This window comes from Notothenia rossii (genome assembly GCF_949606895.1).
Source record: "Notothenia rossii genome assembly, chromosome: 3".
NCBI lineage: Eukaryota > Metazoa > Chordata > Actinopteri > Perciformes > Nototheniidae > Notothenia > Notothenia rossii.
The window spans coordinates 24,534,653-24,603,994 of record NC_136901.1 but is presented as its reverse complement, the minus strand read 5'-3'; the positions used below and the strand labels follow the sequence as shown (position 1 = coordinate 24,603,994).

The window sequence follows — 69,342 nt, the reverse complement described above, 5'->3', positions numbered from 1 at the left end:
TCGCTCGTTGCTAATTCAGAGGCTCAGCGTTAGCATTGTGGGGTTTTTTTAGATTTTTTTTTTTTAAATGATCAGTTAGATGAGTTTCTTCCCGTTATATGGATATAAAACATTCATAGTTTATTAAATGAACATACCCTCAGACACTGTTTCCTGCAAGATGTTGCGGGAGGGCCCCGGTAACGGCAAGCCCGCCTTAACCTGCCATCAGGCCCTGGGGCTGATAGTTTTTGTAGGCCCCCTATTTAAACAACAAATCAAAGTCATTTATAGCCTCACAGGCTCTGTGATCGCACTTCTCCACTCTGCTCTACGCGCGCCTGGTCCTCTCCTCCAGATGAGTGACGTATCGGGCCTCCCTCATGTATTTGTCCGGTTGCCGTTGGCTCCCCTCCACGTAGCAAGTCCTCGTCGTCCTCTCCATCTCCTCCAACAGATAATGTCCTTCCTGTCTGTTTTTCCTCTCCCGCTACTCCATCGCTATCAGAACCAGACGGCCTACTTGGCTCCGAGGCTCCGCGGCCGGCACCGCTGCCGCTCGGCACAGAACTAATCTGTCCTTCCTCCTCATCCTGGCCTACAGGTTTAAAATAACCTGTAAGCTTCTGCATTTTTTGAAATAGCTGCTTGTCTCGAAACTCCTTTTCCCTCAACAATTTCCTTTTTCCGAGCGCCACTCCCAAACTTTTTCTTCTCCGACATTTTCTCCTAAACAACCTTCATCTGTCACTCAATCACTCGCAATTTGAATAAGTCACATGTGAAACATATTGTCATTCTGATTGGCTGTTAAGTGGTGCCCACTGACTGTTTCGGAGTCATCATTTTTGAGAAAAATCTCTGGAATCCATCGATCTGATTATTAGCGGAGCAAATGATCAAAATACTACAGAGGGAAGATATTTTCGTTTGGATTACTGGTCTGGGGAAAGCTCACAAGTGTGTGTGTGTGTGTGTGTGTGTGTGTGTGTGTGTGTGTGTGTGTGTGTGTGTGTGTGTGTGTGTGTGTGTGTGTGTGTGTGTGTGTGTGTGTGTGTGTGTGTGTATACGTGTGTGTGTTTGAGTATTTTTGCGTTTGTGTGTATTGTGTTTGTTTGCCGGGGAACACCCTCACGAGAAACACCGGCTGTTGTTATGCCTGCTGTGACGTTAAGTTACTCCGTTCTCCGCTTGTAATTATGCCGTTACAAGCTTTAAAGTTGTATTTATCATCTGAATTTGCCGAAACAAGTTTAATATTCTGAAAGCCAAGACTTTGTTTGTTTGAAGCCAGATGAAAACAGAGTGTAACGGACCCTGCCGTGTTATCTATGATTACTATACGCCCAGTGGCGGCTGGTGGAAAATATTTTTGGTGGGGCTGTTGATATTGTAGCGATCTGCATTTATTGTTCAAGTGTTCTGTTAACTGTTTGTGTCAGGCTTCTGTGAGGAGAGCAGGTAGGGGCGGGGTTGGGGAGCAGAGGGTTTGGTGTGTGTGTGTCTGTGTGGGCGGGTGCAGGTGAGGGAGAGGTTGGCGCGAGAGGAGAGAGAGTGAGAAAGGACGGATGAGAGCCGTTGGTTGTTAATAAACCTGTTTAACTTGAGAACGCTTCACTCGTCATTCCGACACGTCCGGGTGGACGTTACATTGGTGTCAGAAGTAAAAAAAACAACAACAAAAAACAGAGTTTTATCCGCTAATCGCCGGTAGCCGCAGCTAGCACTGACTCGGCTAACGTTAGCTCTGCTTCATCGGCCGGTAAATAATGGAAGCACAGATGAACCGGACCGGAGCTCGTCCGAAAGTCAAGGAGGAGATGGATGGCTTATGGCGTGACTCAGAAGACAATTTATGGCGTGAATTAAATGCTGCTGCCGGTTTCGACTCGGCCGGCGGGAAGCGGCACGTCGGCGCAGGGACCTCCCCCGGGAGTGGCGCGGCGCCGGTTGTAAACAATGATGGCGGCGCCCGGCTCCAAGTTAAAACACCGAAATACAACGGTAAAGCCGACTGGGAAGCCTTCCATGCCCAATTTGAACTGTTATCACGGGCTGTGGGCTGGTCTGAGGACAATAAGGCGCTCCAGCTGGCCCTGTGTATTACAGATGAAGCTTTATCCTGTTTGCTACTGCTCAGCCCGGCTGAAAGAACTGACTATGGGGCCTTGGTTGGGGCTCTGAAGCGGCGGTTTGGACAATGCAGCCAGCCTGGGGTGCTGCGTTCGGAGCTGTCAAGCAGACAGAGACAGCCGGGTGAGCCGCTCCGCATATTGGCTAATGACATTGAAACCCTGGCGAGAAGGGCATACAGCCACATGTCCCCTGAGGTGCAGAGCGAGCTGGCTAGGGACCAGTTTATCCGGGCCATAACCCCCAGGGAGCTGCGCGTCCAGACACAACTGGCACATCCCCGCTCTCTGCAGGAAGCACTGGAGCTGGCGTTGGAGAGAGAGGTTGTAGGAGGGGCGGCAGAGAGCACGCACACGGGAGGCGGCCCGGTTGTGAGAACGGTGAGACAGGAGGAGCCAGGACAAGAGAAACCAGCATGGGCGGCTGAGTTGACTGAGCTAATCCGTGCTATGGCACTGCAATCGCCGCAGGGCAGCAACCGTCCTCGTCGGGGTCCTCTGGTGTGTTGGGGGTGCGGCCAGGTCGGCCATATTAGCACAAGGTGCCCCATGAATGCTGATATTCAGGGAAACGCCCCCGGGTCTGTGTAAATGGGACGTCACAGACCCCCGCCGTTGGGTCCCATCCTGCCTGGTCTCCAGTGGACAGAGCCCAGCTGCACGGAGGGGGGAGCGGGGCTCCGCTTCCCCCAGAAGCAAACGACATCGCAGAGTCTGTGAGGGTGGTGGGCTGGACTCACGCGGGGGATTTCTGCCATGTCCCCGTCACCCTGGCAGGGGCCCCATGGACGGCCCTTGTTGACACCGGCTCCACAGCGACACTGATGAGACCGGCCGTGGTCCCAGCGGGGACACGGTTGACACCCACTCTGGTGAAACTGCGAACAGTAACCGGTGAGCTAGCCCCTATGCTTGGGAGAGGGGTGGTGGTTATACAGGTGGGGGGGCTGTCAGTGTCTCTTAAGGTGTGGGTTGCGGCAGTACAGGACTCCTGCATATTAGGACTTGGCTTTCTGCGGGTTGCACGCTGTGTGCTAGACCTGGGGAGGAACACGCTGGCCTTTCCAGGGGGTCCCACAGTTGAAATGGTGCACCCCACACTTGCCACGACACCACACCCACCTACATCAAGAGTGACTGAAACACTTCCCCCACCCCAAACCCCCCCCCCTGCAGCCATGCCCCCTGTCATCAATGCTAACCCCAGCCCCAACCCCACACCCCGTACTCCAGTTGATGTACGGCCCCCGGCCCCGGAACAACAACCTGCAGCTCTAAAGGGGGACAGACGGGCGGCAGTGAAGGAGGTGTGGAAACGCAGCTGTGATGACTTAAAACCCGAGCAGCGGGAGGAACTGTGGCAAGTGCTGTGGGAGTTTAAGGACATTTTTGCTCTGACAGAAGAGGAAGTGGGCCTGACACACCTGGTGCAGCACGATATCGACACGGGCGACGCACGGCCCGTCAAGACACGCCCCCGCCGCCTTCCCCTGGCCCATCAGACAGCAGCAGACAGCGCTATTGATGAGATGCTGTCAGCTGGCATTATTGAGCCCTCTGACAGCCCCTGGGCCTCGGGGGTTGTGATGGTCAATAAGAAGAAGAGTTCAAAGATGAGGTTTTGTGTGGACTACAGACCGCTGAACAGTGTGACCAAGAAAGACTCATACCCGCTGCCCCGCATAGATGAGTGTTTGGACTTGGTGTCTGGCTCATCCTGGTTCTCCTCTTTAGACCTGCGCAGCGGGTATTGGCAAGTTCCCCTCAGCCCAGAAGCCAGACCAAAGACAGCTTTTTGCACTGGGAGGGGGCTGTGGCAGTTTCGAGTCCTCTCCTTCGGCCTGTGCAACGCTCCGGCCACGTTTGAGCGGCTGATGGAAAGGGTGCTCGCTGACGTTCCCCGACAGGAGTGCCTGGTCTACCTGGACGATATCCTGGTCCATGGTAGCTCCTTCCAGGCGGCTTTAGGAGCCCTGCGGCGGGTTCTACAGAGGATAGCAGCAGCGGGGTTGAAGCTCCACCCCGACAAGTGCTGTTTCTTGAGGAGAGAGTTGGAGTTCCTGGGGCACCGAGTCGGAGGAGAGGGCATCAGCACGCTGGAGGAGAAGGTGCGGGCAGTAAAGGACTGGCCAGCCCCCATCAATCTGCGGGAGCTGAAGAGCTTCATTGGGTTAGCGTCGTACTACAGGCGGTTCGTGCGTGGCTTCTCTTGCATAGCTGCACCCCTGTTCCGCCTGCAACAGAAAGACTGTGATTTTGCTTGGACTCCAGAGTGTGAGCTGGCCTTCAGCTCTTTAAAGAAGGCCTTGACGGAGTCTCCCATCCTCACTCCCCCAGACCTCAGCCTACCGTTCGTCCTGGATACGGACGCCAGTGACGTCGGGATGGGGGCGGTGTTGAGCCAGGTGGGGCCTGGGGGGGAAAAAGTGGTGGCGTATTTCAGCAAAACCTTCAACAAAGCTGAACGGCGCTATTGTGTGACACGCAGAGAGTTGCTGGCAATTGTGAGAGCAATCAGCCATTTCAGGTACTACCTGTGTGGCCTGTCCTTCACAGTGAGGACTGACCACGCAGCCCTCCAGTGGCTGATGTCCTTCAAGGAGCCCGAGGGACAGATTGCACGCTGGCTAGAAGGACTGGCGCCGTACGTCTTCACAGTGGAGCACAGGGCGGGGGTTCGCCATACCAACGCTGACGCCCTGTCCCGGCGCCCCTGTGCTCCCAGCGGCTGTCGGTACTGTGAAAAGAGAGAGGACCAAGAAAAGGAGCTCTGTGCAGAGGAGGAGCGAGACCACAGGCATAAACCAGCCGAGCCGGTCTGCAGAGGTGCACGGATCATCGACTCACCCGAATGGAGAGCGCGGCAGGAAGAGGATGCTGACCTACAGCCAGTGCTAAGGTGGGTGGAGTCAGGACAAAAGCCACTGTGGAATGAAGTTGCTGGGTGCTCGCTTGCCACCAAAGGACTGGTTGCAAAGTTTGAGGCTCTCCGGACGAAGGATGGAGTGCTGCAGAGAGCCTGGAAAGAGCCTGCAACGGGGGAGGAGAGGTGGCAGGTGGTGGTCCCCAGGGCGCTGAGGGAAGAAGTGCTTAAGGCCTCCCATGGAACTACTGGGGCAGGACACTTTGGGGTCTCCAAAACCTTGCGTCGACTCCGCCAAAGCTGTTACTGGGGCCAGCTCAGGAGAGATGTTGAGGACTTCTGCCGCCGCTGCGACCTTTGTACGGCGTACAAAGGTCCCACTGATCAGTCACGTGCCCAGCTTCAGCAGCTAGCGGTGGGGGCCCCGATGGAGAGGGTGGCGGTGGACATAATGGGCCCATTCCCGTGCACAGAGAAGGGGAACCGTTACGTCCTGGCCGCCATGGACTATTTTACAAAATGGCCAGAGGCGTATGCTATACCAGACCAGGAGGCGGTGACCGTTGCAGGTGCCCTGGTGGAGGGCATGTTTGCCAGATTTGGAGCGGCCGAGGTCATTCACAGCGACCAAGGAAGAAACTTTGAGTCGAGGGTGTTCGCCGCTATGTGTGACCGGCTGGGCATGCAAAAGACGCGGACTACTCCTCTGCACCCGCAGAGTGACGGACTGGTCGAACGGTTCAATAGGACTCTGGGAAAACAACTCGCTATCCTCACCGCGGAGCATCAGCGTGATTGGGACATGCACCTCCCTCTTGTTCTTTGGGCCTACAGATCGGCTGTGCAGGAGTCCACCTCATGCACACCGGCCCTGCTCATGCTGGGGCGAGAGCTGCGGACACCAGCAGAAATGGCTTTTGGCCGACCCCCCGACACACCAGCGGTTCCTCCGGGACCGGAATATGCCAGGAGGCTCCAGGATAGAATGGAGTCAGCACATGCCTTTGCCCGCGATCAGCTGCAGAAGGCGGGCATGAGACAGAAAAGAAACTATGACACGAGGGCTAGAGGGGGGGACTTCAAGGCCGGGGACCTGGTGTGGGTGTATAGTCCAAGAAGAAAGAAGGGCCGGTGCCCTAAGTTGGACTGTCACTGGGTGGGCCCTTGTGAGGTGCTGGAAAAGCTGGGAGAGGTGGTCTATAGGGTCCAGCTGCCGCCTAGAGGGAGACGGGTGGCCCTCCACAGGGACCGGCTGGCCCCATACAGAGGCGATGCACATCCGCGGCCTAGACCCCCAGCATCGTCTAGGAGAAACCAGACAGTCACTTCCCCCGATTCACTGACTGTGTCCCCTGCTGACCCCCCACATTCACCCCCACCCCCAAACTCACCCCCTGTTCCGGGACAGGATGTTCCAAGCCGGCAAGCGCAGCCGCCTGTGTTCACTCCAAGGCGGCCTCAGAGACCAAGAAGAGCCCCGGGCCACCTCAGAGACTTTTTATGCATTCCCTCGGGGCGAGGGACTTAGTAAGGGGGGGGCAATGTAGCGATCTGCATTTATTGTTCAAGTGTTCTGTTAACTGTTTGTGTCAGGCTTCTGTGAGGAGAGCAGGTAGGGGCGGGGTTGGGGAGCAGAGGGTTTGGTGTGTGTGTGTCTGTGTGGGCGGGTGCAGGTGAGGGAGAGGTTGGCGCGAGAGGAGAGAGAGTGAGAAAGGACGGATGAGAGCCGTTGGTTGTTAATAAACCTGTTTAACTTGAGAACGCTTCACTCGTCATTCCGACACGTCCGGGTGGACGTTACAATATAGTGAGTAAAAAAAAATGTTTGGGGAGAAATGACCCCTTAAATTGGGACTTCTGGTGATGTAATGGCCCCATAAAATCGTGGTTCTCGGGCCAGGAACAACCAGGCTGAGTCGGGCTGAGTATGCTGAACTAACTGCGGTCAAGCCAGCCTCCACTCGGGAAAACCGAGTCAAGCCAGCCCTCACGTGATATTGCGGTGCGTGAATATCCTATGCATTATGGTAGAGTAAAAAAAATCATCCCTCTGTGTTTAGATGAGAATAAAACAAAAACTGTCCAGTATCAAAGACTCATTTCACTTCAGGGTGATAGCAGGACATCCCATCTAGTCACTCAGAAAAAATCAGGACATTCTGATGTAGGGTTTCAAAATAAAATACCTTTGAAATCTCTATTGTATGAGCTATCATCCCTGTTTTTAGATGAGAATAAAACAAAAACTGTCCAGTATCATAGATCCATCTCACTCCAGGGTGATAGCAGGACACCCCATGTCGTCACTCAGAAAAAATCAGGACATTCTGAAGTACAGTTTCAAAATAAAAGACCTTTGAAGTCTCATATATGAGCTATCATCCCTGTCCCCAAAGGTGTTTTATTTTGAAACTCTACATCAGAATGTCCTGATTTTTTCTGAGTGACTAGATGGGATGTCCTGCTATCACCCTGAAGTGAAATGAGTCTTTGATACTGGACAGTTTTTGTTTTATTCTCATCTAAACACAGAAGGAGGATTTTTGTTTACTCTACCGTAATGCATAGGATATTCGCGCACCGCAATATCACGTGAGGGCTGGCTTGACTAGGTTTTTCCGAGTGGAGGCTGGCTTGACCGCAGTCTAAACTAGAGAGAGAATCGCTGTCAAGGGGGCTACAACTACAACAAGATGAACATATTTGACCGTGATTTAATTGTAATACACGTTTCAAAATGATGCCGAAGCAACAACATACTGATACCGGATAGTAAAAACCATGAATTAAGGCTTTGACAAGTCTGCAGACAGACGGCAGGCGAAAACCTTTTAAAATGCGTGTTTTCTAATGGAGATTGGGCTAAGCTAACGTTGTAAATGCTCCGACCGTCCACACTCACAACGGCCTATACAGACATAAATAAACCAGCGACTGTATTCGCCATGACACAGACAGTATGTTGTTTGTACTTGTTTAACTTTTGTCTAGTTTCTGAACAGATATGAAGAGCTGTGAGCTCTGAGCGCTAAGAGCTAACGGCTGTGTTGTTTTTCTGGGGAGCTCATTGAAGATGACGTCACGGCTACGCCTACACTGCGTTACTATAGATACTACCCCAGTTCCTCACGAGTCTAAAAAACAACGCACGTCAACGCACGTAAGCAACGTGGGCGCCAACGTGGGCGCCAACGTGAGCGCTCTCGTGACCAAAATATTTGACGGCGCTGATTGGTTGAAATTATGTTTCGGCGGCACAGTTTACTATTGAGACTTTTGCAACGTGCTGGTTGCTGCTGTTTGGCTCGGGGGCAGCGCCCCGTAATGATAAACTAATGCCAAGGGCAAGGCCAGGCAGGAAACATGTGACTTATCAGTAACTTTAGACATCGTAACACAATTGTAAACAAGATTTTATTGTAGATTATACATTTGACTGATACCAATTGTATGATATTTACATTGTCCATTAAAAATAAAAAATATAAAATATATATATTTTGAAATATATATTTTTTTTTTATTTTTTATTTTTATTTAATATTTAAAAAAAAAAAAAAATTGGGTCGGCCGCCACTGTATACGCCTTACATTCATAATTTCAACGGAGGGAGGGGAACAGCAGAACAGCAGAGTGGCGAGGGAGAGCTGTTTTCTTCCCTTTACAAGCTTCAAAAATGTATTTATCGTGTGATTTTGGAAATAAAAGTTTCATATTCCGAAAGCCAAGACTTTGTTCATTTACAATTTTTAAAAAAAAAAACATCCGAAATAAAATAAAAAATGTTTTTAAATTATTTTTTTTATTGGCTCATGATAGGCCCCCGATCTCCGTAGGACCCTGGGCTTCAGCCCAGGTCAGCCCGTGCATTAAGGCGGCCCTGGGTACCGGGGTCTCTCTGGCTTAACAGGTTAAAAGAAGACCTTAACCTAAAGTATACTTTAATGTGTTAATAAAGGTTAATTAGTTTGTCTGTTTTGCACATCCTCATATTAATATCTTTGTACATCCGGCACTAAACTGTTTTATTGTAGAGATCACTTACAGTATCTTCTTGATTTTTTATATTCTATATTTCTATCATTGGCCTTCTACTTTCCCCCTATTCATGTTTTTTTCATCAAATAACATTATTCAACAAAAATAACATTATTCAACAAAAATAATTCAATAATGTGCTTTAACCTGTTAACCTGTTAACCTGCCCGAGAGATCCCGGAACCGGGGCCCTCCTGCAACATCTTGCAGGAAACAGTGTCTGAGGGCATGTTCATTTAATAAACTATGAATGTTTCATATCCACGTAACGGGAAGAAACTCATCTAACTGATCATTTTTATTTGTATTTAAAAAAAAAAAAAAACACAATGCTAACGCTGAGCCTCTGATTTAGCAACGAGCAAAAAATGCTAACAGATGACTGCACCGAAATCTTAGCTAAACCTCTCTAAAAAGGTCAAATATCACTTGTTTTGCATCAATCTTGATACAGGGTACTTATTATATGTTGTACTTTGGATTCCTAAAGCTTTTAGTCTACCTTACCATCATCTAAGGGTAGTTTTCACTATAAGTAAAAAAGAATCTTTGGACGGACACTATAATTTACAGTTTTTTACTATGTTCAATCTGAATTTTCTTTAAAATAAAAAACATCAATATTAATTCTGACTTTTCTACATCCAACTCACAGGTTTATTATTACTTTGAGAAAAAAGATTATTAATGTAAAACTTTTAGAAGGGAAGATATGGTCATTTGTTCTGGGAATGTCATTTTCGAGCCTGAGACCTGAAAAACAGGCTCAGGGCTAAACTGGTTAACCACTAGGCGGTGCACACAAGGTACACACAGCATACTAACAACAACTTTGTATTATTAGTGTAGGACACTTATGTATGTATAACATCTGAAGATGTGTAGTTTTATTCATGTTTTTACATAATTGTACAGGATATTGCTATACTATTTCTCATGTTTTACTTCTAACATTAATATCTGATTTGTAAAACATCAAAGACAGTAAGGTATATCCGTCATTTAATGGTAAGCTATTGCAATTGTGGTTCCATAGATGTGTCTCCCATCACCCAAATCCCCTGACTATTCTCTCAACTCAGTATATTACATTCTTATAAAACGGACAAGTCAAATCAAGCAATCTGATTGGTTCTTAGCCGTGATATACTGAGCGTATACCACGGGTAGAATTGTAAATTACTTTTCACAACAAATCAGTATCCCTCCGCGTCTGAGAAAAACAGTATACCGTTGGACTGGTTTCATACTGGAACAAGAAAGCAGTGGAGAAGTAACGGGGCAGAAGCCCTCCTTTTTGACGCAGAGGTCCAGACATTTACATCAAACGGCAAAACATATTCAGTGTGCAGTTCCTTCGGCATTAGGGCAGGGATATCTAGATACTTTTGAATGTTTAACATAATGAATTGTGCTACTTTTAAAGCAAGCAACGATGTTTTCAAATCTGTGGGTTGAAAACATCGCTCCCTCACATGCACACTTCGCGTCGGGCCGAACCACGCCCCTTAGCTGTGATATAATGAGCATATACCACGGCCTGTCGTGAGCTATTGCTTAATTATATTCAAAGAAATTCAGCAATATCTTTAAAAACTACAAGTCCTTTTCTACCAGCTGTGCACCGTTATGGTGTAAATATGACCTATTTACCAACTGGATCAAATATAAAAGTCAGCTGAATTACTATTGATACTGCAAGGAGACGTATTTTGTGAAAAGAAATGTAAGATGTTGTGTAATTGCTGATATATTTATGATTCACGTCACATATTCAGTTTCGGTGGCAGTTCTTCCTGTTTGTCCAGAAGTCTTCTCATCAGGGCTCTCTAAATAAAGAACTACGGCAGATGTGTAATATTTAATTCAGCCGAACCGTGTATTACATTGCCGTTATGTGATGACTTCCAAAGAGAAAAGCAAGAACACTCGGAATAAAGTATTATTATTATTTTTTAAATGTTTTCGGATTTCACATCGCATAAACACCATATCCCAACGTGCATTGCGGCTAACACATCCAAATCACCGAGCTGAGGATCTTTCCTACATGCACGTCTGTTTCCGGTATTGTTCCTGTAATGAGAGTTCAGACTTATGCTACATTGAAGGGTGGAATTGACTACACATCTTCAGAAACATAATTTGCTTCAGATATAACTCATAGCAATATTGTAACCATTAAGAAAAGCCAACTGCATTAAAAACCCAGTTAACAAACAGTAGGTCAAGTATTTTCCTTCAAATGGGGTCGCTGTTCTGTCTGTTACGCTGAGCCATGCATTGTCTGGAGGGTGAAAGGGACGAAGAAGACGAAGTGAAGTGACGTACTTCCGGTTCAACATGAAAACATTTTACGTTAGAATGAATAGAATGGTTTTGAATAATAGATGAGAGTAACATCTAAATCACTTTACAGCCCCACCCACTTTTGGGGAAACCAACGCTGTCATTTGAACGGCGATCAAGCCTGAAGCCACAGAGCTCTTCTTTTACTGTCCTTTCTTCTTAGAGGAAGTACAAAAAAACGTAACTCTGGATTTGTTTTAATGTTTGAGGTGCAATAAACGACACAGCAGCTTTTTGGCATGATAAAACTATTATTTTCTACCTCGCTCATGAGGGTAACAGCTGGCAAAATTACGGCCTCGCCAACAGATTTGAATTTAACCATTGTGGTGATTGACATTATTCACCCGCGGATCTATGGGTTGGGGTATTGTTCTGCACGGACATTTGAGTGAGCCGGACTTCCTGTTTCCGCCAGCCTTTGCTTCCCGGGCTTGAAGTGTTTACATGTGTTTGCAGATGCTTAATAAAAGTCTAGCTTGTACCTTCGATACCCCGCCTCCGACTCCCGTCTCTCGGCACCACACCATACTGTATATCGAGCCCGATTGTAGATTTCAAATGTGTGCTCTAAAATGATATTTATAAATGACTATTATCATTATTATAAGCAAGACAATAAATGGCAAATATATGTAGAAAAGAAACGTATTTAAGATACGTTCATAACAAACGTAACGCGGGAGAAAATATGTTTCTAGAAGATATGTAGAAAATAAACGTATTTAAGATACGTTCATAATAAACGTAACGTGGGAGAAAATAAGTTTCTAGCTGAACGTAAGTGAGAATGCAGTTTAGTTATGTGGGAACGTAATTTTTAGGAGACAGGGTTGCAATGGGAATGGTTAGCGTATCATATGCACGCAAAATCGGACCTCTGCGTAGCTATTGCACACATTTCCAATGTGTAAAGTTGTGTCATTTGTACACAGACTGAAGAGAGTGGGTTGAATCAAACGCAGGGATCAGGGACACTTAGAAAGAAAATCCGGTTGCTCCAGTGGTAATGAGGGACAGGTGAAACTAAATAGGCCAATCAAAACAGGCAGGAAAACTCTTGGAACAGGAAAGCAGCTGATTGGTTTAATTTAGTACAAAAATAATCCATGCTTTGTTATGACTTAACCAGTGGCCTATGTTTAGAAGTTCAGATTCATTGATATTGTAAAAGTAAATAAAATGCTTTTAGACCTTAGATCATATTTCTTTATCCTCATTGTTTGGGTTTTTATAATTGTATTATTTTTGTATTTTATGATAAGATAAACAAGAACATAGGGATAAATGTAGTATGGTGGCACCTGGTTGCACGTGGTTGAAATCACCAGAGGTGTGGACTCGAGTCACAAGACTTGGATTTGAGTCAGACTCGAGTCACCAATTGGATGACTTTGGACTCGACTTGACAAAATCACAAAACACTTGCGACTCGACTTGGACTTGAACACCAATGACTCAGGACTTGACTTGGACTTGAGCCTTCTGACTTGAGGTGAGTTCATAATTTAATTCAGAGGTCTCCAACACGCCGATCGCGAGATGCCGCTAGAATAGCAGACTCCCGTCGGGGAGAGCAGAATCTCCAGCCGCTTCTACTCTTGCTGGGAATCCTTGCAGGCAAGGGCGGGTCTTTATTTAGCTGGGCCACCATGCGGCCAATCATATGCGAGGACACACTAGGATCATACCATGATGTGACAGAAGGGTGGGGGGCAGACGCTCCAAAGAAAGCAGGTTTAGTGGTACAGGCCTGCTACACAGAGCGACGGGGAGTCCGATTTAAATGCAAGCGCGTCGGAAAAAGTCAAGAAATTAGCGAAAACTGAAAAAAGAAGCAGCATCTGGCTGCATTTCAATGATATTGAAGAAAGCAAAGCTGAGTGCAGGATTTGTAAAATGAAAATAACCTTCACAGCAGGGTTTGTTTTTGTTAACCACTCAGGTGGGAGAAGTTCAGATCTTGTACTTGGGTAAAAGTACCAGAGTGTAGGAATACTCGGTTACAATAAAAAGTCCTTGTTACGTGCCGCAGTTGGTGCTTGTGTGTGTGTGATTTTGTGTGTTTTTATCTCTCTCTTCCTGATTGCCTCCAGGTGCAGCCTCTCCCCCAGGACCCCCAGGTGCTCCCAATCCTCTGAGGAAGGCTGCAGTGGCCTCTCTCCTCCTCCTCTGGCTGCATGTGTACAGCATGTCTCTGTCTCTGTGTGAGGCCTGTGTTTTAGTGAATTGTTAGGAGATGTTCTCCAATTGACCTTTTTGTGTATTGTTTAATTTAGTAACTTTCTTTAAGAAGAAATGTGTTCTTACTAGTTACTTTAAGTTTGTTTTCGCAAATTAACTTGTGAGCCTGTGTTCTTTTTGTCCAGTAAAAGACCTGCTTGTGGCTTCAGTTCAGAGACCAGTTTCCTCTCTTTTTTTCTCGTGCCTGGTCATCTTTGTGTTTTGTTACTCCCCTTCGTACCCCTAGATTTGGAGGGAACGTAACAAATGGGGGCTCGTCCGATCTTTGAGACAAAGAGTGAGTATTTGATTGTTTGTTGTTTAGTGTTGATATTGTGTTTGGTGGTGAGCAGTGTATATAAGTGTAGCATTGGCTGTGAAGTCTCTTACTGTTGAACAGCTTCCTCAGTTTAGATAGGGGAGTGTCTAGCTGGGCTGAATCAGTCCTTCCTTCAGGCACTCACTTATTATTTTGCCTTTTTTATTTTCGGGGTAATCCTGGGTGGGGATTTAGTCCCTGTTGGGGGCAGGCGTTTCAGGGTTTCTGCCGCTGATGTTTGCCTTTAAAGTCGCCTCGAGCCCGGCACGCTCCAGAAGATAGGTAGGTAAGTTGTGGTAGGCAGGATCTGGGGAAGTTTGTTATTTGAAAGAGTCGATGTTTGTGTAGCCTCAGATATTTTGCCTGTTGAGTGAGGTGATTTAAGTGTGAGTGTTGAAAATTAATTTGTGTTTAGTATGGCCTCCTGTGTGGAGTGAGTCCTCTCATACTGGTTCTAAATTAGATACCAGGTTGAAAGTGAGGTAAGCTCGTCTACAGTGGGAGAAGGAGGAGCGTGAGCGATATTTTCAGCTCAGGAGGGAGCTGGAGATCAGAGAGTTGGATGCAGACACAGCTTTCAGGATGCGTCAGCTAGAGCTGCAGACAGGTTCAGTTAGTTCCTCTTCGGGTACACAACCATTGTCAGGTTCTGCTGCTGCGTTTCTTTTTTTTCTTTTTTTCTTTTAAACTTTATTTTCCTTTTTCTTAAACAACACATACAGTTTCAGTTTCAGTGACAAAAAATTGCAGATTGTCAATTTTTTGTTAACCACCCCACCCCCCTACAAAATAAGACAAGATTAATTGTACAAACATATTTTGAAATAATAAACAAACAGATGGTTGAAAACACAGCACACATACAAATAAAAATAAAATATATGACAAGGTCGAGATACATGTTAATCATGGTTGACTACAGAGAATCTGTGTTCTAATTCAGTTTTCAGGGAAGTGTTAGGGAAGAGTAGGCAGTTTCAAACTTTCCATGTACGTTAAAAATGGTTGCCAAGTCCTATAGAATTTACAAGTGGAGCCACCCAAAGTACACTTTATTTTCTCCATGTGTAGAAACATCATAAGTTCTGTCACCCAGTGGACATGAGTGGGAGACGCCTCCTGCTTCCACCTGATAAGTATAAGTCGCCTCGCAATTAGGGAAGCAAAAACAGCGTTTGAATAATGTCTGGAAAGGACAATGTCGTCCGGGACGACTCCAATAATTGCAGTAAGAGGAGAAGGGGTACATTTTACTTTAAAGATCTTAGAAAACGTATCAAATATGGATGTCCAATAATTATGAAGATTTGGACATGTCCAGAAAGTATGAATGAGGGACCCTGTTACTGACTTACATCTGTTGCATGAGGGATCTACCCCTGGATACATCTTTGCTAGTTTTGCCTTTGATAAATGAAGGCGGTATAATACCTTGAATTGGAGAAGGCCATGTCTGGCACAAATTGAGGAAGAGTGAACTCTTTGAAGGATGGACTGCCAATTATCATCTGTTATTTCAAATGCTAGATCATCTTCCCACTGAGATCTGATTGTCGAAAGAGAGGGAAAATGCAGGGAGGAAAGTACATTATACAACACCCTAATTACTCCTCTATTCTGCACATTTATTTCAAGAATTCTGTCTAAGGTTGTTTCCGCTGGTTTATTTGGAAACTGCGGGTATTTGCTACGTGTGAAATTTCGAATTTGGAAATATCTGAAAAGATGGCCGGGTGGAATACAAAATGTTTCTGTCAACTGACTAAATGAGGCAATACCTTTACCTACGTTTATATACAGATCTTCAAAACTATATTCCCCCATTATTCCAGATCTTAAAAGCAGAATCCATCACAGAGGATGGGAACATATGGTTTGAGTAAATCGGTGATCGTATAGACATCATATGTAATCCAAACCGTTTCCTACACTGTACCCAGATTCTAAGAGAATGATATACTAATGGATTACTCTTGTAGGCATACAATTCTGCTGCTGCTTTTGATGTTGGTAGCAACATTAAGCTGGTCCCTGTCTTTCGTGAGTCAGAAGTGGAGATTTTTTTTGGTGCATTTGAGCGCATTGCTGCTGCTCTGCGATGGCCAGAAGACGTGTGGGCCATACATGTACAGTGCACGCTAGTCGGCAAGGCTCAGGAAGCTTGCTCTTTTCTTTCTGTCGAGGATTGTATGGTGTATGACGAAGTGAAAGGTGCTGTTCTCAGGACATATGAGCTTGTGCCTGAGGCCTACAGGCAGCATTTCCGCGGCCTGAAGAAAATGTCTGGCCAGACTTATGTGGACTTCGCGAGGGAGAAGAAAATCCTCTTTGACAGGTGGTGTAGAGCTTGTAAAGCTGATGACATTACCTCAATGTGTGACCTAATGATGCTGGAGGAATTTAAAAACTGTGTACCAGAGCGTACTGTAGTTCATTTAAATGAGCGAAAAGTATCTACCCTTCAGCAGGCTGTCACTCTAGCAGATGAGTTTGCACTAACACATAAAAGTGTTTTTTCTTAGCGTGATCCCCCTCATCAAGAGCGTGATTCCCCTCAGCGAGATTTTTACCATAGAGCTCGTGACACATACGTTCCCCGTGCCAGTTTTCCAGTATCAGGTCCCAAGCCAGAAAAGCCTTGTTTTTTTTGTCATAACCCTGGTCATTTGATAGCCGACTGTGCAGCCTTGAAACGAAAGCAGGCCGCCACTATGGTGGATGAGGAAGGGATTGTGCTATCACGCAGTGGTGTTTTGGCTCGGAGCAATTCTCCCCATCGTGTTGGTTTCCGGAAAGCTCATAACAGGCGTGCCACACATGCTCATTCTGTTTCTCTTCCAGGACCCAAGAAAAATAGGTTGTGTTTCTTTTGTCTTGACCCTGGTCATCTAGTGGCAGAGTGTGTAGCTCGGAAGAAGCAGGTGGCAGCTTCCAAGCGGTCTGTGGAAAAGCCAAAAGACCGGCACCCAGTTGCAATGCGACAGAGTGGTGAGTTGCAGTTAAGTTCTGCGTCCATCTGTGACAGTGCTGTGGGTGTTCCCGTCTCTGAATCGGTGGGTGTGGACCTGGCTCAGAGCGATGTGGATCTGTGTTCAGTGAGTGATGTGTGTATTCCGTGTGATGTGTTCCGTGTGTTGCTCCGGTGTTGGCTGCTTGTGAGCAGTATAACGTGTATTTTATGGGGGGGGGGGGTGTTACGTGCCGCCGTTGGTGCTTTTGTGTGTGCTTCTCTCTCTCTCCCTGATTGTCTCCAGGTGCAGACTCCATAAAGGACCTGAGGAAGGCTGCAGTGGCCTCTCTCCTCCTCTTCTGGCTGCATGTGTGCAGCATGTCTCTGTCTCTGTGAGAGGCCTGTGTTTTAGTGAATTATTAGGAGATGTGCTCCAGTTGACCTTTTTGTGTATTGTGTAATTTAGTCACATTCTTTAAGAAGAAATGTGTTCTTACTAGTTACTTTAAGTTTGTTTTCGCAAATTGGCTGGTGAGCCTGTGTTCTTTTTGTCCATTAAAAGACCGGCTTGTGGCTTCAGAGACCAGTTTCCTCTCTTTTTTCTCGTGCCTGGTCATCTTTGTGTTTTGTTACTCCCCTTCGTACCCCTAGATTTGGAGGGAACGTAACAGTCCTGCATTCAAAATGTTACAAGTAAAAGTACAAAAGTATTAGCGTCAAAATATACTATACCAACTGCAGAGGGATCTAGATTCAGATGTTCTTTTCCCCATAGAGACCGCCTCGCTGCACATTATCCTGGCATAAAGATAGGTTGTGTGTCCCTTATAACATGTTGTACACAGTGGAAATAAACATTCTGGTCACCTTAACATATGGGATCTTATACATTAAACTCCTTCTGAATCAAACCGTCATGGTAGCCTTACTTTACTGATCCCTCTTAAATTAGAAAAAAACACGTTACTTTACCAGCAGAGAGAAAATTGATTATTAAATGATTAATGTGACTAATAAAAGCAGTGATTATTAAGTATTATTCTGTTGATGGGTGTCATTAGATTTGGTGAAAATCACATAATGACTTGTTTAAGACTCGTTTTGTAGAAGTTTAGGACTTGGACTTGACTTGAACTTGCCCATCCTGACTTGAGACTTGACTTGGACTTGAGCGCAAAGACTTGAGACTTGACTCGGACTTGAGCGCAAAGACTTGAGACTTGACTCGGACTTGAGCGCAAAGACTTGAGACTTGACTCGGACTTGAGCGCAAAGACTTGAGACTTGACTCGGACTTGAGCGCAAAGACTTGAAACTTGACTCGGACTTGCAAAACAATGACTTGGTCCCACCTCTGGAAATCACCCACCTTGATGATAAGAGATGAATCACAGATGTTATGGTTTAATGGCAGAAAAAAAGTGATAAACAATCATGTCCTTCAAGTTTCAAGTTAATTATTTTTTATAACAAAAAATGTCCTCAGCATATTCCTCCCATATTAAGGCTCAGCAACTCTGAGCTCAGCAACTCTGAGCCTTAATATGATTTAAATAGCTAAGTTATTTGATCATTTAATTCTGCTGTAAAGTTGGGCATTTTAACATGGAGGTCAAAGGGGATTCATTTGGTATTGGAGCTAGCCTCAAGTGCCCATTCAATTAACTGCAGTTTTTTTTTCCCACTTCCGCATTATCTTCATTTTTCAGAAGATGCTGTTTGGCTACGACATACAAGACACGCAAAGTATGTGCAATGCATATTTACTGGTCAAAAGTTTCATTTGTACGAAGGATTAGTCACACAAAATAATACAGTGTGTATAAAGTATAAATGAGAGGCCTGCTAACAGCATTCACTCATTCTCTGGATTTAATGGGAGGCTTATAGTGCAGACAGGTAAAGGTACAGCAGAGGGACTTTTTCGGCTTCATAGGGATGTCACAGTGGGGTGCTCTGGTTCAAAAGTAGGTACTCTTAGACCTTTTTGTGAAGTACCTTAGTGTAGCAGCCTTTGTGGTTTTAGGAGGATGTAACTCTGTTTGCAAACTTAGATAGATGCTCCTTAAAAGATCACTTGCAGTACAATTACATTAATAGGAAGAATATTTATCAGGTCATATTTAACAGTATTAAAACTACAAATAACTTTGTAGTTGTTTCTATTTTGTTTGGAATATTGCTGATTATAGGTATTAACAAGTATTTTAAGCCATTCGTCTCATATAAAAGGCATGGCTACAATAACCATTTTTTTTTTTATTTCTCAATTATTAATAAGCCTACAGAAATAAGCCCATGGTAGAAAGAGTTTATTTTTGAACAACTTCAATAATCCCTAATGGATATACATTAGATTATTATACAATTGCTTTATTGTCAATTTATATTTTCCACATACTGTACGTCTGACCCATGTAAACACAGGAACAGTATATGTGAACAATTTGGTAACTTGACACTTTTGTCCAATATGCATTACATTTCTCATATAATCATATATTGGGGAAACATGAATTTCTGTGACACAATCCAAGTAAATACCATTCAATTTAAAGTAACACCAAACCTGTTGTATTAGCCAAGCCGAAGCCTAAAGAACATATGTAACTAGCTTGTTACCCTTTCCTATTATATTCACAGCACTACTATGGTGAAAACTATGTGTAGTTTATTCTCCCTGATTTTAAATATGATACTAAGATAAAGAGCCATTATGTTCTTCATTTACCTTTCACCAAGTGAATCTTCTCAAGAACCAAACTTGAAACTATAGATGGCAGTGAACATGTGATCAAGTTTTTTTAAAGTAGGATGTACAAAGTCACTTCAGGCTGGCCAATCAAACAAAGTCTTCTTTCTTAAGGGTGAACAAGGTTTCAAGATCATTTTCACTCAACTCAAGAATTCAACAAGATGACGTCTCCAAAGTTGGTCTTATATCTGATGTGTTTGTTCTTGGGAAACATCGGTGAGTTGTATTTTAATGCAGCTTTTTCTTTCCAGCAACTTTTCATTGAAATTATTTTAATAAAGTTTATGTAAACAATGTTCTGAAATAAACAAATTGAATTATTAAAGTATTTATTTCACTCTTATTTCAGCTCAGACGACTGATCGGAAAATATCCTCAAGTGTTCGCCAAGAGAAAAGTTTCATATCTGCTGATGTTGGAGAAAATGTGACTTTGAGATGCGACAATGAAGATGGTGAAACAGATTGGCTTTACTGGTTCAAACAAACTTTGGGACAGAAACCAAGGCTCATCTCTACCTTCCATAAATATACTGCAAGACCCACTTTTTTTCATGAATTCAACAAGTCACGCTTCACACTGGATCACGGAAAAAGTACAAATCACTTGAAAATTTTAAATTTACAAATTTCAGACTCAGCTACTTACTACTGTGCAACTTACTCTAACATTGTGGTGAATTTTGCGGAAGGCTCTATTATTGGTGTCAAAGGTTCAGGTTTAAACCCCCCAGCTTCGGTCCATCAGTCAGCATCTGTGATCATCCAGTCAGGAGACTCTGTGACTCTGAACTGTACAGTACTCACTGGCAGCTGTGATGGAGAACACAGTGTTTACTGGTTCAAAAACTCTGAGGACTCTCCAGGACTCCTTTACACCCGTGGAGGCAGTCAGTGTGAGAGGAAACCCAACACACAAACACACACCTGTGTGTACAACCTTCCAATGGAGAGCCTGAATATTTCTCATACTGGGACCTACGACTGTGCTGTTGCCTCTTGTGGACACATACTGTTTGGAAATGGGACTGAGCTGGACTTTGAAGGTAAGCAAATCACTCAATTATTTAATGAAGAGTAATGTATGTTTAATTCCCAATCACACACTTTAAACACAAAGATAACATTCTGTTTTTGGTGTTTACTCTCTACAGATGAGGTCGACTCTCTTGTGTATTTCTTAAGTGGAGCTTTGGCGTTCAACTCCATTCTGGTCGTTTTACTGGCTTTCTTAGTGTACAAGATGAAAAAGAGAAGCATCTGCCAATCAACAGGTAACTTGTACCTATTGTATGTGTCTGAAAGCTTGTTTGTATCCAATGAAACTTTTTGGAGAAATACAAATTCTGTCTTTCAAATGTCTTTCCAGAGTCCGAAGCAAGATTATCAACTCCCTCTACAGCAAATGCAGAGGTGAAATTTATCTCAATAAGTTCATTTTTTATTGATTCAATTTTTAATTCTATTCAATATCTTTATCCATTTATTTTGTCACCAGGGGTACCGCGATGCAAACAGCCTCCATTATGCTGCTTTAAGTGTCAATGTGCCCAGCAGATCAAGACGACAGAGGAACATCAACAACGATGAATGTGTGTACTCTGGTGTCCAGCTGTAGACCTACTACACATTACTTGTGTTGATTTAAAATAAGATTCAGTCATCTTCCAAATGTAAAATAGATTTAGAAGTAGAATAAGAAGTAAATGTATTTTCCTAGTGGTCAGTATTACAAAATTGCAGCCATATATTCCTAATTGTTTTCAAATTAGGTACCAATTTGTAGATGATGTTAGACTTTTTTTTAAAGTTTCCTTAACCTTAGCCAAAATAACTTATCATAACATATCTTTTTAAAATCATCCCTTAGTTTCATGTATTCATATTTTGTAGAAAACTAAAATGTTGTGATTTATATGCTTTTTTCTGTCCATTGTATGTCATGTCATGATCAAAAAGGGCTAATTTATTAAACGGACTCTTTAATCTTGAGACAATATGTTATATGCATATGTGTTCACTTCTTCATATGGCGATATCTCTGTTTTTGACAATCTTCAGACCTCTTTTTACATATTTATAGCTTGTTGAATACTATGAAGAAATAAAAAAGGGTGTGCTTTTCACAAAAGTGTGGAGATCTGATAATCCTTTACTGATCTATACTCCTATGGACATTTAAGATAGAGTATGGCATTAAGACTAAATAGTTTGGTTATGCAGCAGATTGACCGACGAAGTATGAACTAAAGAAAAGGACTTAAATACAATCTAATCAAACGCGGGGATCAGGGACACTTAGAGAGAAAGTCCGGTTGCTGCAGGGTTAATGGGGGACAGGTGAAACTAATAAGGCCTATCAAAACAGGCGGGAAAAACTCTTGGAACAGGAAAGCAGCTGATTGGTTTAATTCAGTACAAAAATAATCCATGATTTTGTATGCCTTAACCAGTGGCCTATGCTTAGAAGTTCAGATTCATTGATAACGTAAAAGTAAAAAAAATGGTTTTAGGCCTTAGATCATATATTTCTTTATCCTCATTGTTTGGGTTTTTACAATTGTATTATTTTTGCATGTTGAATATACAGTATGTTGTTTATGATAAGATAAACAAGACAATTGGGACAAATGCAGTATGGTGGCACCTAGTTGCACGTGGTTGAAATCACCCACCTTAATGATAAGAGATGAATCTCAACTGTTATGGTTTAATGGCAGAAAAAAAGTGATGAACAATCCTGTCCTTCAAGTTTCAAATTAATTATTTTTTATAACAAAAACTGTCCCCAGCATATTCCTCCCTGAACGGAGACCAGCAACTCTGAGCCTCAATATGATTTAAATGGTTAAAGTTATTTGATCATTTACCCCTGTACGGTTGGCAATAAGATAGATATGATCTATAGTGACCAAATAGTGTTTTTCTACCAGGCTGTAAACAAGTTGTGTTCTGCTGTAAAGTTGGGCATTTTAGCATAATAATAATAATTCATTTATTTTATATAGGCGCCTTTCAAGGCTCTCAAGGTCGCCGTACAAATACATAAAAAACAAGATACACAATAGATAACACCAGCATAAGAAACATAAACAAGACAATGACAATGCAGTATATAAGTCAATCAAATAACCAAATAAATAAAAACAGAGGATGTGTGATGGATAATGATCAGGGTGGATATGCGAGTGTGAAGAGATATGTTTTGAGGCGTGATTTGAAAATGGGGAAAGAGTCAGTGTTGCGGATGTCAGGTGGGAGGGAGTTCCAGATGCGGGGTGCAGAGCGGCTGAAGGCTCTAGACCCCATGGTGGTTAAACGGAAGGGCGGTGCAGTGAGGTTGAGGGAAGCAGAAGATCTAAGTGTGCGGATGGGTGTGTTGATGTGCAGGAGGTCGGATAGGTACAGAGGAGTGAGGTTATGGAGAGCAGAATCTTAAAAACTCTACGGTATTTGACGGGGAGCCAGTGAAGTTGTTGAAGAACAGGAGTGATGTGTTTAATGGAGGGGGTTCTGGTGATGTTGTGGGCGGTAGAGTTCTGAACCAGTTGAAGTCTGTGAATGGATTTGAGAGGGAGACCAAAGAGAAGGGAGTTGCAGTAGTCGATGCGGGAAGTGACCAGGGTGTGAACAAGAATGGCGGTGGTCTTAGGGTTGAGGGACGGGCGGAGGCGGTTAATGGTGCGTAGATGGAAATAGGCAGACCGAGTGATATTACTGATGTGAGATTTGAATGAAAGTGTGCCGTCGAGGATGACACCCAGACTCTTAACCTGAGGGGAGGGGGAGACTGAACAGTTGTCTATTGTAATGGAGAAACTGTCAGGTTTGGTTAGGGTGGATTTTGTGCCAATGAGGAGAACCTCTGTTTTATTATCGTTAAGTTTGAGAAAGTTAGAAGAAAACCAGGATTTGATTTCCTGTAAGCAGTCAGACAGGGAGGATGGAGGGGGCATGGTGGTTGGTTTGGAGGACAAGTAGAGCTGGGTGTAGGGATGGGCATCGTTAGGATTTTATCGATACCGGTACCGGTACCGGTACTGCTTATCGGTATCGGTATTTTTCGATACTCTTATCGATACTTTTCAATAATTTGGTGCTCAAAATTATAGACATGAATACAAGATGTGAAGATTAAACAGTAATTGTATTGTAATTTTCTTGCACAAATAACTGTATAACTTATACATTAGCTTCTCAGAAGCAGACACAAATAAATAAAATAACTTAAAGAGGCCTGGCTCGCCCTATCATGCTTTTTGGGGTTTTCCCTCAGACAGAGGATGAAAAGAGGCATTCTTTTTTAACATTTGTTTACATTTGTAAATCAGTTACATCTTCATCCAGACATTTCAAACTGACAACCTAGCTCGACAAGAGATCCTTAAAACATTGTCCTACAGTGACATCATGCAAAACTGTGATATGAAGAAATTGGTCAAAAGGCTAAGATGGCAAAAAGATAAAGGCCAGTACGTATATTATTCTGGATTGTAATTCTAAATCATCACAAAATAAATGATGAGCTGAACTGAAACACATCAAAATGTGTCTAAAGGTTTAAACATAGAACAAAGTATTTGAGCTTAAAATATGTCAATTCCTAGTAAACGACCAACAATTGCTGAACCATACATTGAGACGTTGACATTTAACAACATTTAAATGCAGTTTTCCAATTCACAATGACATCTGTAAGTTTAACTGGTTTATAAAGCATTCAATGAAAGGCCAAATTATTATAGGTGTAGAAGCTCACATTAATACACTGTAAGTGTTAATAAACTAAAAAAAGACAAGCCGATGTGCCAGCAAGACTGTACTCAGGTAAACAAAACCTATTACCCGTGCGCAGCAGCTAACCTGCCTGCGAGACTTCGCTCAGGTCACATTTACACATGGTGCGGTTGAAGCCCGCTAGCACTATTAGCACTATCGCTAGCACCGTTTTAGATTCAATGAGTGTCTCGTTTGCAAATGCTTCATTAAGTTGCTTGTGTTACCCCCTTTACAAGCAAATAATTGAGTACATAGATTGCACTATCGCCACTACATTTTTTTTAAGGTGCACCCAGACCTTCGATTGCTTCGCTCTGTCCGCCATGCCTGCGGGAGTCTCACAACAATAATAAGAGCACTGTTGAGAGAGATGACGAGTGGCATTTACAGTTGCCAATCAGAGGGGTCTCAAACCGGATACATCACACGGGATGAAGGTTCCCAACCAACCAGAATGGTTTAAAGTTAAACTAAGGAAGTAGACGTAACACATACCAATAACTGCACCGTTTGTCCAGCGGCTTAACGGTATACCGATACCGTCCAATCAGGTACCGGTATTGACTTCGTACCGTAGCTGGGTGTCATCCGCATAGCAATGAAAGGGGATGTTGTGTTAGCGGAAGATATTGCCAAGAGGAAGTAAATAGATGATAAAAAGAAGAGGCCCCAGGACAGAGCCCAGGGGAACACCGGTCGTGACTGGAAGTGGCTGTGATTTGAAGTGGCTGTGATTTGAAGGTTTTGAGTTGGATGAACTGAGTGCGGCCAGAGAGATATGATTTAAACCAGAGAAGGGGTGTATCAGTGATCCCGATGGAGGTCATTCTCTCAATGAGGATGCTGTGGAAATGGTGTCAAAAGCTGCACTAAGATCAAGGAGGATGAGGATAGTTAATTGTCCGGAGTCAGCTGCCATGAGGAGGTCGTTAGTGATTTTCACCAGTGCTGTTTCTGTGCTGTGATGGGGGCGGAAACCAGATTGAAATTGTTCGTACAGGTTATTGTCAGACAAGTGGGTATGGATCTGGGATGCAACAGTTTTTTCCAGGATTTTTGAGAGAAATGGTAGGTTAGATATGAGATGAAAGTTATTCAAATTGTTGGGGTCTGCACCAGGTTTCTTCAGTATGGGCGTGATGGCGGCTGATTTGAAAAGTGAGGGAACAAGACCAGAGGTGAGGGAGGAGTGTATGTTGACAGTTATAAGGGAGGACAATGAAGGTAGACTGATGAGGTGCAAGGAGTCCGGTGGTCGTAGAATGTTCTTCACTGTAGAGAACAGGACCCTTGTGTTCCCTTCACCAGAGCTGATGAGAACTACACAATATGATGATTTGGCTGTAGAGAGAGTGTCCTTGTAGTAGAGAATGGGGTTATTGTACATTTATTTGTGAACGACAAGTCCAGTTTTTTTGCAGAGGCGTTCCAATCGAAGGCCTTTTGTTTTGAGTTGGCGTAGTTCAGGTGTAAACCAAGGAGCACAATGGGTGAAGGAAACAGACCAGGTTTTTAAAGGAGCCAGGGTATTGAGCAGTTTATGAAGATTGTTATTGTAATGAGAAACCAGTTCATCAGGCGGGGATGAACAATTTATGCTGGGGAGGTTGTCAATGCCACTGGAGAGTGTAGTTAAATTAATATCCTTGATGTTGCGGAAGGAAATAACATGTGACAGATTTGGTTTGGACAGTGTTAAGGTGACAGTAAAGGATATTAATGAGTGATCAGAAATTGGAAGATCAGTTGCAGTACATTTAAGAGGAGTGACACACAACATGGAGGTCAAAGGGGATTCATTTGGTATTGGAGCTAGCCTCAAGTAGCCATTCAATTAACTGCAGTTTTTTTCCCACTTCCACGTTATCTTCATTTTTCAGCACAAGAAAATGCTGTTTGGCTACGACACACAAGACACGCAAAGTATGTGCCATGCATATTTACTGGTCAAAAGTGTCAATCTAATAAGGATTACTCACACAAATAATACAGTGTTCATAAAGTATACATTTTAGATCTCTTGATTTAATGGGGGGGTTTTGTGCAGACAGGTAAAAGTAAAGCAGAGGGATGTCACAGTGGGGTGCTCTGGTTCAAAAGTAGGTACTCTTAGACCTTTTTGTGAAGTACCTTAGTGTAGCAGCCTTTGTGGTTTTAGGAGGATGTAACTATGTTTGCAATCTTACATAGATGCTCCTTAAAAGACCACTTGCAGTACAATTACATTAATAGGAAGAATATTTATCAGGTCACATTTAACAGTATTACAACTACAAATAATTGAGTAATTAATTCTATGTTGTTTGGAATATTGCTGATTATAGGTATTAACAAGTATTTTAAGCAATTCATTTCATATAAAAGGCATGGCTACAATAAAAAAAATGTTGATATCTCAATTATCAATAAGACCTCCTACAGAAATAAGCCCATGATAGAAAGAGTTTCTTTTTGAACAACTTCAATAATCCCTAATGGATATACATTAGATTATTATAAAATTGTTTTATTGCCAATTTATATTTTCCACATACTGTACGTCTGACCCATGGAAACACAGGAACAGTATATGTGAACAATTTGGTAACTTGACACTTTTGTCCAATATGCATTACATTTCTCATATAATCATATATTGGGGAAACATGAATTTCTGTGTCTCAATCCAAGTAAATACCATTCAATTTAAAGTAACACCAAACCTGTTGTATTAACTTAGCCAAGCCGAAGCCTAAAGAACATATGTAACTAGCTTGTTACCCTTTCCCTGATTTTAAATATGATACTAAGATAAAGAGCCATTGTGTTCTTCATTTACCTTTCACCAAGTGAATCTTCTCAAGAACCAAACTTGAAACTATAGATGGCAGTGAACATGTGATCAAGTTTTTTTAAAGTAGGATGTACAAAGTCACTTCAGGCTGGCCAATCAAACGCAGTCTTGTGTCTTAAGAGTGAACAAGGTTTCAAGATCATTTTCACTCAACTCAAGAATTCAACAAGATGACGTCTCCAAAGTTGGTCTTATATCTAACGTGTTTGTTCTTGGGAAACATCGGTGAGTTGTATTTTAATGCAGCTTTTTCTTTCCATCAACTTTTCATTGAAATGCTTTCAATATGTTTTCATGTAAACTACAGTACTTGCTGAATTCATCCAATCTTATTAATTGTGTATTTATTTCAGCTCAGACGACTGATCTGAAACTATCTTCACGTGTTCGTCAAGATAAACGTTTTATATCAGCTAAGGTTGGAGAAAATGTGACTTTGCGATGCTTCTATAAAGCTGGTGATACAAGTTGGATTTACTGGTACAAACAAACTCTGGGACAGAAACTGAGGCTGATCTCTTCCGTCTATCTGTATGATGCAAGACCCAGTTTTTATGATGAATTCAACAACAAGTCACGCTTTACACTGGATAGAGGAAATAGTACAAGTCAGTTGACAATTTCAAATGTGCACATTTCCGACTCAGCTACCTACTACTGCGCAATTTTCTCCAAATTTGTCTTCGATTTTGCGGAAGGCTCTTTTATCAATGTTCAGGGTTCAGGTTTGAACATCCCACTTTCAGTCCATCAGTCAGAATCTGAGATCATCCAGTCAGGAGACTCTGTGAATCTGAACTGTACAGTACACACTGGCAGCTGTGATGGAGGGCACAGTGTGTACTGGTTCAAAAACTCTGAGCACTCTCCAGGACTAATTTACACCCGTGGAGGCAGGAATGATCAGTGTGAGAGGAAACCCAACACACAAACACACACCTGTGTGTACAACCTGCCAATGGACAACCTGAATGCTTCTCAAGCTGGGACCTACTACTGTGCTGTTGCCTCATGTGGGAAAATACTGTTTGGAAATGGGACCAAGCTCGACTTTGAAGGTAAACTATTTACTAGATTATTTAATGAAGAGTAAATGATGGCCAAGTGAGATTTAAAATGAACAGCAAGATAAAAGCTGACCGTTCCGTTTTTGGTGTTTACTCTCTACAGATGAGGTCGACTCTCTTGTGTATTTCTTAAGTGGAGCTTTGGCATTCAACTCCATTCTGGTCGTTTTACTGGCTTTCTTAGTGTACAAGATGAAAAAGAGAAACATCTGTCAATCAACAGGTAACTTCTACCTATTGTTTTTTTCTTCCAGAAGCTTGCATCCACTCAATACAACTCTTTACTGAATACTTTTTCTCCATGTTGCCAATCAGAGTCTGAAGCAAGATCATCTACAGCAAAGACAGAGGTGAAAATGATCTCATAAATTAAAAATGTTATCGCAGAATTTTCTTCTATTCAATATCTTTATCCATTTCTTCATATTTTGTTGACAGGGTCCCCGGAACGCAGACAGCCTCCATTATTCTGCTTTAAGTGTCCATGTGCCCAACAGATCAAGACGACAGAGGAACATCCCCAATGATGAATGTGTGTACTCTGGTGTCAAGCTGTAGACAAACCATGTTTCATTACTTATGTTTAACAAAATTGGATTTAGTCATATTTTAAAAGTAATACAGTAAGGTATAAGTAATGAAGAGATACATTTGTGTACATCTTATTGGTTTGCAGTGTAAAAGATGCAGCCAAGAACGTATTTACACCTCATGAATGATCCCCCATGCCAAAAGTCCTGATGCCCCTCATGTAGTATGCCGGATTGACAAGATCGCTTTTCACAGCTTGGCGATGGAGTTAATATTGGACGTTTTTTGATGATACAAACAAGTTTTCCTGAACCCCTTAAAAAGGTTGCCATATGCTGAACATATGATTTTTTATAGAAATCATACCTTAGTTTCATTCATACATATTTTGGACAACGCAATAGTTGTGTGCATTCTTATGTCCTTTGTATGTCATGTCATGATCACATGGGGCTAATTTATTAAATGGACTGTTTGATCTTGAGACAAATATATAATGAGCATGCAGTGTTTCCCCTATATACAAATAGTGGCGGTGCAGCGCCGCTGCTGAAATATGAGCGCCACTGCTAAGGGGCGCCAGCCAGGTACCCAAAAAAAAAATATATATATATATATATATATCTTTTTATTTTTCTTTACTTTTTATTTTTTTCTTAAAATAATAATAAGTGGCGACCCTTTTTCATTTTTGATTGTTTGTTATGTGGATTTGTAGTATTTCTGTTACTAGCATAGGCGACACAGGCGGTCGCCTTGGGCGCCAGATCTGGGGGGCGCTGCGCTGGTAGCTCTGGGAGGGAAAAACATTTTTGACCATTGGTGCTCATCCAAATGTTCGGTCATGATTAAGTAAATGTAACACCCTTTTCACCCCGGTTACACGTTTAATTTGCCCTGTACGGTGGGCGCTGTAAGTTATATTAGTGGGGGATGTTGGCTTATCAGGCGCCCGCAGCTCACAGCCAAAGTGCCAGCGTGGTAGCGAGAGAGCGAGCAAGGGAGAGGGCGCACCGGTACCGGCGCTGTTGTTATTAGAATCTGGTGCTAGCTGCGCTAACGGATATAAGAAGTAGATGTTTCTACAACCAGGGTGGAGGAGAGCTCTCCTGTCAGACTGAGAGGCTCAGTGAGGTAAAGGACTCTCTGAGTATTTACAAATTGTCTAGAACCGGCCCTGGTACTAGGCCTCAAGAGCCTTTCTTGTGCTGAAACATAGAAAAAAATTGGCAGGGCGCACTTCGCACGCACTAAAAAATTCCACGCGCTCCGCGCTCACATTCTGCTGGGCCCACGTGCCTTAGCACTGCTGCTATGACTCCATCCTAGGGGAAACACTGGCATGTGTGTTCACTTCCTCAAAGGCCATATCTCAGTTTTAAACAATCTTCAGACCAATTTCTATACATTTTAAGATTGTTCTAAACCCCAAAAAACGAATTGTGTATATTTCAAAAGAGTGCGGGCGGAACTTTGACGTTCATTCTCAGAACCATACCTCAAGGAAAATCGAAAAGCTATAGTATGGAATTAAAACTACAAAAGAGTTCAGTTATATATGAGATTGAGCGACAAAACAGAGTCTGAACAGAAAAGAAGAACTTAAATACAAACTAATCAGATGAGGGGGTGAAGTGAAGGTGGACAGAAAGTCAGGTTTCTACAGGGTTAATATGGGACAGGTGAAACTAATAAGGCCAATCAAAACAGCTTTGGAAACAGAGAAGAAGCTGATTGGCTGGGAAGACTAATAAGGCTGAGTCAGAGCAGGTGCGAAGATGGGCAAAGGCAGCACAGGAACACCAACGGAAAAACACAAAACAAGAAGTCAAACCAGGAATTTCTTTTTTTCAAAATAAAATAGGAAAAAACGAAAAACAAGGATCATTACAGTTCTAATACTGAAAGCAAGTTTGATTCGCTTGATATAAAACAAAAAAATATATTAAATTATGCAATGTACCATCTATACTGAATTATGAAGATAATCTACACCAGATCACACAATAGTTTAGCTTTCCTTTAATCAATAAAACTGTCTTAAAGTAACGGTATACGCACATTGGCACTAAAGAAATCCAATGTAAATATAGTTAACTCAGTTGGTGCTTTGAAGATTTGTTTGAAGTCCTACACAATTAACATTATTTGATAGAAATTGTCTATTCCTCTTAGACCTGTTCCCGCCCATACTTTCTGCATTGTATCTCTTTCAGTGTGTTTTTTTTAGATTTTGTGGTTTTCAGCAGGATGTAACAGTGTCTGCACGCGGTAAATCGTAAGCCTAAGACCACTCTACTAATGGTCCTTGAAAAAAAATCGTTATACATAATTATATTTCAAATGAAAATCATTACATCCAATGCCAAGAAATTCTCCCACCATGTCAATGTTTTAAAAATACATATTTTTTACTACAGTTTATGGAGCAGTGAACACATTTCCTAAGTAGGACATACGGTACACAGTCACTTCAGATTGGCCAATCAAACCTAGTTTCGTCTTTTAAGAGGAGAGGCATGATCGACATTCTTTTCATTTCACACATGCAATTGAACATGATGGCATTTCCATTGTTCGCTCTCTTTTGCACCCGTCTGTGCTTGGGGATAATGGGTGAGTTGCATTTATTTCTAGTCAAACGTGCTCTCTTACAAATATTCATCATATTAGAAAATGAAGTGATTATGCTAAAGAATTCTCACATTAAATTACTACATTTGTCTCGTTTCATTTCAGCCGAGACGACTAACCGGACATTGTCCACATCTGTTCGTGAAGACAGCGGTTTTGTATCAGCTAAAACAGGGGAGAACTTGACTTTGCTATGTTTCTATGAAGGCATTGTTGCTGCAAGGCTTTACTGGTATAAGCAAACTGTTGGGCAGAAACCAAATCTCATCTCTACATTCTATATGTATAACAAAAAAAAAGATTTCTATGGTGAATTCGAGAACAATTCACGCTTCACACTGAATGCCGAAAAAGGGAAAGGTAAAAACCACTTGACCATCACAGACTTGCGCGTATCAGACTCCGGTACTTATTTCTGCATAAATTGCTATCTATACACGTTAGAAATATCCCAGAGCACTCTTGTCGACGTTAAGGGTTCAGATCTGACAGCTTTAGTCCATCAGTCAGCATCTGAGACTGTCCAGCCAGGAGACTCTGTGACTCTGAACTGTACAGTTCTCACTGGCAGCTGTGATGGAGAACACAGTGTTTACTGGTTCAAAAACTCTGAGGACTCTCCAGGAATCATTTACACCCATGGAGGCAGTCAGTGTGAGAGGAAACCCAACACACAAACACACACCTGTGAATACAACCTGCCAATGGAGAGCCTGAATCCTTCTCATGCTGGGACCTACTACTGTGCTGTTGCCTCCTGTGGACACATACTGTTTGGAAACGGGACCAAGCTGGACTTTGAGGGTAAGTAACTTTCTAGCAGAGGTTGTTGCAGTTCTCATTGGTACTGTCTTACCAAACTTTGGATAAAAACCTACTGAAAGCTCTGTTTCTCTCTACAGGTGGCGTGGACTCTGGTTTCTTGGTGCATTTCTCCAGTATAGCTTTGACATTCACCACCATCCTGAGTGTTTTACTGGCTTTCTTAGTGTGCATGATGAACAAGAAAAACAGCTGCCAATCCACAGGTAACTTGTACGGTTTGTATCATATGGCTTGATTTTGCAGAATTTGGCCTTTGATTAAAAATAATCATTTCTGTTTTTTTCCAGTTCCGTCCACAGCAGAAGCCGAGGTGAGTAAAATCAGTGGACCAAACTGCTAAATTACCATTTAAAACACCCTATTCCTTCCAAATTATTTTCCTAGAAATAGTTTTTATTTTTTGCAGGATCACAATAATGATCTACTTATATATATATTGTGTTGCAGGAGTACCAACGTGGAGAAAAGATCTACTATGCTGCTTTAGGTGTGAACATGAAAAACAGATCAAGAAGACAGAGGGATCCAACCTGGAGTGAATGTGTGTATTACAGCGTAAAGCAGTAGAACCTGACATGGTGCAATTTGTAATTTTGAGTAAAACATGTGTTTTTGTTTTCTCTTCCTTGTGGTCCGTAGCAAAAAATATATATATTTTCTTCGTAGATGTACATTTTAGCATAGTATTTTTCCACTTTGTGGTCGAAGCAGGAGATGACCGAAACGTTCTTTCAAATAAACCATCTACTGTATCTAAAGATATATTATTTCATTAGTACTTGTATGACTTAACCTGTAGCCTATATTTAGAAGCTAAGATGCTTTAAAAGTCACTTCAATACTTTTAAGTTTAGGACCTTCTTATTTTTTTTTACCAAATCAAATGTGTAATTTTGTTTGTGCAATTTCTGTCATTAATCCAATAAACATCAACATTCGGAACAATACTGTGTGTGTCTTCTTGTTAAATCCAACAGTTTTTCTTCGCAATGGTAGCACCGTCTTTTTTAGAAAACTTGGTTTCCCTAACCCACCCCAATATGTGAAAAACTCAAGTCATACAGGTGAATTATTTGAACATTTACCCCTGTACAGTTGCCATATAGTTGAAAACTAGATATATGGACCAAACCCCTTTAAACTAGGCTGGAAACAAGTTTCTCTTGGTTGTAATGTTGAGCATTTTAACATGAAGGTCATTGGGGATTGAGTTGCTTTTGAAGCCTGCATAAAGTGGCCATTCAATGAACTGCAGATTTGTTACACTTCTGTGTAAGCTTTATTTTTCAGCAACCCAGGTTTCGCTTGGCTACGACATACAGAACTTGCAAAGAACTGGCACAGTCAGCTAGATCATTCAGTAAATTACATTCTCATCATTAGCTGTTTTGGAAAGCTAAACGTGCAATACAATTGCTAACTTCTTAAATATATCAAAGTGGTAGAGAATGTGGTATCTCCCTATAACAAAAAAATCATGGAAATGCGAACATATACAAATGAGTGAAAGAGTGAATGCATATTTTAAGCCAACAGTTTTTAATCTGGCCATTTGGCTAACTCTTCAAAATATTATAAATCTCAATAGAGCTCATATAATATAAAATGAGAGGCCAGCTAACAGCATTGTTTTTTTTCGCTTCAGTTAAAGTGGGGGGGGGGGGCTTTGGGCACACAAAGGTTAGTAACAGGAAGTGTTCTGCTTTAATGCGTCACAGTGGTCCGTTCTGGTGCAGATACAAAACATAGACAAATAAACTCAACAGTCAGTATCTTTTTTTGTGTTGTATCTCTTAGTGCAGCAGCGTTTGTGGTTTTGAGCAGGATGTAAGGGTGTTTGCTTTCTCACATAGATGATACTTCATTGAGAGACCACTTGCAGTCCTATTTCAAAGGTAGAATACTTGTTAGGTCACATTTAACAATACGGAAAGTACTAATACTTAGAGGTCCGGTTAAAAGTCCTTTTGGTTTGAATATATTGGTGATACATAATGTCTATGCATTGAATTAAACCAATGTCTCCCTTTGTATGGCTCCATTATCACTGAGACATGTGCCCATATCAACAGGCCTATGGAAGGAACAGTGTTTCTTTTTGACTTGCTTCAATAATCACCTTTTGTTATAATAATAATAATAATAATGTTTTAACTAACAAAACCCATCATGGAGCCAATAAAGATTTACATCATGCCATTGTTTTATTGACTTTCCTCTGTACATGTTCCACATACCTCTGGCCCAGTATAGTATTTTAGAGTCATTTGTATCCAATATTCCTTTGATATTCTCATAAACTTACAAGAGGGGTAATATGGATTTCTGGGTCTTAAAATACCATCCATTTTGATGATTAATGGCAAACCTGTCGTACTAACCAAGGTATAGCAAAAGCAAATGCAGTTGGGGTAATTTATTTCCCATTTTGGAAAATGATTGTGCCAGCTTCCTGTGCCATTTAGGTTAAAATTGTCCAAGAATAGTTTTCTATGGACTTTTAGAATTGGTAATCAATGTGAAAACAGAAAAGTGCAGTCCATATCATGTACATGTAACGTGCACTGAAACAACAATTCTGCAATTTATAAAACATATCCTTTTTAAAATTCCAGAAATGTAAGTCCATGAGATAAGGTTCTACAAAATGACTTGAAAGATCATATTCTCTTTGGAGAGAGACTTAAAAATACATAGTCAATCCATTAATATTATAGGTTATTATACTGTAGATAGAGATAGTTTATATGTAATGCCAACATGAGAATATCTTTTATATACTTTCTCAAATTTGATCATATTTAAGCAACAAATTGACTCTGTAGGTGGCAGTAAACCTGTGACCATGTTTCCTTTATGGGACATAGTTTAAAGTGTCACCTCTGATTGGCCAAACAGATTCAGTGTTGTTTCTTAAGAGTGGAGAGAGCATCGAGATGCATCATTCAACGCGGCAACACGATGACATCTCATGTGATCATGTTATATTTCGGATTTCTAATCTTCTGGAATACTGGTGAGTTGTATTTTTGTGGTACAAAATTGTATCTTTTATATCCCCATGTTATTTGTCCAAATCCTTGTTGTGTGTCGAGTTTATTTTTCTATACTTCTGCATTTGATTTGTCTCTCCTATCTCTTCAGCTCAGATGACGGAGCTGAAATTATCGTCATCTGTTCGTCAAGAGAGTGGTATTCTATCATTGAAAACTGGGGACGAGCTTACTTTGAAATGTTTCCATGGGAGTAATGTTGACACAAGATTTTACTGGTACAAGCAAACTTTGGGACAGAAACCAAGGCTTATCTCAACCTACTACAAGTACGAACCAAATGGAACATTTCACGATGAATTCAAGAATCCACGTTTCGCATTGGATACGGAAAAAGGACAAAATCACCTGAAGATAAGAGATGTGAACATTTCAGACTCAGCCACTTACTACTGCGCAAATAGCCATTCTTACCAGTTTGAATTCAGGGAGGGAATTACAGTCGATGTAAAAGATTCAGATTTGAGCATCTCGTTTTTAGTCCACCAGTCAGCATCTGAGATCATCCAGCCGGGAGACTCTGTGACTCTCAACTGTACAGTACACACTGGCAGCTGTGATGGAGAACACAGTGTTTACTGGTTCAAAAACTCTGAAGACTCTCTTCCAGGACTCATTTACACCCGTGGAGGCAGTCAGTGTGAGAGGAAACCCAACACACAAACACACACCTGTGAATACAACCTGCCAAAAAGCGTGAATCTTTCTCATGCTGGGACCTACTACTGTCCTGTTGCCACATGTGGACACATACTGTTTGGAAACGGGACCAAGCTGAACTTTGAAGGTAAGTCACTCTATTGGGAGGGTTTTTCCTTGAAGTCCTTAAAGCTTTGTAATGTGTCCTGATGTCTGACTCTCTACAGATAAGGTGGATTTTCTTATCTTGGTGTATTCCTTGAGTGGAGCTTTGGCATTCACTCTCATTGTGATTGTCTTACTGGTTTTCTTACTGTGCATGATGAGCAAGAGAAACAGCTGCAAATGTACAGGTACTGCAACTAAGATTTTTTAGACTACGCTTATAATGTGTACCCATTCAACACAACACTAGAGTAAAATATATTTTTATTATTTTCAGAGTCTCATGCAAGTGTTCCAGCTCCCTCCACAACAAATGCAGAGGTATCTTATGTTTGATCAACTTTTACCATTGAAACCTTTTTATGAACACAGTCTTTGTTTTAAGTATAATTGTGTGGTTTATGTTTTGTCATTAGGGTGACCAAAATGAAGTGAACATCCATTACTCAACTGTAAAGGAACATAAGGTCAACCGATCCAGGAGACAAAGGAACAGCACCAAGACTGAATGCGTGTACTCAAGTATTAAGTAGTCCAACTGTACATGTTTTATATTTGTTGCTGTTCAAAAAGACAAATAAAGGTATTCTAATGGTTTCAAAGCAAGCCCAAAAATTGGACTGGATGAACTTGTTTTTTAATCTAACATTAGAGGAGGGACATACAATTTTAAGTAAACGCATCAACCCAATGTTGCCCCAACTTGTGGACAGCCACGATACCAACATTGGTTTGTCTGGACATGTTCATCTACCAGAAAGACACTTCCAAATTCAACAATTATCTTGCATTGAGGTTCCGGTTTTCCATGACTGTCATACGCAGTACGTGATGGGTCTGTGTCTAAGTACTTAAGAGTATCTTCAAAAATGTACAATATATGCTTCACCACCATGCGAGATAGAACTGTATGAATTCAAACTGTTACAGGAAAGGAGAAAGCAGAAGTTAAGACGGCTAAACATTATAGTAGAGAAAGAGCAGGTATAGTTCTACATTCCAAAGTGGCAATATGACTTTCATCCCATATGTAACTTAAATCCTGAATGTTTAATCAAGCCGAAGCAAGCCTTAATATTTTCGCAATCTTCAAGACAGTCACACTTCTGAATAAAAAAAAATGTAAACTGAACTGATCTTGCTACATTTAAAGTTTTCAGAGTAAACATTCACTGGCTTGAGTCCAAACCAATCTCAAAGTATACAGGCCTCATCATTTTTAGATCAGCTTACTACAATGAGTCATGGGATCATAGTTAATGGACTTATTTTTTACTATTTTGCCAGACTACTCAATAAGACATGTTTCACACAGACTCAATTGTTGTTGTTTTACACACACACACACACACACACACACACACACACACACACACACACACACACACACACACACACACACACACACACACACACACACACACACACACACACACACACACACACACACACACACACACACACACACACACACACACACACACACACACACACACACACACACACACACACACACACACACACACACACACACACACACACACACCGCCTCATTCTGTTTTCATTTACTAGTTCGTCATCTGACCAGCTTCAATCTTGTAGGCTACTCACTTCGTTTCTTGTAGCCCTCGAAAGGGTTTTGGAGGTTGATGCCTCAGTGAACGTGAGTTGTTTGGCTTTCTTGTCTGCAGCAGCAGAAAGCATTTTCAAATGTTTGAATGAATCAAAGTGGGTCGTCACCGTCGATTTTCTCTTATGCTCCAACACACAGTTGCACGGAATGCAGAATAGTTGTTGTTGTGTTTTATTTTCAACTAATATCCACACGCCCACTTTTTCTCTTTTGTTTCCACTTATAATGGCTTATATGCTGTTGCACTACACAAATCATCTGTGCTTACGGAAGAAACATTGCAACCTTTAAGAACTCAGTGTTTGACCCAACAATAACGTGAGTTTAGAAAAACAACATGGGAATTTACACCAATTAAAACAGCTGATGGAAGGACCACTGAAACGATTAGCACCTTTAAGCTCACAATCAGTTCAGAAAAAATTACAAAATAGCTCCTTGTTTACCTCTCATGGTATCTAGTAAATACATGTTTTTGTCCCGGATATTCAAATATTCTCTAATATATCTGCCTCTGCCCCTAAATAATAATGGAGTGGGACTACTTTATACTGAAGAAATAGTCCCTCTGAAAACTGCTGTCACTGTTTCTTCAAAGAGCCCACGCTATTCATTGTTTTTTTTAAACGTTCTAGTTTGCCGGTTGGCTTACATCATTCAGGTCAGTGTAACCAAGTGCTATGGTACAGCTGCAGTTATGTTGAATTATTTATTATATACATACATACATTATAAAAGCCTTTTGCATGTAGACACACTTTCAGTTTGAGAACTCATGACATCTTTGCAAAAGTCTTAATAAGTCTACAAAATGTGTGTGGCCCATTGTTCTGGAAGGTTTGCATATATACTGAAGTTTCCATTTTGCCAACCTCATTGTGGTTTACCTGTGAGTTGCCATTTATGATCATTTATAGTATGTCTTGACTCATTGGCTCTTTACAAAGTAAACACATCTTCAAAACCCTTTTTTGCTGACACTTACCGGTAGTTGAAAAACAGGCCATGGGGAAGGTTTTTCTTGCTTCAATGTGAAACAGCCAATCATGTTTAACAAGGTAAATATGGTGAACCAATCAGACCTGACGGATGTGCCCCAAATGTAGGACAAGTTGTAAATGAGTTAAGTCAGAACTGCTGCTGAGAAGAAGCCGGGCCAGTGAACGCAGATAAAGAAGACAAGATGATCGTGAACTTTGTGAATTTCTTCCTGCTCTGGCCTTTGTGTAAGTAACAACGATCCACTAGTGGAATCTTTTCATCATCAAACTAAAAGCTAATCTCTGTCTTTATGTTTCAGGTCTGGCACAGACGGATGACATTTCTCAGCCGGTTCCTTTCCAAATGGTGAAGATTGGAGACTCGGCTACTATTGAATGTCACATAAAAAGTATCATACAAAAGAAAGTCTGGTACAAATACACGTTGGGGAAGAGACTACAGCTTGTGGTAGCATTTAATGATAAATATAATTGGAGTGAAATTTCAGAGGAATTTCCTAACCGTTATTCAGCCAAATTTAACGGAACCAAAATCCACCTGAGCATATCTGCGACAACATGGGAAGACGTTGGAACATACTTCTGTGGAGTCGTGCAATTAAAAGACATCCAATTTGGATCGGGAACCTTTTTGATGCTGAAAGGTATTTTGTAGGTTATTATCAAAGTAACAAAGGTCATTTTAATGTAACGCTAATGATGTAATTCTTTGATTTGCATCCCAAGGTGCAAACATGTTCAGTGAGTCTGTCATCCAGCATCCTCAGTCAAAATCAGTCCAGCCAGGAGACTATGTGACCGTCAGCTGCTCACACACAGGCCACTGTGCAGCAAAACACACTATTGTCACGTGGCTGAAGAACTCTCAGCATTCTGCTTCACAAATTATTTACTTCTCTGGAAATGGGACCTGCCAGAGGAAAGAGAGTGGAAAAACAACCTGCGTGTACAGACTTCTCCTGAGGGACCTCAGCTCTGATGATGATGTGACTTCCTGTGGACAGACACTGGTTGGAAATGGGACCAGAATTTATATTCACAGTAAGATAGAAACTATATTTATAAAACTGTTCAAAGTTCTTCTTATTCATAGACAATTTTGAAAATAATAAACGCAGATATCGTGTATTTATGTACCCAACCGTTCTAAAAAGCCCAGAGTAAGTCCAAGCTTAATCAAGCTGATTAATTGTGATAGAGTTGCTATGAAAACCAAAAACCATTTGCATGGATAAATTATATTGCATATAAATACGATATGTACGAGGGCTAGGGTCGGGGTTGGAGTGTTGTATTCTGTGTGATCTGACCCTTTAATATTTATTACTGCCTTAAACTGTCAACAGTAAGTGGCGGAAATGTGAGCGTATTTAGTCCAGAGAATACATTAACGTTTTTTTAAATGAATGACATTACACTGCTAGGTATTTGTATCAAAGATTGAGACTTATTAAGCACTGTTTGTTTATTTTCTTCTGCAGACAATGCTTTCGAATCACAACTAAATCCAACCATTATTGCTCTGATGCTGTCCAACGTCGCTCTTAGGATTATGACAGTCATCCTCATATCCACTCTTTGCAAGAGCCGGAGGAGAAACTCCACAGGTATTACACCATGTGTTGTAACGGTCAGCTTTAGATCTGCAGCAGAATCAGAATTGGAATTGAGTTGTATTTTTTGTTTCTTCAGCGTCAACTGATGGATCTTCAGAAGATCATCAAGTATGAGTTTGTCTCAGCACCAACAATTTCCTTTGTATGCCGCATATGACCTTTACCGTTTCATTTTTTGATTTCCTGCTTCTGAATTATTTGAATTTCCATTCCTCACAGACTAGTGATGCAGTTACCTATACAGAACCCAGAATCCTGCCCCGCAGACAAGCTGCAGTGAGATACTGTGAAGGTTCTGTCCTATATTCAGACGTCAGACACTGTCAACCGAACCGAGAAGATTCATCTTAAGAAGGCGGACAACAAGGAAGAATTAAGACTATGGAGCATGAATGGATATGTCCTATCAGAGCCGGCAGCAGACCTAAATACATGGGTGGCCATTTGATTTAGGGGTCGGGCCCAAGGTAAACAAATCTTTTTATTGATCGTGCTGATTCATTACCAGCATATCTCCCTATCTATATGTAACATTATGTGCATCTTGAAGTTCACTGACCTGAAAACAACATGGTTAAAGTATATTCCTATTTAAGTATTGAAAACACAAATTAACCGGGGCATTGGCGACATCGGCCCAGCAGAATGATAAAGTAGGAACAACCAAAATATTGAAGCTACCTGGAACCTCTGTAGGTTCAACATTTTGATTAAAAAAAGCAATTTTTCGATGTGTTCTGTCCACTCATTTACATGCAAAGATCACGTCTGGATCATTGAAAAGTGTATATTTGTAAAGTGACTGCTAACACGCTTGTATATTTTAAAGATTACATATTAATGTGATGTGAAAATATTAAAGCTTTGCCATGTCTGCCTGTGGCGCTCAGGGCTGACTATTCTGTGGATTGATGTAATATGTGATAAACTGTATAATGTACTGCCAGTGCATGGAAATAATAAACTTATATATCAGTGAACAGTGGTGCTTTATTGACGGAAAAAACATATTCGGACACATTTTATTGTTTAAGTGAATAAGAGAGGACATAATTCAGTAAGACCAACCAGTACAGTACATTCAAATGAAGTTAGGTTGATTTAGTGTCTGCAGTCTAAGTCAACAGCATTGACTACCATTGTAAAAAAAAAATCCCCTCTGGTCTATTTATATCATCATCTATCTAAAAGCGTAAGCAGACGGTGCAACATCTCTGCTTTTCGCTCTTGTTTTGACTCATGTGGTGAATATGGTCTGAGCTACCGTGAGCAGGTTTCCGCTGATGGAAACTAAAGGCCTTGTATAAAGACAGGAAGACTGGCCTGGGGTCTACAGGCAAAAACTTTCAGCAACTCAGACAAAATCAAGAGCAAACAAGAATATTAAAAAGTGGGCTGCAGTTCTATATAAGGCTCATGTCTTAATGGTCCCACGTCATGCTTTTCTGGTTATTACCCATCCCCTTGTGTGTTATGTAGCTTTTTATGCATGTAAACGGTCTGCAAGTGGAAAAACCCTCAAAGTACACCCTGTAGCGAGTACAATTCTAACACAGAAAAGACCTGTCTATGCTGCCCCAGAACGCCTCGTTGGAGATTTCTCTTTTTCCATTTTTTTCCTCCTTGGTATGGTGACGTGACCATACCCAAATGGACCAATCCGTGGAGCTCCTCACACACACACACACTCTCTCAGCGGCGAAACTGTGACGCGCTGGGAGGGGTGCTAGTGGAGCTTCTTGCGCGCTTACACTGTAGGTGCGTTGCGTTTGGGGGTGCGGGGGGGGGGGGGGGGGGGGGGGTGCCTCGCAGATGGGGGTGCTGCAGCCCCCTCAGCAACCCCTCTTCCCGCGTCCATTCGCGATGTCTCGCTGTCTCGCAGACCCCATGCAGCAACTAGGTAATTAACCCAGCTCACACTGTCCGCTCCTCACAGCAGCGAGCCGCGCAACGCCCCGCCAACGCGGCACCCAGACCCCACGCAGCATTCTCATCTGTTTTTCATTACTGGTGTCATTTTCTGGTTGCAAACGCCATTGTAACACATAATCACTGATGTTCCGCTGTAACGGTGGTGGACTCATCAGAACAGAGTGGGCGAGCTGACCAATCAGAGCACACTGGGCTCACAGGGAGGGGAGACTCTCGCTAGAACAAGCCGTTTAGAACAGAGAGTGAATACACTATACAGAGATGCTGTATGAGAAACCAATTGAAAATTGCACAATGTAAATCTATTCTAGTAGACCTCAACAATGGAATTATGATCAGTAGAAATGGCCATGTCATGGGACCTTTAAATGCAGATAACATGCTGTGTACACAAAGTGAAAATGCAATCTCACGGGCGGAATGACTACTGCTGAAATAATGCAGTGGGAGGTGTATTAACCTACTTTTTTAAAAGAGTGCCCGGTATGTGTTAACTCAATAATAGTTGTGCTCCCGGGCTCTGAATGAATGATTTCTGTGAAATAAAAACATGTTTAAAACCTCATAAGCCCCACGGACCCGGTTCCGGGGCCGAAATCGCGTCATTTGCAGGAAACAACGTCTAAGGAACCTTAATATTTAATAAACTATTAATATTTTATATCCATATAACGGGAAAAACTAATTTAACTGATCTTCTTCATTTTTTTTCTCAAAAAAAGCACACAATGCTAACAGTGAGCCTTTGAATTAGCCCCGAGCGAAAAATGCTAACCTATTACTGCACCGAAAATCACTCCTAGCTCCCTTATTACTTATCCTAACTGCACATCCAACACATCGTTTATGATCGTAAAGACACAGAATCTAACGGTGCCCACCTCAACACTGAAAGATACAAACTCGCGACGTTATCAACAAAAACGTAAATCAAAACAAGTGGCGCTAGGTAGCCCACAACGCTAACATGGCTTACCTTGGTTTTGTCTGGTCAAAACTGGTCTTCACTGGCATTAAGACGATAACAACGATGATGTAGTTAATCCATAGGTTAATATCCAATGTGGCTGTGTCCCCTTTGAAATGTTCTGATAATCTATAAGCAATAAAACTGCAATTCCGTTTTAAAATAGTAGAGCACGCCATTCTTACGCTCTGTAGCTTCATTGAATGCGCAAAGACGCAATCTTTTTTTTATCATGAGTGTGTGCGGGACGATTTCCCTTCGATTGTATTGGCTGTTACGGACAGAAAGAGATGTCACATGTCAAAATCGAAGAAGGGGGGCCAGAGATAAGGAAAATCCACCCAAATGGCCCCAGAAGATGTTTTTTTTGCTAAATCTGTCTAAAAATATCAAATATCACTTGTTTTGCATCAATCTTGATACAGGGTACTTATTATATGTTGTACGTTGGATTCCTAAAGCTTTTAGTTCACTAACCCATCATCCAAGGTTAGTTTTCACTATAAGTACAAAATATCTTTTGGACGGACACTATCATTTATAGTTTTTTAACATGTTCAATCTGAATTTTCTTTAAAATAAAAAACATCTATATTGATTCTGACTCTTCTACATCCAACTCACAGGTTTATCATTACTTTGAGAAAAAAGATTATTAATTTAACCCTTTTAGAAGGGAAGATATGGTCATTTGTTCTGGGAATGTCATGTTCAAGCCTGAAACCTGAAAAACAGGCTTGGGGCTTAAGAGGTTTTAATTAATTAATTAATTAATTAAATTTGTATTACCAAGGAACCTTTGAAAACAACTTTGGGTGAACATGATGCACCTCCAAGAAGATTTTTGAGTTTACACTTGATCCTAAATTTGGCAAATATTTCGAATTAATAGGACGGATGAAAGCAAGAAAGTGAACTGAAGAATGGGAAAGAGACAAAGGTGAATATATTGCAATGAAAATTCCACGAGGCTAAAATCTGACACAACACATTGTCGTTATATAGCAATGTTGTTGGTATTTAGACCAAGGCGCACCATGTTCTTCTGAATGTATAGGCCATGAAGCAATGAAAGGGTCACGTTTAAAAGAAAAATAAATACAAGGTTTTCATCTAGGTCAATGTCCTTCTGGGTCAGTTAAGCAAAAAGGAAACAACCACGACAATTTATTACAAATAGCCATTGGAAAGGTTAATTTTATATCAGTTGAGATTGGCCTAGAAATAAGACATGTGACAAATTAGGGTTAGGGTTTCCAATGGGGATAATGCGTGGCAGCTCCGGAGATCGACATCTGGTTAGAGTTTGTAGGGACTCAAACGGCAGCAAAAATACCTTTCCTGAACCTGAGAGGGGGGCTGTGTTTGTCAGGAAGAATTGATACTGGACCAAGCACTTGCATTTGTGGCCAATACAAATAGGAAAGTAAAAAAAGTTCAGCACCGCAAATTTGCCTTTATCTAAACTGCTATATATCTTTCATTGGGAAAGCATTGGTTGTTTAATTGCTAAAATTCCTTTCTGACTATAGACAGGTGTTTATCTCTGTGAACGCACTTTCACAACCTTTCAAAACCTGCATGCTGTAGTAGACTCCAAATAATATGACCTATTACTGTTAATTTTAGTGACATAAAACCAAACTTTTTCATTTGTTTGAACTTTCTTGGGGATTGGACAATAGAAAAAGCAATTAATGTTCTTAACCGTGGATCAGAAACAAGAACAACACTTAAAATGGGGGTATATGTTTTTTAATAACTTATCTGGAAAAGCATTCCTTCCACCGCTGTATGCCAACAATTATATGGAAAACTGTTACAAAATAAACAATGTTGAGCAGTTTCAACTATGTAGTATTTCTGATGAGACCAAAATTGTCAAGTAAGGCATTAAAGATGTGTTTACCATTTCTAAAATAGGACGTCTAATCTGATTGGCCAATCAAACCCAGTGTTCTCTGTGAAGGGTGGAGAACCAACAGAGATGCAATTCATTCAGCATAGCGTCTGAAGAACGATGACACCTCCAAACGTTGCTTTGCATGTCCTATGTCTGCTCTTGGCAAATGTTGGTAAGTTGTGTTTGCTATGGTCTTTTTTAACTCTATTCTCTGACTATGCTTGTAATTTGTTTCCATGCATTTTAACACACCAGCATTACATTAATTATCTGTTTTCTTTGTCTCTTTATTTTCTCCTCAGCTTATACAACAACTTGGAAATCATCATCACATTATCATTCATATGTTGGGGAAAGTGTGACTTTGCCTTGTGCCTTCGATGACTTTAATGCTAATACAGTGATGTTTTACTGGTATAAGCAAACTCTTGGACAGAGACCAGAGCTGGTGTCTACATTCTATCGGCATAATGATAAAAAAGGAAGCTCTAAGGATGGATTAAACAAACCTTCACGTTTCTCACTGGATCCAAAAGAAGGAACAAACAACTTGAAGATAACACATCTGCAAATATCAGACTCGGCTACATACTTCTGTGTGGGGAGCGATTTATATAGCTTTAAATTCGGTGATGGAATTACTGTCGATGTAAAAGAATCTGGTTTGAACATACCAGTTTCGGTCCATCAGTCAGCATCTGAGATCATCCAGTCAGGAGACTCTGTGACTCTGAACTGTACAGTACACACTGGCGGCTGTGATGGAGAACACAGTGTTTACTGGTTCAAAAACTCTGAGGACTCTCCAGGACTCCTTTACACCCATGGAGGCAGTCAGTGTGAGAGGAAAACCAACACACAAACACACACCTGTGTGTACAACCTGCAAATGGAGAACCTGCATATTTCTCATGCTGGGACCTACTACTGTGCTGTTGCCTCATGTGGACACATACTGTTTGGAAATGGGACCAAGCTGGACTTTGAGGGTAAGTAACTTTACGGAAGAGGTGTTTTCATTTAGTGATGTTATCAAACTTCGACAATGGATTTGCATTTTCTAAGTCTTTATTAATACTGGCCATATGGACTGCACGGCATTTTTTCATTTGTCCCACAAATTTAGCCGATGTCCCGCATTTGATTGACAGTCGCCCGTCTAAAATGTGCCTTTTATCCAAAGGTGTTTGGAAAGCAAGAAAGGGCTATCACCATTAGCTGTGTCAGATGCCAATCAATCAGCAGAGACATTTTTATTTACTTATGGGTGTAGCCGATGGAGGTCGATTACCAGGGAGTTTTTGTGAGATTTTTTTCAATTGCGCAAGGAGGTGAATACGTTTTGTAGCGCCGCTTCCCCGAAACTCATCAGAAACGCCTTACCCATAAAGAAAATATTGATCTATGGATATATTCCTCCTGAAACCAAAAGAGGATTACCAAACAGATGAGGTACCAGCAGCTGATTTAATAAAAGTTGACCACACTGTGCGGCTCTCCCACAGGTCAGCAGACTGTTAGCTAGCTCTGGTCATTTTTCCAGACTCGGAGATCACTAAATAATTAAATAATATTTATGTGGGTTGTTGGCACCTGGTCACCCTAACTGGCCATAATTATTTCCTAGCGGAACTCCTCCACATAATTACAAAGTTTAGCCAAATCTAATAAAAGGATATTGTTGTTTAGGCAGTTTTGTGTTGGAATTTTGCTGGTGTTAATTCCTGGAAACATACATTACTCTCCTCTATTCCTCTATGAAGTATTTCTTTGCTGCAGCTCAGACACTAAACAATTTATATAGAAACACAAGAGATCTTTGTATTAAAAAGACTGATATTGGAAGATGAAAAGTGGATTTTGTCTCATATGTTTTAGAGTAGTTGTGCTAGCTAACACTAACCCCATAAACCTATGAACAATTTATTTTGTTTGGCATGTCGCTTCTGTATTTGAAAGATACATTTTGTTTAACTAAGACTGCTAAAGCCTCAAATAAGGTTAAACTAAAATTTGATCACATATAACTTACAATAAACTCCATTGGGAAAATATCTTGTTGTGGCTTGTAGGATTTTAAATGACCAATAACCTTTAAATGTACAACTAGGACTGTAAGTATTGTGTTTTTAAAGATATGCAGTTGAAAAAAATCCAATGCTACTTTATCATTTAACCAACATTGAAGAAAACATCTCAAAGCTCTGTAATTTCTCCTGGGGTTCGCCTCTTTACAGCTGAAGTTCTCTCTCTTGCCTTGGTGTATTTCTTGACTGGAGCTTTGGCTGCCACCATCATCCTGATAGTTTTACTGGCTATCTCAGTGTACAAGATGAACCAAAGAAACTGCCAACATTCAGGTAACAATATTTATTTGAAGCTGGAAACAAGTATTGAGTGCATATTGCATTAAAGTGACATTACTTAATTTTGTCTCAAACAGAGTGCAATGCCACATTTTCAACATCTTCTACTCTGCATACAGAAGTGAGTATCATCTTTGCGCTATACAATCGTAAAGTTAACAATACAAGTTATACTTGAAAAAAGAGGTGTTGACGATATACAGCAACACTAAAAATAAAAAATATGCATTTCATTTTTTAAATACACATATGACAATAAAGTAAAAAATGCAATGCCTTTCAATCATTTCGGTGTTTTTCTGTTTCTCACTTAGCTTTCTATTTGTCAAATAAATTGATAAAACACCTATTTAATCCAAAGATGAATTTGACTGAAAGCATAACCTTTTTTTTCTACAATTGTTCTATAAATATAGTCATCATTAATAATTTTGTCCTTGATAATCTTATAGTGAAAATCTCAGGACAAAAGTCAGGACAACCCTTTTCGACAAATGAGCCTGAATATATATATATTTTTTTCTCAGTACATGCCTGTGTTTTTCTTTGTCTACCACAATATCTATACATTTTATGTTTCTTTAGCAGTTCGGTCAAGATGCAGAGAACCTTCATTATGCTGCTTTAAGCCAACACAACGGCAACAGATCAAGAAGAGAGGGGGAAAACACCCAGTCCGAATGTGTGTACTCCAGTGTAAGGCAGTAATGCTGCAATTGTTTCTTTGCTATGTTTCTGTATACAAATATATTTGTTAAAAGAATCATTTAAATTTCACCAAATTCAATACATCTAAATAAATGTAGTCTTCTTAGAAATCCTGTTGAAACCGGTGGCCAGAAATACACAGACACACAGAAGTGCTGTGGCAGGGGATTCAGGCAAGAGGGCGGGTGGGGGGGTTACCGTGGTCGGTTTGTTGCTAATGCCATACGAGCCACAAAATACAAGATGACGTCAACACATAGATACATTTTTGGATCTCATCTGTAGATCCTATGCAAATCTTTACTGATGGTTCAAAGGGTTATGGACAGGAAATAAGACTTACCTTGACTTGACTAGGTCCAACACAGGGAACCGTTAAATACATCACTCTTTTTTGTTGTTATTTTTTAGGAAAGATGTCCAAATTCAGTAAGTGATCTCCACCTTTAGCCACTCTTAATCCTACTTCTGCTAGTCCATGCTCTTTTGTTTGTTTTCCCCCTTCAATCAGCTCCCAGGTGTGTCCCATTTATCCCCTTCCCCAACTCCATTTCCTGTTTGGGTTGAAAATGGCTATTTCCTGATATGTTTCTTATACACATCTACACAGGCCGCATGAAGGATGACATTGTACTTGTGCGTTACACAAACAGTTCCAAAGAAAATAGATTTCTTTAATTTTGGATTTTTTATTTGTGTGTGTTTTGGGGTTCTTGGATGTATTGTGCTGTCAACCTAGTTATCTGAAATGTTGAAGCAATCGTATTGACTGTTGTTTTTTCTCTTCTTTCCTTTCTTAATTTATTTATTTTTTGTCAAATGAGTGTAATTACCGTTATTTTATTTTAGTATTGTTTTATTGTATTTTACTTTTTTGTGAGATGGGAATGTCAACTCCCCTCCATTGTTGTTGTATCATGGTTTGTGTCTCCTGCCTGTATTAAATAAATAAATGTAAAATAATAATTGAATTAAAAAGTGCCTATAAATGCCAACAATTAAAATGTGTTGTGTGTTATTATGTACATTCCCGGAAAAATAAATACAATTAATCATGTTTTTGTGAATATAATTAGTGTTGTGTTCCATCTTTGACTCATCACAGAAAACAGGCCACACTTCTTGTCCCTTTCTATAATAGATTGTGTGGTTGTCAGTACCTTCCTCTACATGTATATTCTATTCTGTTTTGCGCATTGTGGTGCCTATTTAAATTTTACGATCATGTGCTCACTCTGTATGGGGGGCCTTAAGCAGGATGTCCTCGTTTTGTTTCAAGGAACTTACCAAGACTTACACGCTGTGGATGACAGGAACCTATTTCTCTGATCACACTGTGTTCAGAAGCAGAAGTTCATTGCGTATTTTGTGTGTGTATTTATTTTTAACCGCACACACAGATCAGAGCTTAGGTAATGATGTGGTTAGGAAAACCTGAACAAAGTTTATGGGTCAATTAGAAAATAGAGTCACACTTTTCTCACACTCCTTTGATAGTTAGCTTTTTTATTGATGTTAAAAAAGTTGCTTTTCTTAATAAAAGAATAATACAACCAACACAAAACACACATTTTTTTGAACGATAACTTAAGTGTTACAGAGATTCTGAGCAAAGTCAACTCTGCATTAAAGTTGAATCTGCATTAAAGACTTCACCCAAGCTTACTGATGTAAACTAATAAACAAATAGTTACAAAGAAGAAGATTAAACCAATTCTGATGATGGAAAGCCAGACTAAGATTCTCATCTGTTCCATATGGTCTTCGACATCTGCTTGGACGAGAACTTTGCTTCCATTTCCAAACAGCACCTCCCCACAGGAGGCCACAGCACAGTAGTAGGTTCCAGCATCACTGGAGCTCAGGTTGGTCTTCTGCAAATGGTACACGCAGCCCTGTGAAGAGTTCCCCGCTGTGGAGACGTGGTTACTCTTGTTCTCATGCACATAAAGAATACCTTGGCCAGTTTCTTGTCTGAACCAGTTAACACTGTGTTCTTCTTCACATGACCCAGTGTGTACGGTACAGTTGAGAGTCACAGAGCCTCCTGCCTTGATGGTCTCAGATACTGGCCCCTGGACTACTTTCTTGTGGTTGGTTCCTACAATCAGCAGACAACAAGTATTTCATTTTTGGAATGTTTAAAATGTACGTAGGACCTTTGTACGAGCAAAACCTTATTTTTATGAATACATTTATTTGTCTGTGATAATATATGAAAACTGATAAGTCGTTTGTCAAATTGACAGGTGTTGAATGGCTGCCTAAACTACTACAAATATTTGTTTCCATTGAAACGCATTGTCAATTATGCTTCGAGGAAAAATCATCTCCTACATTTGTTTTGTTGACATATGGCATATGTTGCCTCTGAGAAATGTTACTTTATTTCTAAATGACATCTGAACATCAATAATGAAAAAAACATTTTTAACTAAACTAAACCTAACCAAGCACCTTTGCTTTGTTTTGTTTCCATTTACAACGTTAACATTAACCATGTGTTTAAAACCACAACCGTATTCAGAGAGAAGATATGTTTCCCCTGAAAATGTAATTGAAAATGAAATTTAGTTGTACTTTTTTTTCAGGTAATTTGTACAAAAACTGCACATATCCAGCAAATTCTGCTTTCATGTTAGGTAAAAGCTAATACAACAAAAGGCACAATACCTTTAACACTTAGAAAGACCCCCACTCCAAATTCCACTATGTTGGAGTGCGAGCTTCCGCAGAAGTATGTAGCTGAATCTGAGAATTGGGCATCAGCGATGTCTAAATTATTCATCCCTTCCTCCCTTTTCACAGAGAAACGACGGTTGTTCTCCATCCAGGTGAAGACTTTGGATTGTTTTTCATGCTTGTAAACACTAGACAGGAGCTCAGGTCTGCCTCCTAAGGTTTGTCTGTACCAGGAGAAGTGCATGGCCACTTGGCTGTTGTAGAAACAATGCAAAGTCACACTGTCCCCAACATTGACGGAGATAACCCCAATGTCCTGTGTTACTGCTGCCGACTGGATCACTGCCGACAGAACTAGGTCAAAAACAGATAATGGTATACAACATAAGCTCATGTTCAATCAAACAATTTAAAGTAGAATCACAGATAAAATACATTTTATAAAAGGGACTTACACACTCCACAGAGGACCATATTCAGGTTCATCGTCTCAGAGGTCTCAATAACTGAACGTTTTTGAGCAAAAGAGCAGACACAAGCCAAAAAAGGAGGTTACATTTGATTGGTTGGGAATAGGGTCAAACTTTGTAACACCTCAAACATCCGTTTTGGCCCGAATAACACAAAAAGGACATCGCATTAACCGTCTAGTTTGGCCATCACAGTATTTGTTATACAAATGTAGCAGTAAATAATTCATATCTTTTTTTCTGCAATGTGGAATTGTGGCTTTCTCATGAACGCGGAACATTTAAACCATAAACAATGGACATTACGGGTGCTTGACAGTTCATACGAGATAAAACAAAATTATTGCTCTGTCACATTTAGTTTGGCCTGTAACTACTTTTGAAGACATATTTAATGATATTGAGAGTAATGTAGGTCATTTAATTTTTTTGGGGAAATTATAGCTTGAACTTGCTCCGCAGGTTTATTTAAGAATTCACAATTATTATCCACGTTTTTAATACATTTCTCAAGAACATTTTTGGAAATTTAACATCACTTCGCCATTTTTTAGAAGATCAATTTGAATACAATTTCTTTCGTCAAATTCTACTGGTAAGACCAGTAATTTGCAGTCTATCACATTTTACTGATAAAACACATTTTTGAATAGAAGGGGACTTAAAATGACCCCACGACCAGGGTTAATGGAAACATTTTTTTGGTACTTCATGCAAGGTTGATAACACATACTCAATCAGTGGGATATAAAGTGTTTTAGTGAAGGCAACTCTGTAAGCCAGAGATCTGTAGTGCCTCCTTGAGGAGACAAGATGAATCGAAGTTGTTTGCAGGAGTCAACTTGTTGCTCAATAAGGGAGGGAGAATGGCAGTGCTTGCACAGTAGGTCCTCTGGTTTGAAAAAGATAGGCTATGGGTGCTTTCTGTGGCTGTTTTTTTTTACGAATGCGGTCAGCATCTCACTCTGTTGAATCCAAAACCAAGTGACAGATACAACACAGAGTTTGGGGCAATAGCTCCATCGTGCTGACCACTGGTGTCCCCCTAGGTCTACATGGATATGCTCAGTCCACTGCTATTCACACTTTTAAAGTTTGTTATTGGCACACTTGTGGTACTGACGGGAAAAGATGGGCCATTAACTGCAGGATGGGTCGGATTACTTTGTGTTCTGTGCACCTAAACTGCATAGTTTATTAAGAACATCAAACTTGCATGTAACCTATGCATGTCTGACCGTCTGAGCTGCCATGTGAGATTGTGACAGATAAAGTGAGGATATATTTTATAAAGGCTCTATAAAACGTACATATTTACTTACGCCGTCTGAAATCATTTGAGGGATGCTGTGTCTGAAATTGCATCTGGGAAAGATATCAGAGGTGAAAGATTTGATCTTCCTTGCATGAACCTTTTATTCCCCCACCCCCTTTACAGTACGTAAATATAGAGTGCCCATGCAGTGATACGGTCATACGCACAATGGAAAGCTTCACCTTAATAGCAGCTGTGCTTCTTTGCAGCCTCAGTAAGTATTGACATGTAATTAATGTCAACTTAATGGCTAGTTTTATAATTGTAAATCCAACCCATAACGTAATAACCGTATCAAATACGTAACTTTTATGAAGAGATATTGTAAACCTTCATGTGGTTTTATAACAACTATATATTTTGTTGTGTCTGCTCTGTGTTTCAGGCTGGGTCTCTGCCTCGTCTAGTCGGACTGTCCAGCCCGGTGAAGAAGTCACTCTGCTCTGCCCCAACATATCCACCCATCCAACTCAGTCCGAATGGTTCAGAGTGCTCAACAGAAACAAGCCCAGCTGTGTCTCCTCTATCTACGGGGCTGGTGGCGAAGCTTCATACTCTGATGGATATCAACATGAAACATTTGAAATGAGTTCCAACTTGACCACTGTCTTTCTTAAAATCAAGCAAGTGGATATATCTGACTCTGGACTGTACTTCTGTGGATTTTACAAAGGCGCAGGTACAGTCATTTCCAGTGCAATCCAGCTAAACGTTGAAGGTAAGATTGTGATTAACTCCCACCTCTTTTAGAAATAAATTGTTCTTATAGTATTTACATTATATCTCAAATGTATTGGAAAACAGCACTAAGACAAATAAGTGTACAAAAAGATTCATGCCCATTTTTTCTTGAAAGGTAACGGTGAATCTGATTATAATGAATATGATTTCGAGACCAAAAGTAAGGTTCTCCTCTTTTATTTGCAATTTCCAAACAGCCAGTAATTACAATTTATTTTAACCATATCGTAAGCAACAGGATTAAATTACAGAGTTTAATTATATTCTTTTCTTGTAGAGGAGCCTGATGAAATGACATACCTGATGAGTTTAATTCTGGGATGCTTGACTTTTTTGCTCACAATAGTCATCATTGTTCTGGCTGTTAAAATAAGGAAACTCCAGAAAGGTAAGGCTGACAACAGTTTGTTGAAAAATGTAAAGTTGTAAAAGACTAATTAAAATCAATGTATTCATTTGAACCTCACTAATCAGGCTTATCTTTGTCACAAAGCTGCAATTGAAGGACTGCATCCTGAAAGAAACAAGGTATTAGTATCAGTTTTTCTTGATATTCTTTAATGGTTGTTCTAAATATGAACACGTTTTGACATTGGGTCAGTACAGATTATATGCTGACTTTTGAGAATTTACAATACAGTGTGACCCTACATATTGATTTACAGAATGTGGGCTCTGATGGCCTGAACCGTACAGATTGGAGGTTCCTTCCAAAGATAATAAGGAGCAGGAGGTCTGCAATGGAGAGCGAAGTGGAGACTCATGTTGTTTATGCTGCCACCAGATAGACTTATAGTCCCTGTAACTGTCTGCAAACTGGTGCTTTATCATATCAAGTTTACTCACTTTCAATGTTCTTTTTGAATAAACTTTCAAGAATCAAATTCAGTTTGTCTTGTGTTTTCTTCTGTCTCTCAGAAAAAAGTCTGGTTTGCCTCTGATCGTTATCTGAGAGGAAATACTATATTGTTTGATGAGGAGGAGCCAAAAAAGGGCATTGATGATAACAAAGTCAAAATTACTCATTTGCAGAGTGAAACGGTGCTAAAGGGTGGGGAGGATGGAGTGACATCACTTCACAGGAAGAGACAGCACTTCACAGGAAGAGACAGCACTTCACAGGAAGAGACAGCACAGTGTGGTCCGAGCACAACTAACATGAGAGTCATGAGCAGGGTAGGATTTTCACCGGCGCCGGCCATGACGTCATTGCCCCTCGGTCTGGCCGTGAAGCCCCGAAAATAATTGTACGTCCTACGGCCATCATGGCCTGTGTGCCCCTGATACTGTTAAAATCTCGAAGTTGCTTTAAACGCGCAGAGGCATGATAAGGGGGGGAAGTGAGACAGATGGAGGAAAAATGGTTATTAAAAAAAAATAAAAAAATCACAATTTGAAAAATTATTGATTTGAAAATAATATGATGCAGTACTGTTACGTCTGGGTCTCTGTGTTTCATTTCTTTCGCTCGCACACGCACACAAAATGGCTCATTCCACACACATACCCGAGATTGTTGTTGTTAGCTTCTGGTGCTAGCGAGCTACGCTAACGGATATAAGGAGTTTTTTCAACAACAACGTGGAGGAGAGTCCTCTCCTGTCAGACTGAGAGACTCAGTGAGCTAAAGGACTCTCTCAGTGTTATCTCAGTGGGTCTCAAACGTTTTGGTCACCATTAATGTGAACAATTATTTCCGAGGCACACGTTTATATGATCATTATAGTTATTAAAAAAAAAGAGAATAAATGAAAAACAGGCATGAAATACTATATGACAGTAAAAAAAAAAAAAGTTTAAAAGGGTGATTTGTAAAATATCCATAAAGAAAAAGTAAATCTGTTTACAGTTCTGTTTCATATTGGTGTTGAGAGAGGTATCGATCTCTTCATTTTCCTCTCAAAGTGCACCAGATTGATGCTTTTAACGTCAATATTTAAAAATAAATCTTCCCGGGGGAGCATGCCCCCGAACCCCCCTATGTGAGGTCCACACACCACCTATAAAAATAGCACTATACCCCTGCTTAAACTTATTCCGTGAGCTGATTATCGAGCCTTCAATGTAACAGTCGCGGGTACGTTGTGTATATGCGTGGGGATTGTTGCACTAGAAAATTCCACTGTAGCGACGGTACATTAATGGGAAACCCTAAATGTTTGAGCACCCTCATAGCCTATACGAAACGTCAAGCTACCCCACAGCACCCCCAAAATAAATCTCTGGTGCCGCCACTGAGCCTGACTATTTGTGTTGGGGGGGGGGGGCGACTTTTTTTTCCTCCAAAGGGGGGGCCTGACAGAAAAAGTTTGGGAACCACAACTCTAACCATTGGAGTTTCACCGCGGCTGTCAGCTGTTTACTCCTGTCTTTCAAACAGGACGCGCTGGATAGGTGGCGGGGCTTATATCCATGCTGTGGTGGAAACCAACTATGACAAAATTAACCTATTTTACCGTGATTTAATTGTAATACACGTTTCCAAATGATGGCGAAGTAACTAAATACTGATAACGGTTAGTAAAAACCATGAGAAGTGCAGACAAGACGGAAGGCGAAACAGTTTCAAAATGTGTGTTCTCTGAATGGAGCGATCTCCATTCGGTCAGATCAGGCTAAAACTAACCTGTATCTGCTCCTTCCGAACTCACAACAACGTCCTAAAGACAGAATTAAAGCAGCGACTGCATTCGCCATGACACAGATAGTCTGTGGTTTGTACATGTTTAACTTTTGTCTAGTTTCTGAACAGATATGAGGAGCTGTGAGGAGTTGATCAAAGACACACACACACACACTTTTGCATTTCAAAGTACACTGCTGAATGATGTATGTGCAGAGTTTGACCCTTGAAGGCTGTTTGATTTGATTTTGGACTTGTGAATGGGAGAAGTAGAAGATGGAAAAAATACCAAACACTAATTATTCAAAGTAGAGTATTTCATTTGATATACGGTAATACTAAGGAGGCATAGGCCTATATGATTATACAATGTTTGACATTATTGATATAAAAAAAATGATTTGTTTTCTATGTCATTCGTGTGTTTTTCTTATCTGAAAGTGAAGTTATTTATTTGTAAGCTCCAAATCCAAATGTTTCCCTCAATGGCCTTAGTGCCCTGGCATGTGGCCTTTGCGCCCAGAAAAAATGTGTGACACCAAAGGCCAAATGGCCTTGCCCCTAAAATGACAAAAAATACAAGCCTGGTCATGAGGCCTCTAAAGTCTATGATTTGCAGCAAAGCAAATAATGAAAATTCTTGGTTTTTAGTACATTATAGCAGAATAGAAAAAGATAGACAATAGATACAAAAACCAACAGCAATCTAGGATGACAAACGAACAGGAAGCACTCGGCCATAACCACAAACGTTTCACAGGCCAACAGTAATGCTACTGAAACTGCCATCCGTTTTAACCTGTTTGAAGCCATGACAGAAAGTATCACAGCAGCAAGTGCAAAAATTTAGTCAGGGATTAAGTTGAGGGTTGGACCTAAAGACAAAACAAACAGAAGGCAGGTATAAATAGAAAAAAAGCGTACTTAATTAACGTGAAGCGGGTATAAAAACAGCTAAAGACTAAATTGGGGGAGCAGGCTAAAGTAATGCAGAGAACAATGGGGAAAACAGGAATATATATACACATACATAATCACATCAACAAGCCACAGCTGGAGAGGGCAGGCCAAACACAAGTACAGAGGGGGATTATACACAGGTGGGTCCAATCAGGGCGTGGCAAACAACCACAAAAAGTGGGGCATCAGGAACTTGACATGGAAATAGGAGGGTAAAATGTAATTTGCTCAAATAATTCAATGTAAAAAATATACATTTTCCTTCCTACTAGAGTTTTTAATTCTGTTTGACTTGATAGTAATCTTAAGCGTCTGCAAAGAGGCGGTGTTATACTGTATTTTTCTATATGTGGCTAGCTATTCTCCCTTTTTAAATCATATGTGTCTCTATCATATGCTGACATGGTTACTGTCTTTATAAGAAATACAAAGTTGTGGCTTTCTGCCTTTGCATACATGTGTGGGCAAAAACAAGTCCTGTGGCCCCTCCCCCTGTATTTTTCCACTGCGGTGGTGAAAACACTGTGTGTATCAGCTTGAGCGAAAGCCACAGGAAGAGTAGCCTTCAGCTCTCTGCAAGAAAACCACGTCAAACAAAAGCTGTGCAACATTCACACATGAGATTAACTTCTAAATGTGAAGATATTTGTGTCGTGTTACATAGAATTCTGTCAACAGTATTTCCAATTTGTTTTGTACTTCTTGCCGACGAGGCGACGACACTGACCAATATCTTCATATTCGTTTGAACTCTTTTAACCTTTACACAACTGCACCCTGATGGCAGAAATGCCTTGTTCAGCCGCATGAGGAAGTCAGGAAGATCACCTTTTACATTAATTCATTAGGCTTGTTTGAGACGCGTTGCGGCTCGCCTCGAAAGTAGACGAGAATAGCCGATTGCAGCAGGGGGAGGTCTCAAAATGCTCGCCTGAAGTCGGACAGCTCGGAGTCGGCTTCTTCTTCTTCTTCTTCTTCTTCTTCTTCTTCTTCTTCTTCTTCTTCTTCTTCTTCTTCTTCTTCTTCTTCTTCTTCTCTCGGTTTTTTGGCGGATTGCAAACAACTTTAAGGTGCATACCGCCACCTCCGGAGTCAGCTTGACTCGGTTTGCATTTATAAAGAATGCACACATGTGTTTAATCGTTAATGTCAGATATGTACTAAGTACATACATTTGTTCCTGCTCAAGATTAGATTCAACTTTATTGTTATTGCACATATTACAGGTACTGAGACAACGAAATGCAGTTTAGCTTCCAACCAGGAGTGCAACAAGCAGTAAAGTGAAAAGTAATGTACATAATCTACAGAATAAAATATAGAATGAATTGAATGATGAATAAACAGTGAGGGGTATGAATAGATATACACAGCAGCCTGTGAGCAGTATGAACAGTGTGTATGAATATGCTAAGATATATAAAGTATGAAAACGGTAAGCAGTGCAAGTATAGTATAACATATATAGATATTAATTTCATGACGATAAACATTGTGGAACAATGATGAAATGTTTTAATGGAGGGGGCGATGTAAAACTGACACAAAACAACAACAAACCTTTGTCGAGCCAATTGGAGAGTTTCATCACCAGCACGTGGTAAAAACCACCAATGAGCGCTCAGCTCGAGATACCAGCGAGTCGTTTCCCATCAAGCATTTCACTTCCGCAGCCCATGGAGAGGATAAGTGATAAGTCCGGCCGTGCGTTACGCCTCCACCGTTCCCGGAAATGCATCCGCGGAGGAGCCGTGGAGGAACCATCAGTGTATCCTCGGTTAGAGCTCCTCCAGAGAGCCTCCTCGACGCTCGATCCTCGGTCCTCGGTGTGCATTTAGAGAAATGAGATGTCCTTCAAAATGGAACCCTGAAATTCATTTCCGGGTCACTACCGGAGGACCGAGGAGTCGAGGAGGGGAAATTTGAGTATTGAGAAGCCTCTATTGTCTCAATTCTCACTCCTCAGCCGCCTCTAAACAAATATTTTAGTTAACCAACAACATGTTGCCATGATTTCCAACAGCCAATCACCGTGCTGCTGTCAAACTTTAAATATGTTCTCCCTCCTGCCGTCAGCTGTTGGCCCATTCCCAAACCGCCCCCTAAACCCTACCCCTCCGTTTGCGTGTTCACGCGGAGGGTCTGCCATATTGAGGGCTGTTCCAAACCAACGAGTGTGGAGCGGTGTGGAGGGGGAGTGGGCTATCAAGCCCTCAAAAAGCGAGGCCGTTTCTCAATCGCGAGGAAACTGGCTTCCAAGCCAATATTTCAAGGATACTACGTCATTGAGTGCCGCCGAAGGACTGTTCCAATCTCCAGCATACTTGGAATTCCACCGAGGCCACGTCCTTGGTTTGGGGGTAATTTCGAGGCTGCACATGGGTAGACTTCGCGTCCTTCAAATCCCCACAATGCTTTGCGCACGGACCAATTTCAAAAACCCTTGCGGAGAATGGCTGAACCGGCGCAGAACAGCACACATTTAAATGTAAGTATGTAGTGGCGTAGAACATGTGTTGGTAAATATGTTACTTTGTTGCATTTGTTATCACCAAAAATGTGTTCCGTGAAAGTAAAGCAAGTTCTTAATTAGATAGACATCATGAGGTATTTATTTTCGGTACAGTTTATGTTGAAACCGTTAGAGAGAGTGGCACACTTGTTAGCCTGTTCCATTCTTCTTTGTTTTCCGAAGCCGTGGCTTGGAAGTATACTTGCTTCTTTTCTGAAGGAAGTGACTTGGAAGTATGTGACTACCAAGCCAGTATCCTCGCGATTGAGAAACGGCCCGAGTCTGCAGCGGTCTCTACCTGACCGGAGTCACGCTGTGTGTGTCCGTCAGGAAACACGCTGTTTACAAGTAGTTCCAGCAAACATCCACTGATAAAGCGATTTTAACAACCTCATGATAACCTCATATGTTTTTAACTTAGGATCATACCTGGGTTTAGTCTAGAACAAGTTAATGTGTGTATTTTATTATAAAGTTGTGTATGTTTACAGACTGTTGCAAAAACTAAAAAGCTTATTAACGTCAGGTTTAAAACTAAAACAGGTTTACAAAAAAGTAACACAATTAAAGATGTTTGGAGTTTTATTTGAGTTATTAATTTACATTTTTTGTCAAAGAGATGCTGATTTGAAACCGTTGTTACATACAGTTACGGCATTTACTGTTTCTGCTGGAGAGAGGGGAGGCCGTCCCAAAGCTTGCTGCTGTATTTACTAGGCTTGTTTGAGACGCGTTGCGGCTCGCCTCAAAAGTAGACGACAATAGCCGATCGCAGCCGGGGGAGGTCTCAAAAAGCTCGCCTGAAGTCGGACAGCTCCGAGTAGGCTTCTTCTAAGGCTTCTTCTTCTTCTTCGCCTTCTTCTTCGCCTTCTCTCTGTTTTTTGGCGGATTGCAAACAACTTTAAGGTGCATAACCGCCACCTCCGGAGTCGGCTTGACTCGGTTTGCATTTATAAAGAATGCACACATGTTTTTAATCGTTAATGTCAGATATGTACTAAGTAAATACATTTGTTCCTGCTCAAGATTAGATTCAATATTATTGTTATTGCACATATTACAGGTACTGAGACAACGAAATGCAGTTTAGCTTCCAACTGGGAGTGCAACAAGCAATAAAGTGAAAAGTAATGTACACAATCTACAGAATAAAATATAGAATGAATTGAATGATGAATAAACAGTGAGGGGTATGAATATACACAGCAGCCTGTGAGAAGTATGAACAGTGTGTATGAATATGCTAAGATATATAAAGTATGAAAACGGTAAGCAGTGCAAGTATAGTATAACATATATAGATATTAATTTCATGATGATAAACATTGTGGAACAATTATGAACATTTTTAATGGAGGGGGCGACGTAAAACTGACACAAAACAAAAACAAACTTTTGCCGAGCCAATTGGAGAGTTTCATCACCAGCACGTGGTAAAAACCACCAATGAGCGCTCAGCTCGAGATACCAGCGAGTCGTTTCCCATCAAGCATTTCACTTCCGCAGACCGTGGAGAGGAACTGCGCCGCCTCGCCGCGCCTAGCTCTCAAGGCTCGGGCGTCTTTGTGCTGCGTGATTTCAACGTCTCATGTAGGCGAGCCTCTAGAGCAAGTCGGACAAAATGACCAACCATCATGCAACGCACTAGCAAGACGTTGATCGAAATTGGTCTGCGCAGGTCTCGCTTGTCTCAAACAAGCCTACTCCCTCCACCTGACAGGAGGGAGCCTCGTTGAGCTGCGAGTGTGGCTACAGACGGAGTTCAATCCGTCACGGAGGGGTAGGGTCGAGGGAGTGGTTTGGGATTGGGCCGTTATTTCAGGCGTTATGATGGCGGCTTTCCTTTGCTTCTCTACTCAAAGCACCTCCCCCTTAAGACATGTGACATCACAATGGGGTCTAATTGCCAACAAAATTGACACTTCTACCATTTTGTGAAAAGATACTTAGTTATTGTTACTGCAAGAAGGTTAAATGTAGGAATGTAATATAGCTACTTATACAAAATAAAAATGTGTATATTATTAATATGGCCAAAGACAAACTGTGACAACATGGAAGTCAGGATAAAATGTTCCTAACCAGTAAAAGTAGATAAATAAAAAATATGCTACTTTACAGCATTGTTTAAGATGATAATAAATCATCTTTCTTGTAAAAGATCCAAGTCAAATTACAAAACCTTTTGAATGTGATACTGAGTCATTAGGTGCGTTTCACTTCGGTTAAATGGATTCCTTGCGTCCGTCACTTGCGTCGTTTCCCTTTGACTAGTCCCTCCCACCAGGGAAGAGAGACGCAAGGAAACCACGAGAAGCAGAGAAATTAGTTTTAAGAGCAATGGGACGTCCTTTCCTCCGGAGTGTCACGTGAAGCGATGTCCGTTTGTGATGACGCTGCACAGCTGATCGTCTGACAGCAGCCAACTCTGTCCCCGTTATTTCCACACACACCCCCGCCTCTACACATTTACTGACACAAATATTTGTATCATCTGTTTAGACTCAAATAAATAAAATAAAATAAGAACTCATTCTCAAAAAAGATAAACGCCATTCTTAAAATATAATATATAAATGAAAAAAGCGATCATGAAAATGTTTCCAATAAATGAAGAAAATGATTTTTGACCACTTTGTTGTTCAGATATATCACATTGTAACTAAATTATACATTAATTGAAACAAAACACTGTATAAACAGGAGTGACTCCCGTGAGGTTCATGTATTTTCTTCACTCCGCTGGGAAACTGCTCTCATGTCAAGAAGCATCAGATCAGAGCATGCACTGCCTCGTCCAATCAGTGAGCGATACACAGTAAGGGGGCGGGGCGAGTGTTTGAGGATTTCATCGAAGGATGGTCTGGTGGTTCCTCGGTTATCGCCCCTCCGTTATCGCTCCTCGCTCTTCGCTCCTCGATCCTCCGGCAAAAATAAGGCCACTGGGACGCTACTCAAGATGGTGCAGACAAATCAACTTCCGGTGAGACCGAGACCGAGGAGCGAGGAAATGAAAAATAAGAGAAGTGAAACACAGCAATTGTCATTGGCCTCAACATGTGGAAAATTTGCCTGGAATTCATGTAAATGAGACAACTTTTTAAAATCAGCAGTAATTCTGCAGTATATCTTTTGGCCAACAGAGGGGTTTTTTTTGTTTTTAAATGGTTTGTATAGAATTTAATAGCAGAGACCTTTCGTTTCATCAGCATAAATTGTGTATTTGTTAGTTTACAACAACTTTATTTATTTTCTTTTTTTTGTCAATCCTGAAGCAGTATGACTTTAAATGCAACTATGGTGAAACATGTTTTGGGTATTACCATCTCCCCTGTCACCAGAAGCAATGTGTTTTTTGTCAATCAATCAATCAAAGCTTATTTGTACAGAAACAAGTATTAAGTATTAAGGTGAGCATCAGGCCAGGCACAGCCAAGACTCGTGATCCAGAACTCAGGATCCACTACTGTCCACGAATCAGGATCCACGACTCAGGACCACAGCAACAGGCACAGCCAAGACTCGTGATCTAGGACTCAGGAACACAGCAACAGGCAAAACCACGACTCAGGACCACGACTCAGGATCCACGACTCAGGACCACAGCAACAGGCACAGCCAGGACTTGTGATCCAGAATTCAGGATCCACTACTCAATGCCCAGGACTCAGGACCGCGACTCAGGACCACAGCAACAGGCACCATCACTACTCGTGATCAGGACTCAGGACCACAGCAACAGGCACAGCCACTACTCGTGATCCAGGACTCTGGACAGTCCCCCGACAGTTTAAGCCTATAGAAGCAAAACTAGGGGCTGAATCTAATCAGCCCTAACTATTATCGTTATCAAAAAGGAAGGTCTTAAGCGCGCTGTTTTGTAGTATTTTTCTTGTATTTATGCAAATTAAACATCCTTTCGTCATGTCGCTCGGGCCCGGTGCAACGAGGGGGCAAAAGGGGGCATTGCCCCCTCAGTTGTATTCTTTGCCCACTCATTCATCCATCAAAAAGTACAATAAATGTCACAATTATAAAATAACTTTAAATAATTAGTTTCCCCAATACTGGCAATACACGTTACTATGTTTAGATCAGATATGTGGGCAGGCAGTCAAGCAACGTGTAAAAAACCGTCAACCCCAAGTGAGCTTGTAGTCTTAATGTTAGCGTGTGTGCTTGTAAACACAGTCGGATGGGTGACCAAAACGTCCCCGTTTTCCGGGCAAAGTCCCAGTTTTCGGTGGCCAGTACCCGGTTGAAACTCCCGAAGATGTTCCCGTTATTGAATGTGCATAGACGCGGGAAGTAGGGGTGATGGGGGTGCTGCAGCAACCGCTGTTGGCGAGTGGTGTACATTTGAAAAACTGAGTGACCACCTAAATAACAATGATTAAACTACATAAAATAGTTATGATTTTACTTAAAATAAAAGTAGCTGTATACAGTAGCATATAATAGTCATAGTACATATTTGTATCAGTCAGGTGGCTTGAATTTATTTTCCAAATAAATAAAATCTGAGTCATCTAGGTCGTAGGTCATGAGAGAGTGACGTAATTGACGCGACACACACACTGCAGAGTGACAACTTTCTAGAATGGCGCAAAAAAGGATTTTGGACTTTTTTTCTCCAACAAACAACCCAATAAAAAGAGTGGACCACCAGCTACTCCTCAGCCCACAACCTCTACAATTAGAGTAATATGACACAGAAGAGACTGACACATCTGACTTTGATACATGTCCATAGTAACATTTTGGACAATGTGGATGTGTCTGCTCTAATGAGGGTCTTCATTAGTGCCACCCAAGGAGTTTTGTGAAGCCCCAACACAAGGTAGGACGATATTTTTCCTTTAATGCTGCTGCCGCTGTGCAGTGTTTTCTGACTATTTGTAATGTTATGTAGGTTTGTAAGACCCATAGTTAGCATGTGGGCATGTGCAGCTGTTGCTAAGTGATGTAGGTATAATGGTTTATTAAGCCGACCCCCAACGGGACAGGACATAGAGTTGGCAGGACCCCAAGATGAACCTCCAACGGCACAGGACATCGGGTTGGTAGGACCCCCGGCAGAAGAATAGTCGGCGGGACCCCCAACGGGACAGGACATAGGGTTGGCAGGACCCCCGGCAGGAGAGTAGTCGGCGGGACCCCCAATGGTACAGGACATGGAGTTGGCAGGACCTCAGCGGAACCTCCAACGGCACTTCAGTAGGGACTTGAGTAGGGACTTGAGTTGGGGCTTGAGTAGGGACTGGATAGGGAACACAAGAGGGGACTCAAGAGAGGGCTTGAGAGGGGACTTGAGAGGAGTCTGGAGAGGGGACTTGAGAAGGGACTTGAGATGGGACTAGAGTTGGGGCTTGAGAAGGGACTAGAGAAGTGACTTGAGTTGGGACTAGAGTTGGGACTAGAGAAGGGACTAGAGATGGGACTAGAGGAGGGACTAGGGAAAGGACTCGAGAAGGGACTCGGGAAGGGACTAGAGGAGGGACTAGAGGAGGGACTAGGGAAGGGACCATGGCTGCTGGGGCCGGAACCAGGGCTGGAACCATGGCCGCTGGGACCAGAACTGGGTCTGGGACCATGGCTGCTGGGGCCGGAACTGGGTATGGAACCATGGCTGCTGGGACCAGAACCGGGGCTGAAACCATGGCTGCTTGGGGCAAGAACTGGGGATGGAACCATGGCTGCTGGGGCCAGAACTGGGGCCGGAACCATGGCTCTTGGGGCTCGGGCTGCTAGCCTGGACTTGCGACTCCTTCTTTTAGGAGCCGTTTGGAGGCTCCGTTTACCTCCAAAAGCCAGACGAGTTCCAGAGAACCGCTCCTGGACAGGAGCACGAACTGGGACAGAAGCAAGGGTTGACTCCAAACGGAACACACCGAGGCGTGTGGTGTCATATTGGGAATTGGGAGGCAAGGAGCTAGCATGCCTGGGGCTAGCAGGCCGGGAATCACACACCGAGAGGAAATTCAAAATCCAGCCAGGTAAGAATTTCACCAAGCCTAGTCTCTCCCTAGCCATCTGGCGCGCCTCTGCCAGAGCAGCCTCTCGCTGCTGAACCCCGGACACTCCCCTCCATCAATCAGAGCAGTAAGTCATGAACTACATGAACATGTTAGAGAACGTCATACTGGAGACATCGCGGTGGGAAAGGAGCGCCGGGCTGCTGTGCAGTGGAGTTTTCTACCCCTGAGACATCGCGGTGAGACCGGTGCGCAGCCACGCCGGGCTGCTGTGGAGATATCGCGGTGAGATCTGGAGCGCCTCCACGCCGGATATATCTGGCTTCGGGATCTGAAGGATTCACCGGAGAGGCCTGCCACCTCCAGTGCCCCGGCCCGGTGAGTGACGCCGCTTCACTTCATAACGGGAAGGGAATATCGTGGATGCTGTGCTGGCCTGGAGAAATGGCCACTATCGTGGCTCTGCTGTGCCTTTTGGCTGTCTTGGACGGTGAGAAGATTTCTAGTCATCCTGAGAAGTCTACTGGATTCATGTCTGTTCTCCCATCCGCGGTGAGCATCCCCTGCAAAGGACCGGGAGTGCTGCACAAACAATTACCGGTTACCTTGTCACAGGCAATCAGTTCGACAAAATATGTTTGTCTTTTTTGTTTGCCTGCGATGATGGTTCTTCAGGACTGCTTCTTAAGCTTTAATCACACTCTCGCAGACTTTTCCGGTGATTCTAAAGTAGATGACAATGTATGTGTGTCGTTTAAGAGGAAAAGATGTCTGGTTTTTTGTTGTTATTACTGTCAGGAAATGTACAACCTAACCCTGATCCGCCCAGTAGTAGTAGTCAGATCACTACTCCTGCTGATTTTAAAGCTAGGTCTGGGTTGGGTTTCATCCACTTGAATGTGCGCAGTCTGTTAGGTAAACTAGATTTTGTCCGCATTTGGGCGAGCTCGACTGACGCTGACGTCATTGTTTTATCAGAAACATGGCTAAATAAATCTATTTTGGCCTCTGACATTGCCTTAAATGGTTATAATGTGTATCGTTCCGACCGGCCTAATAAAGGTGGTGGCGTTGCCATTTATGTTAAGAATAAGTTCAGTGTAACCACATTAGTTTCCAAATCTATCAGTAAGCAATTCGAATTTTTAGCATTAAATATAGAAGTGGCAAAGGGGCAACAGGTAATGATGGTGGGCCGTTAAAGACCCCCCTCAGCTGTCAAGGACTCCTTGTCTTCGATAGCAAATCGTTTATCGCAACTAGACTACAAGGAAATAGTGCTACTTGGAGATTTTAACTGGCACTGGTTAACTGCAGTGTCAGAGGATTTAAAAAACCTTTGTATCTCTTTGAATGTTACTCAGATTGTTGACAGTCCTACTCGCCCTAACATTAAGTCGCCTAATAAATCTTCCCTAATTGATCTCATTTTAACTAATGCTCCCTATAAATACTTATCTGTGGGAGTATTTGCGAATGATCTGAGTGATCACTGTGTTGTAGCCACAATTAGGGACACTAAGGTTCAAAAGGTTACACCTCGAACTATTATTAAGAGAGACATAAAACATTTTGTGGAGCCGGGTTTTGTACATGATCTGTTTGGGTTTGATTGGGGAAAAATCGATCTCTGTGCTGATGTAGAAACTGCATGGTATTATTTTTATCTTGGTTTTATGGAGATCATTGATAGACATGCACCCCTGCGTAAATTTAGAGTAAAGGGACGAGACAATCCTTGGTTTTCTGCTGAACTATCCAGTCTCCTGCATGAGAGAAACAAGGCCTGGGCAACAGTAGCGTGGCGTGGGGAAAACATTAGGGGAAGCCAATAATACGTCCTTTCTTTTGGGGGTGGGGGGGGGGGGGGGGGGTGTGGTGGTCAATGTAATAACGTAACCAGATGAGTGATTACAGCGCCCGGTATCATTTTACACACATTTGTATCATACAGATGCAGGACTTACACACGCCTGTTATCTGACCAACAGCTCCGCACGCACTCTCCAGCCGAAACTCTAATAAGCATTCATTCACAAACTAAATCAGGAGACCTTTAACGTTTTACGTCCGGTTCGCTCCTTTGTTCCTCGCTGTACACAGCTCCAGTTTGGGCATTGGCCTGTCATCAGATTGTATTTGTTGTTGCTGCTGCAGCGGAAGTTTAGTCCAATTATTTTTGATTAAATACTCCAAATCTCCACCCTCCAGCATTTGCTTCAGTTGCTTGCCACTTTCTAACGGCGGTGAGAGTGGTGCAGTGACGCTATCTATATTCTATCGATTAGATTTATGATTCGAAAATTATAAAAGTAGGGTAGACATGTGGATATTATCCGACTGAACAAAACGTGCATTTACCTAACAGGTTAGTTTTCCACTGACCTTTTTTCGAGCTATTTTCCAAAATCCTATGGAGAAATCCCATTGCTATTTTGTCGAGGGAAACCGAGCGCAGCTTACTTCCGCTTTTTGGGACGCGTCACTGCACCACTAAATTGATGCGATTTGATTGGATTGTGAGGCAAGGGAAGCCAGCCGCCTCTGGCTTCCCTTGGCATGGCCCTGACCAATCACAGGTTGGCAGGAGCATGACGTGAGCCTCATCTGATTGGTCAATCCCTCCATTTTTTTTCACCAAGGGAAGCAAATTTCGGCTGGCCTCCTCTCGCAACAGAGAGTGCAATCTACTGTTTCACCATAACATCTAGAGGGGCGCTGTTTCACTCTTTGTAAAATACTAAATGAGAATGTGGGAGAGACGGGCCGGCAGCAACACACAACAAAGAATTTCCGAAACTAAACGAAGTGTTTTTATTTATTTATTAAAATTATAACTACAATCCGAAAAAAACGGGGAGGCCTGGCTTCCCTTGGCCTCCAGGAGAAAACGCCACTGCTGGGCAAAGGCTAAGCAATCAGGCTCAGAGGTAGAATGGCTGCGTTTTAGGCAGCTAAGGAATAGCTTCACTTCAAATGTCAAAAGTGCAAAATCCACAGAAAACCTAAATAATCAGAAGAAATTTTGGAAAGCCATAAAATCAATATCCACCGGTGAGATCCGTAATGAGCTACCTCCTTGCCTTACCACAGCATCTGGCACTATATCGGACAGGGCCACTATGCTAAATTGCTTTAATGAGCATTTTTTGTCCTGCGGTTCTATGTTTGATTCTGTGACTAACTCTGCCACTGGCCCTGGCCTGATAGGACCACGATTTTATGGGGCTGGAAAAAGAGGGAAAAAGTACCCGCTAGCCGGTGCTACGCTATATGGAAAGGCCACCAAAAACTGGCCTGGCCACTTGAGGACGATTAAGGACGCTTAAACGGGGCTACCCGCTGCAGTGGAAATGCGCCATAAGTAAGTACATCTGATAGGAAGACGAGTTAAGGGAAAGAGGACAAAAGGTTATGGTAAAATTACAGAGCCTGTCAATTTATACATTGAGGAAATCAATGTATAAATTCAAATCAATGTTAGTCTGTTAACCAAAGTGCAGCCATCTGATAATGTACTATCTATTATTAAAGATCAGAGGAAAAGAACAGAATGAGAGGGGTAAATCCAGAGTAAAAATGAAGAAGCAAAGAGATTGTAGAGCAGTGAGAAGGAAAAAAGCTTTGTGTGTTAATTCATTACATTGCCAGTATTTTTCGTTGTTGTGAAAAGAAAAATCGCCCCCTTTTTTTTTTTAACTTGGACTCCGATGACAAAGTGGAGTATTTAGGTAGGTGTACAACACTTGTTTGACAGAAAAAGACTGCACTGAAAATGACACGTACGTAGCCTTTGTCCAAAAA

At 41.7% G+C, this 69,342-nt stretch overlaps 7 protein-coding genes and 1 long non-coding RNA gene across 13 annotated transcripts in view; 7 read left to right on the top strand and 1 right to left on the bottom strand.

Annotated features, from left to right (window-relative positions):
• LOC307034125 overlaps positions 1-17,435 on the top strand; it is a 17,829-nt gene extending 394 nt beyond the window's left edge. The window contains exons 2-3 of one of the 2 annotated variants that reach the window (XR_013806771.1): positions 13,459-13,883; positions 16,797-17,435. This is a non-coding gene — a long non-coding RNA (uncharacterized lncRNA). Of the gene's footprint in view, positions 1-13,458 lie in introns of both variants that reach the window. The other variant, XR_013806772.1, reaches the window with a different exon arrangement.
• Positions 17,436-19,763: 2,328 nt separating this feature from the next.
• Positions 19,764-21,581, top strand: LOC307034123 (immunoglobulin kappa light chain-like). Of its 2 annotated transcripts, XM_079672874.1 has the most exons (6): positions 19,764-19,825; positions 19,959-20,204; positions 20,301-20,654; positions 20,763-20,882; positions 20,978-21,021; positions 21,107-21,581. In XM_079672874.1, exons 1-6 carry the CDS (start codon positions 19,771-19,773, stop codon positions 21,224-21,226), a joined length of 939 nt encoding a protein of 312 aa, XP_079529000.1. In that variant the 5' UTR covers positions 19,764-19,770; the 3' UTR covers positions 21,227-21,581. The 2 variants fall into 2 exon arrangements, with proteins under 2 accessions (XP_079529000.1, XP_079528999.1); XM_079672873.1 differs by having other exon boundaries at positions 19,959-20,654.
• A 5,805-nt stretch (positions 21,582-27,386) lies between these two features.
• LOC307034122 (uncharacterized protein) lies at positions 27,387-29,328 on the top strand. Its single transcript, XM_079672872.1, has 5 exons — positions 27,387-27,445; positions 27,574-28,278; positions 28,391-28,510; positions 28,603-28,637; positions 28,726-29,328. Exons 1-5 carry the CDS (start codon positions 27,391-27,393, stop codon positions 28,843-28,845), a joined length of 1,035 nt encoding a protein of 344 aa, XP_079528998.1. The 5' UTR covers positions 27,387-27,390; the 3' UTR covers positions 28,846-29,328.
• A 349-nt stretch (positions 29,329-29,677) lies between these two features.
• Positions 29,678-36,735, top strand: LOC307032849 (uncharacterized protein). Its single transcript, XM_079671129.1, has 9 exons — positions 29,678-32,256; positions 32,355-32,480; positions 32,565-32,587; positions 32,725-32,832; positions 35,176-35,293; positions 35,422-36,117; positions 36,197-36,322; positions 36,412-36,455; positions 36,551-36,735. Exons 1-9 carry the CDS (start codon positions 31,338-31,340, stop codon positions 36,665-36,667), a joined length of 2,277 nt encoding a protein of 758 aa, XP_079527255.1. The 5' UTR covers positions 29,678-31,337; the 3' UTR covers positions 36,668-36,735.
• Positions 36,736-38,008: 1,273 nt separating this feature from the next.
• LOC307033579 (uncharacterized protein) lies at positions 38,009-41,320 on the top strand. Of its 2 annotated transcripts, none has more exons than XM_079672108.1 (6): positions 38,009-38,085; positions 38,874-39,412; positions 39,495-39,809; positions 40,250-40,375; positions 40,461-40,492; positions 40,604-41,320. In XM_079672108.1, the coding sequence occupies exons 2-6, from the start codon at positions 39,112-39,114 to the stop codon at positions 40,733-40,735; spliced, it is 906 nt and encodes a 301-aa protein (XP_079528234.1). In that variant the 5' UTR covers positions 38,009-38,085; positions 38,874-39,111; the 3' UTR covers positions 40,736-41,320. The 2 variants fall into 2 exon arrangements, with proteins under 2 accessions (XP_079528234.1, XP_079528233.1); XM_079672107.1 differs by lacking the exon at positions 38,009-38,085 and having other exon boundaries at positions 38,933-38,993; positions 39,068-39,412.
• A 3,981-nt stretch (positions 41,321-45,301) lies between these two features.
• Positions 45,302-49,247, top strand: LOC307033273 (uncharacterized protein). Of its 2 annotated transcripts, none has more exons than XM_079671680.1 (5): positions 45,302-45,358; positions 45,489-46,175; positions 47,424-47,546; positions 47,630-47,673; positions 48,141-49,247. In XM_079671680.1, exons 1-5 carry the CDS (start codon positions 45,304-45,306, stop codon positions 48,258-48,260), a joined length of 1,029 nt encoding a protein of 342 aa, XP_079527806.1. In that variant the 5' UTR covers positions 45,302-45,303; the 3' UTR covers positions 48,261-49,247. The 2 variants fall into 2 exon arrangements, with proteins under 2 accessions (XP_079527806.1, XP_079527805.1); XM_079671679.1 differs by having other exon boundaries at positions 48,138-49,247.
• Positions 49,248-49,912: 665 nt separating this feature from the next.
• LOC307032848 (immunoglobulin kappa light chain-like) lies at positions 49,913-51,428 on the bottom strand (the record flags this gene model as incomplete). Its single annotated transcript, XM_079671128.1, has 3 exons — positions 49,913-50,361; positions 50,934-51,296; positions 51,398-51,428. 3 exons carry the CDS (start codon positions 51,426-51,428, stop codon positions 49,913-49,915), a joined length of 843 nt encoding a protein of 280 aa, XP_079527254.1.
• A 1,444-nt stretch (positions 51,429-52,872) lies between these two features.
• Positions 52,873-54,356, top strand: LOC307033903 (uncharacterized protein). Of its 2 annotated transcripts, XM_079672544.1 has the most exons (6): positions 52,873-52,941; positions 53,113-53,445; positions 53,584-53,628; positions 53,746-53,856; positions 53,962-53,996; positions 54,134-54,356. In XM_079672544.1, exons 1-6 carry the CDS (start codon positions 52,896-52,898, stop codon positions 54,254-54,256), a joined length of 693 nt encoding a protein of 230 aa, XP_079528670.1. In that variant the 5' UTR covers positions 52,873-52,895; the 3' UTR covers positions 54,257-54,356. The 2 variants fall into 2 exon arrangements, with proteins under 2 accessions (XP_079528670.1, XP_079528671.1); XM_079672545.1 differs by lacking the exon at positions 53,584-53,628 and having other exon boundaries at positions 53,815-53,856.
• Positions 54,357-69,342: the final 14,986 nt, after the last annotated feature.

Excerpts from the sequence above, each read along its gene's own strand:
- LOC307032849 (XM_079671129.1), top strand. The coding sequence starts at position 31,338 with ATGATCGACATTCTTTTCATTTCACACATGCAATTGAACATGATGGCA. Across the intron at positions 32,257-32,354 it reads GACCAAGCTGGACTTTGAGG|GTGGCGTGGACTCTGGTTTC; the intron begins GTAAGTAACTTT and ends TTCTCTCTACAG. Across the intron at positions 32,588-32,724 it reads CGTCCACAGCAGAAGCCGAG|GAGTACCAACGTGGAGAAAA; the intron begins GTGAGTAAAATC and ends ATTGTGTTGCAG.
- LOC307034122 (XM_079672872.1), top strand. The coding sequence starts at position 27,391 with ATGACGTCTCCAAAGTTGGTCTTATATCTAACGTGTTTGTTCTTGGGA. Across the intron at positions 28,279-28,390 it reads GACCAAGCTCGACTTTGAAG|ATGAGGTCGACTCTCTTGTG; the intron begins GTAAACTATTTA and ends TACTCTCTACAG. Across the intron at positions 28,638-28,725 it reads CATCTACAGCAAAGACAGAG|GGTCCCCGGAACGCAGACAG; the intron begins GTGAAAATGATC and ends TTTTGTTGACAG.
- LOC307033579 (XM_079672107.1), top strand. The coding sequence starts at position 38,951 with ATGATCGTGAACTTTGTGAATTTCTTCCTGCTCTGGCCTTTGT. Across the intron at positions 39,413-39,494 it reads AACCTTTTTGATGCTGAAAG|GTGCAAACATGTTCAGTGAG; the intron begins GTATTTTGTAGG and ends TTGCATCCCAAG. Across the intron at positions 40,376-40,460 it reads CCGGAGGAGAAACTCCACAG|CGTCAACTGATGGATCTTCA; the intron begins GTATTACACCAT and ends TTGTTTCTTCAG.
- LOC307034123 (XM_079672873.1), top strand. The coding sequence starts at position 19,771 with ATGACGTCTCCAAAGTTGGTCTTATATCTGATGTGTTTGTTCTTGGGA. Across the intron at positions 19,826-19,958 it reads TTTGTTCTTGGGAAACATCG|CTCAGACGACTGATCGGAAA; the intron begins GTGAGTTGTATT and ends CTCTTATTTCAG. Across the intron at positions 20,883-20,977 it reads AAGCATCTGCCAATCAACAG|AGTCCGAAGCAAGATTATCA; the intron begins GTAACTTGTACC and ends ATGTCTTTCCAG.
- LOC307033903 (XM_079672544.1), top strand. The coding sequence starts at position 52,896 with ATGGAAAGCTTCACCTTAATAGCAGCTGTGCTTCTTTGCAGCCTCA. Across the intron at positions 53,446-53,583 it reads AATCCAGCTAAACGTTGAAG|GTAACGGTGAATCTGATTAT; the intron begins GTAAGATTGTGA and ends TTTTCTTGAAAG. Across the intron at positions 53,629-53,745 it reads ATATGATTTCGAGACCAAAA|AGGAGCCTGATGAAATGACA; the intron begins GTAAGGTTCTCC and ends CTTTTCTTGTAG.
- LOC307033273 (XM_079671679.1), top strand. The coding sequence starts at position 45,304 with ATGACACCTCCAAACGTTGCTTTGCATGTCCTATGTCTGCTCTTGGCA. Across the intron at positions 45,359-45,488 it reads TCTGCTCTTGGCAAATGTTG|CTTATACAACAACTTGGAAA; the intron begins GTAAGTTGTGTT and ends TTTTCTCCTCAG. Across the intron at positions 47,547-47,629 it reads AAGAAACTGCCAACATTCAG|AGTGCAATGCCACATTTTCA; the intron begins GTAACAATATTT and ends TGTCTCAAACAG.